Source organism: Carex rostrata, chromosome 28 (assembly GCF_964058835.1).
Source record: "Carex rostrata chromosome 28, lpCarRost1.2, whole genome shotgun sequence".
NCBI lineage: Eukaryota > Viridiplantae > Streptophyta > Magnoliopsida > Poales > Cyperaceae > Carex > Carex rostrata.
The window spans coordinates 4,511,782-4,583,299 of record NC_135945.1 but is presented as its reverse complement, the minus strand read 5'-3'; the positions used below and the strand labels follow the sequence as shown (position 1 = coordinate 4,583,299).

Sequence of the window (71,518 nt, the reverse complement as noted above, 5' to 3'; positions counted from 1 at the left end):
ACATAGAACTAATCGTCAGCCTCAGGTCGCGAAAATGCCATCATATTGGGTGGGGTATTCCAATATTCCATGTCAAAATAATTGTCAACTTCCACATCTATCTCCTGATATAACCACAATATCGCCGCCTTCAATTGGCTCCCAAGGAACCCATATCTCATCATGAGTAAGAGGATTTAAAGAGATACATCTGGTAATTAACTTCTCGAGTGAGAGATCTATATATTGTCTCTCGTCTGGTAAAGTTCATACTATATTCTAATGTCTCTCATCTTGTAAAGTAATTAATTGGACCATGTTTTGATTTAATATCTTCAACAACATTGAAATCCGAAATATACAATCAGGATAATATAGGTACTTCCAAGATTACAAACAAAATCAGATCTCATTAAAAGAATGAAAATAATAACAATGGTCTCTTGAATAAATAATTATTTTTCTTCAGAAATTAACAAAGATCTTTTATTTGGGCCATATACGAGATTAGGCCTGGAATTTTTATTAGGTTGACCTTTTGCTGTTATTCAATTATGACATGAAATTGGCCCTAATAATAAAAAATAATGGGGCATAATTAATTTCCAATTGGGCCGATAATACGAAAACAAGTTATACAATTTCAATTTACCTCCACAACAACTCAACAAGTTCATATTCACATAATATATATATAGCTGTGCATCTACATGATTTGCTCATTCTGCCCATGCAAGTCTTTCAGGAATTCACATCAAATAAGGTACCTCAATTTTTCAGTTTGAATCCGGTACGTTCGTTATATAATACCCAAATTATGATCGGTTGACGGTCTAGATTCAAACTCAAACGGTGAGGTAATGTAGAGGATCCAGACTTCTCATTCAGGATACATGGATCTTTTAGTATTTCTCTTTGCTTTGTCACAAAGTATAATTTTGTTTTTGAATTAATTTCTCATGTCCATCAATTTTTTTGAAATTGAAGATTTGTCCCTCAAAATTTTTGTGAATAAAATTTTGTTTTTGTAGTTGCCCATGAACATTACAAAATCATTCGTATTTCACCTTTTATTTATTTAATTAGAATAATCTTAGCCCGTAAATTTTAGCCAAACCTTTCCAATAATAAAATTACTGTACTTCTAATCTTTATTAAATTTTGCTTTACAACAAGTTCCTTATGTGTACATAGAAGGAGAAGAGGGAAGGAGTGTTTTGCATGATCTATCATACATGTCTTATTTTTTTATTACCCCTTGAATTATATAAATAATACTAATTATAATTTATTGTATATATCAAAATAGTAAAAGTTCTCAACAAATAAGCATATTTTATTTCTTTCAAATAATGTTGATAAAAAATAGCTTGAGTAACTATATTCAAACTTTTACATTAGTTCCTAAATTTTTACAATAAAATATCAAAGAAAATCAATACATTTAACATAATATGTCTATATGAAATACATTACTGATAGATTACTTTTATTCAATTGAAATAAATAAGTAGCAATTGGTGAAACTAGATTGTTATATAATGTGACAAAATTTTAATTTAACTTAGTAAAAAAAACTGTTTTGATGTTTAGTAATAAAATTTTAATTGCATAATTTGAAAATGTTACCTGATTTTATTCTGCTGGAGTGTTATTTCAAGTTTCTGATTTTTATGTTTTGTTGGTTGATTTAATTTTGTGTGTTGAAACTACTCGGGCTAGAGTTTTATGTTATTAGAGTTGAAAATATGATAATGTTAATTTTTATATATATTGGATACTGGATTGATTTGTTTTGCTTGAGAAAGAGTTTAATGTTTTTATTTAGTGGTTGAATTAACATTTGAATTTCTGCTAATGTTATCAAAATCTGATTTGCACTATAGAAGTTAGATTATTAACAAAATGCAAAATAAAAGATAAAATGTATAATATTGAATTCTAAAATTAATAATAAAAGTAACATGGTTAATTCTAAAAAAAATTTAAAAAAAGTTTGATCATATTTTGTCATGAAAAATCATAATCAACATAGCACATAGTGAAAAACTTATTAACTATAAAAGGTATTAAAACTTATTGACTTATTATATCATAATTGCTATTTATAGTCTTGAATCAGAGATATCAACATAACATAGCATACAGTGAAAAACTTATTAACTAATTAAGAGTATCACATTAGCTCAACATATATAATTTTTCTTTTTTCTTCTTAATTTAATTAAGGATATCTCACACTTTGATAAAAGTTTGTTAAATAATGTGTAATTATGACACAGACTTTAAAATAAATAATAATTAATTCAACAATTAAAGACACTTAATGAATTGATATATTTAATTAAGAGAGATTAAAATCGAATCATATTTGTACAAAAGCAACTAATTAGACATGAAATAGTCATCCACTATTATCTTACTTGATTTATTTTATCACCATACAAAATAATCACAAGATTTATAGATAGTGGCATAGCATGTTCTTCAAAATTAGAACAATATGAGAATTAGTAAGATTAGCACAACGGAATTGATCTGGCCAGCTCTAAGATCTTATTTATCGCTTGCTTGCTTCTCGACTTGATTGGAGACATGATTTTCTCCTTCAAATTGGTGTGTGTGTGTGTGTGTGGGGGGGGGGGGGGGGGGGGGGGTGTGTCAATACAAAATTTATGAAGATTACTTTTACTTTTCATGTGATAATATTTGAATATTTACTTAAGTAACATATTTTTAAAAATATTTAAGAATGTTTGATATATAGCAGCTAACTTTAACCAATTCGTTAAGTTATATATTTATTTGTTTCTCTCAAAATCTCTAATCTATGATTATTTAATATCTATGATTCATAAATATAAATATAAAATAGTGAATAAATGAGAACTCTATAAGCAATTCGTTAACTATAAATTTAAGCAATTCGCTAACTTTAAGCAATTTGTTAACTTTAAATTTTACAACTGAGAACTCTATAAATATAAATATAAAATAGTGAATAATTTGTTAGAGATTATTTAATATCTATGATTCATCAGCATGACATTAAAAAAAAAAAACTATAAAGAGCAAATATGTATGAAACTATGAATGACCTTTATTTGTTTTCTCCAATATCTCGGATCTTGTGAATTTTACAAGCATCAACGCTATAAATATAATTAAAATGGTGAATTACTTATTAGAGATTATTTAATATATATGATTCTTCTGCACAAGAGAACAACATATAAAAAGTCTATAATTAAAGAGAAAAGGTATTTGTCCACAGACTTTTGTCCACGATCTGTCCACAACCTTATCTGTTTCGCTTTCTAACTCAGTTTCTAACGAATTCTCAATCGTACACCTTATTCCCTTTAAAAACTTCCGATTTGATTTCTTTCCATTTTAAAAATAAAATCTCAATCTCTCTTTCCTTTACGAAAACCACCTCTCTCTCCATAGTCTAACCCTACCTACACACTACACCGATGCGTCCCGACGAAGACTCTCTTTCACCCCTCTACTTCTCTCTTCTTCGTTTCCAGCTGCCGCCATGACTGATTTAGAAGCCTTAGGTACAGTGGGCCCGGCCGTACTAACAGACGGTCTACTGTTCGCACAGTTCTACAACTTGGTGGCATCTTGAATCGTGCCGTTGATGGGAGTGCAAGGAACAGTGACGATCTAACACCCCAGGTAGGAGTTTTATTTGGTCAAAGTGTTTTTGATGGAGTTGACTTAGATGGTGGTTTAATTAGTTTCTGATCCAGAAGCGAAATTACGAAAAAGGGACTTGAAGACGCTAAGTTTTGATATTTGTTGATTTTCTCTACCTATTTTGTTGAGGGGACTAAACACTAGGCTTTGTAGGATCACTAAGAGCAATTGTTTTCTTTCATTCCTTTTCAAGTAATTATCCTCACGAAGTTGGTTTTAGCAAGCTTTTCAATTGGTTCGATTTGATCCACATAGATTTCAGAATTTGCCTCCTCGATTTGATCCGTGTAGTGTTAATTTCATAATTCATTTGTTTAATTCTGTTGGATCCACGTAGATTGATTCAAATTTCTCTGCTCGGGTTTAATTAGATCGATCGTGCAGATCTGAACAGCCTCCTCTCCTACAGTCCATTTTATACATGATCGCAATGGAACCTTCAATCGTGGAGCGCAATCGAATAGAAGTTGTTTTTGTTGAAGAGCACGGCAAAATTCAAATCTAGTAAGTTATTTCTGTTGAATTTGTTGTTTTCGTTGTATGCAGTAGCAGATCTAGCATTTCAAATGAAATCTGGAGGAAAGAGATGATAGAGAAGCAATATGGAGTATTAATCTGTTAATTTTACAGTATTGTCTTGTTAGTTTTATAGTATTCATCTTGTCATTTTACAGTATTCATCTTGTGAAAATCTGGAAGAAAGAGATGATAGAGAGGCGATATGGAGTATTGATCTGTTAATTTTATAGTATTGCCCCGTTAATTTTACAGTATTCATCTTGTGAAAATATGGAGGAAAGAGATGATAGAAAGGCGATATGGAGTATTGATTTGTTAATTTTACAGTATTTATCTTGTAATTTTACAGTATTCATCTTGTGAAAATCTGAAAGAAAGAGATGATAGAGATGCTTCTTACTCATCCGAACAATATTCAATTGAAAATTCTACTGTATACAAGATTCAATTTTACAGTTCTGCTGATTCAATTTTACAGTATACAAGATTCAATTGTAAATTTTATTGTGTAGAAGATTCAATTTTACAGTATACAAGATTCAATTGTAAATTTTATTGTGTAGAAGATTTAATTTTACAGTATACAAGATTCAATTGAAAATTTTACTGTATATAAGATTCAATTTTACAGTATACAAGATTCAATTTTACAGTATACAAGATTCAACCCAGTGCAAATGCTAATAATTAACTCTAACTGCCAATAACCGCTAATAACTAACTCTAACTTCCAATAACTTTCTATAACTGTAATTTTCGAAAGTACAGTTTGAAAGTACATTTATTTTGTCCTGTTGTGCAATTTGCAATCTTTTTCTAACTATCATGGGACCACTTCAAATAGTTGCTGGATGTTTTGTGATTAACTGATATATTTTATGTGATATATTGTATAATTATACAGCATGTAGAAGTAATTTTACAGTATTCGTACAAGTTAAAGCTGTGGACAAATGGTGGACAAAAGGCCGTGGACAATTAGACGCTTCCATAATTAAATTAATATGTTAGAGAGCCTTACAAAATCATTTAGAAGTTGTGAATAGTGTTAGATAGATCACACAAGAGGACCAAACAAAGAAACTAGATTTGAATAAAGTATGAAGAAGATTTTCTTTAAATTAGTACAATCTGAAACAAACAAACAGAAAGAGAAAGTTGTTCCAGCCTTAAAGAGGAAACCTGTCTGATTTTACTTAAATACGGGATTTGTATTTCTTTTGGGTTCTGTTTTTATGAGAAATTTATTAATATTTTTTACCCACTAATTTTCTTTTAGAAAGTATCTCAATAATATATGACCAGCACAAATGGACCCATTTAATTACAAAAGATAAATTTTAATCTCTGAATGAGATATAACTTGTTAGAATTACCGGAATCTTTATTTATTAAAAAGAAAGGAAAATAATAATCTAGAATTAGATATCTCACCATATCACAAAAATTAGGATCAGGTATTTAACCTAGGCTTTTATCATTTGCGATTCTTAAGCTTGTTTTGTCCGGATAACAACTCATCTCTAGTAAAGATTCAATGTCAATATCATACTTTAATCTAAAAGAAAACAGAGGAGGGTTCAAATGCCTCCATGTTTTTGTGCCTCCATCATGCTTCCATCTCCCTCCATCATTTTCAAAGTTCAAACAGTCGATCCGAACCGCTCAACCTAACCTCCATACTAAAATATGTTTGGAGACCAAATTTTATATTTTTAGGAATTTTTTTACTATTTTTTTAGATAGGTACAAAATCAGTAAATCTGAACCATCTAAAAACAGTATTTTTGTACCTATCTAAAAAAATAGTAAAAAAATTCCTAAAAATATAAAATTTGGTCTCCAAATATATTTTAGTATGGAGTTTAGGTTGAGCGGTTCGGATCGACTGTTTGAACTTTGAAAATGATGGAGGGAGATGGAGGCATGATGGAGGCACAAAAACATGGAGGCATTTGAACCCTCCTCAAGTAAACAACCTAAAGAATTGTTTATTGTATGTATAAACAAGTGAATTGGGCTGAAGTACTTATCTTTAAACATATCCCCCAATTATAAACCTGAGCTACAATCTAACAAAATAGATCGACGGTCTAGACTAATCTCAGCTGAATCACATTCGATCCGGTATCTATTAAAACTACTAGTAATCGTGCCCGTGCACAGCAACGGGAGCAAATTATGTAGTAGAAAACATTAAGCTCCTTAATAAGGAGGAGAAATAATTTAAATTAAATTTTTAGAGAAAAATAGTTAAATACTATATTTATCTACAAGATAACATATGTGAACTTTAGTGTAGTGGTAATAATTTAGGCACCAACCGAACCCAACTGGGTTCGAATCCCGCCTTCAGCAGAGAAAAAGAAAAGAGTGCGCGATGCACAAGCTCGGTCCACGGGTGCGGCGCACGGTCTACGAGCACTGGGATCATATGCGGCGCGACCAATGCATACTTAAGTATTGAAGTTCATAATTTGGAAAATTCATCTATGTGCGATCTGAAAATTCAACGGCTGAGCATCATTTCGAAAAAAAAAAACAGTAAACCAGACATTCTCCTCCTTAATAAGGAGGAGAGATAGGGGTCTGTTTTGAGATTGGTGCCAAGTAAAAAGAATGGTCCAAATTTGACACTTGCACCTCAGGTACCTGGGGTGATACGGATGAGTGTGTGCATATCCTCTGAGATATCTCATATTTTGCATGACCGACGTGTTCGGTGCCTATTCGGGGATTGCACAGGGCCTAGTATTATCTAAGCTTTAAAATTCGTGCAGAGCGTCTTTGAACCGTTGAGATTTTCCAAAAAGTCACGCAACATATGAGATATCTCAAAGGATGTAAATTCGATACGGATTCCTTTTCCCATTGCCTTTGCTTGCGGTAGATTGTTTATTTCAGTCAATGTCAACCCAACAGTTGTAGTCTTGGACTTGGAGAGAGGTAAAGTGGAAAACCGTGCCTGCCAGGCGCCAGAGTGAATTGAGATTTGTTGTAGACGTTTATGTGTAATTTTCTTGTTCAAACTATAAAACATACATTTCTCCACTCGCAAATTGCTTCTGGTGCGGAAAGTTCGATATTTTTGCTTTTAAGTCCCTCAAATGTATTTTCATTATAAACAATACTGTGTATATCTTTTATTACGCAATTCAGATTTGACAAAATATATTTTTAAGAAAAATATTTGCTTCATTTTCTGATCAGAATAAGCTTAATATTTAAACATAATTTATAAATATTTTGTTCATTATATAAGTTTTATTTTCCAACATTTATGATATGTTTATTTTTCTATTCTAAAAATAAAGAAAACTGGAGAAATTCACCGTACATCGCAAAATGCAGTCGAGTACTTCCGATTGGAGAATTCTATACTAAGTTATGGGAATGTGTTAGTCGCCTTCATTATCGGTTGCCTGTGATGATAATTAAGATTGTATTGGTGTTGTTTTTCATAGAAATACAATTCTTCTTCCGTAATACATATCTAATCTGAATTAAGATCGTAAAAAACAAATTCTGAACCCGTCATTGCACTCATGAGACCAATTTTTACCCGAGTTATGATGTGATTGGGTGCGTACCAATTTCAACTTTGACATGTTAATTCAGAAACTATAAAAAGAACTTTTAATCATGATAATTAAATTAATTTCGTGTGAAATACATATCTCAAGGGCATCCCAAAAGCCGAAGTTCATCTTTTCCATTATTGCAAAACCCAGCACATAATATATCAATGCAAACGGGCTATGTTTGAACGATTTTTGAAAGGCCCATTAAGTAGTTTCGAAAGGCCCATTAGCCTGAACGATCCGATCTAATCCTCCCTTACAGTCTGGAAATAAATCTGCTGTGATTCCAAAGAATCGCAGGGAGACTGCGATTCAAAATCCCTCCCTTCATTTTATGGAATGCACGGATATCAAGAGAAGCTATTATTTATACACGAATCTTAAGAAAAATGAAAGGAGTGATTTGGAATCGCAGGTACCTACAATTCTTTGGAATCACAGCAGATTTATTCCCCCCTCACTAGTCACCTGACTACCTCCCGCTAGCTCTCGAACTCTCGAACTGTACACCGCCTCTCTCTACTGTCGTCTCTCTCCCTCTCTCTTCGACGCCTCTCTCATCTCGCCGTGCGCCGCCTCTCCTCTGTCGCGTCGGATGTAAACTCTATCAATCAATTTTTCTTAAAACTTTGTTTTTTTTTTCTAAAAGCAAAACTATATTGAATGGTGAATGGTGCAGTCGCTGGACCAAGGAAGGGCTGAGGGAGAGGCGCTAGATCAAGACCCTCCTTTGCTCGATTCTCTTGATACTGGTGTAAGTCCTTTTCTCTTTGAAAGTTTTGTTTGATTTTGGGTAAAGTAGCCATTAAAGGTGACTTAAAGCTTGAATTCATGCTTGCATGCTTGGTTCTTGTTTCGTTACTGGTTCTGGAGGCTGTGCTCAGTTATCTTGACTTAATTGGCCTCGGTATTTTTTACATTTTTCTACTTTCGCTGGATGTTTACAACTCAGCATTATAAATTGGGTGGATTAATGGTAGTACTGATGTGTTAATGTATTTGATATTTTTGGGTTTTAACTGAAACCCTGTAACTGAGCATAAATTGTATATGAAATCAGCTCTAAAAAGAGTCAAGGGAATTGAATTTATTTGTTTAGCCTAGTCTGCTAATTTCTGACCAATTTTATAGTGGTATTACCGGAACCATGCAACTTGCCACTCAAAAGCAAACATTTGCAGTGTAACAATTTATTGTGAAGCTGTTACACTAAAAGATGCTGCAAATGTCAATTTGTTTAGTGTATAGTTGGTGTGAAAAGCAACTTATATAGCAGGGGGGGGGGGGGGGGGGGCAAGCTACAAATTGGAAAATGATTTAAGGATTTTTCTAAAAGATAGTCTAAATAACGATGGATGCAGAATATCAATAGGAGTCATTAATATACTAATAGAAAATCATATAGTTATTAATTCAATAACATGTGTAATTTTTTCAGTATGAGTTCAAATAAAAAATTTCATCTCAAAGTACAAGAATCAAACTAAGTATATATGCAAAAGATTTTCTCAAAAAGAATTCTGTTGTATGTGGGATATTTTCTTAAACAAAATTTTCTTATGTGAGATATCTTCTTCAATTGTAACTATGATTGTGGTTTGTTTCATTGGAAGCTGGATCACTTTTGTAACTGTGACACTTGAGATCTGTAGGCCTTTTTTTTTTTTTTAATTAATTCTTGAAATTTGGTAAGCAATTAACTCTCTGCAACTCATTAGAGTTTGTTGTTTTATGTACTGTAAAATAGGGTCGTGCGTGTTTGAATAAATGCTTCTGTGAAGGTGAAAGATGATGAATATCAATTGGTGTGGTACCGAGGAGAATTATGGCATTGATAGGATCAGTAGCTTGCCTGATGATGTTTGCACACATATCCTATCTTTTCTTAGTACAAGAGAGGCCATGCATCTTGTCCAAAAGATGGAGAAAGACATGGGCTTCTGTGCCTGACCTGAAATTTGACATTAAAGAGTTTGGGTTGCCAGGACTAGAGAATTTGGAAGAAGACATGGCAGTAGAATATGTGACCAAATTCAAACAACTTGTTAAAAGTGTGTTGGAGAAACGAGAGACATCCTGTGTTAACAGATTTCGACTTTGGTTGGATTCTGGGGTTTACTGGCCTTGCACTCAAGCTGTTGCCAATTATATTGGTGATGTGATCAACTTAGAGCCTCGAGAGTGCTCGGTCAAACTGTGTCCGAATGAAAAATTTAATTTAAACACTGATCTCATTTTCACTTGTGCATCACTAATATACCTCCAGTTGTGTTTCTATACTTCTGCCTATCGTTTTTTAGCTATAGAACCCAACACAGTGAACCTTCCTCTCCTTAAAACCCTTAACCTTGATGGTGTAATAATGAGCGATGGTGTTTTAACAAGCGATGACTCTTTGAAGAGGCTTTTGTTGGGTTGTTCTGTGCTTGAAAATTTAGTGCTAGAAAATTGTTATATCAGCATCATGGAGATATGTTCCAAAACTTTGAAGAAGTTGGTTCTTAGTAGTTGTATCGTAAACAGATTGCAGATTTCCACACCTAACCTCCTTTATTTGGATATTTATGGGACTACGAGGGATATTCAATTTCTAAATATGCCATCGCTAGTTGATGCCTCCATCAATATTCCTGGTTGGTATGATAATGTTGAATATGTTACTAGGGGACCCAAGCTTATACAAAGCTTTTCAAGTGTCGAATTCTTACGGCTTGAATTCGATGACCCCGAGCAAAAGGTACTTTCTTTTTGCAATATATTTGAAACAAAAATCTGCAATGCTTCTACTTTTGCAGCTACTCATTGTTGGCCTTATTTTAGGTACTTCAGAATTAAACAAAACCCTATGTTGGTGGATTATGTCTTGCAAAAGCACAATGTTTAACCGTATCATTTTTCTATTGATATGCATTTTCATCAAATATACAATTCTTACTTGTCATGTTATATTTTTTTTAAGTATAATATGTGTGGCAGTGATTGTTTTGGCAACATCGCTAGTGGTAAAATGCTTGGTTTTTTATGCTACAATAAAATTAAATTAGCATCATTTTAAATTGATTGGTTCTTGATGCGATCTGCCATAAATACACACTGAATTTTGTTTTCAAAGTAATTCATATACAATACAGAATCTTCAACTGTGGTTATTGGAGAAAACACATCCTATGGCTATAATAAGCATCCAAAATTCTCATTTATAATTAGCTTTTTTTTTAACATAGTTTTAATTTTACTTTGTAATGAAAATAGGTACACAAGAAGGATTTTTCTAATTGCCCAGTCTTCAACAACTTGAAGCGCCTGGAACTTGTGAGTTGGCGTTTATATGTCTTTGATCTTCCACCATATTTCCTCCATCACTCACCTAAACTACAAGAGCTCACCTTAGAAAACAAGAATGTAATCTCTCTCTCTCTCTCTCTCTCTCTCTCTCTCTCTCTCTCTCTCTGTGTTGATACTAGTACTTGCTCTTTTTCCATGCCTCAATTGAGGGGGGCGGCAACCATTAAGGCAACCAATGAGATGGTATAAAATTCCACATAAAAAAAAGTGGCAAGCTTTGAGTATTCATAGGCAATAGATTTACTAGAACTGAACGTAGATCACAAAGTTAACAATATAATAAAGATCGTGTAATACCATGTGCTATTCATATTAGCCCCCTCAATTAAGCCCTTGTAAAAGGAGATGATCAATGAAACATATATTAACTTGTTTTGTTACTACTGAAGGCATGGGTCACAGAAGTTCTACTCAAGGAGACTACTCCAGAGGGACCGAGCGATGCATTAGTCCAGCGGGAGTTTCTTAAGACAGTTAGAATTGTAGGATTTGAAAATGATAACGGATTTGTTGATCGGCTAATTAACAAGTTGCTTGCCCATGTTAAGATCATTGGTGAAATTATTGTTTAAATTATGTATTTCATCTTGTTTAATGTTTGGATATTCCTGATAACCTTTCATGGCTGACTCAGGTGTATTAATATCATCTAATATGTAATATGTGGTGGGTGTATGACTCTTTGTATGACTCAGGTGTACGACTCTTTTTATAATAATCATTGTATATTCATATACATTTAAGTATTTAAATAAATCAGCAATCGACCGGTTGACCTGACGGTCCGACCAGCAAACCGTTAACTCGAAGGTGTCTGGTTGGTCGAGTTCTAATAACATTGATTTAATCAATAATGACAATCTATTTTTTTTTACGTACTGAAAACTCATAAATTGAGAAAGTACCGAAATAATAAATAACCATATTTAAATTTAAAATCTATTCATTAATATAATTTTTTTTACACATGTATCCTTATCCAAAATTTAGGTGGGATTAAAATTAAGATTTAGATATGTGTGTATTTTAGAAAGTCCAAATTTATACTAGTTATAATCAGTGTTATGAGAACTGGACCGAACCGACGGTTTAACTGAAAAAAAAAAGAACTCGGAGATTATTCTGAATTGGTTCCATAAAAGGATCAGAAATGCATTGAAGCTAGTCAAAATCAGGTTAATTAACTGGTTTTTTAAAAACCTAGTAAACTATTCGGTAAAAAACCGGGTTATATTTTTCTCTCTTCTTATGGCTTCTTCGAATCTCCCCTTATTCTCTCACGGAACTAACAACAATACACAAATAATTAGAGAGATTGATTGACTTGTGCAAAATTATGTTAACCTAATCTTGGTTGCGAGATTGAAAAAAGAGTCCATTGAAGATTACCCTTTGAACTTTTCTTTAAAGGTTCCAGCTTGTTTATATTCTCAACATTCAATTGTACTTTTCTTCTAGTTTGCTTAGAATGGGAGCTGAAATGCTAATATTTGATTTAAACTTATTGAATAGTGCATTGCCCAAGGTGTTTGATAAAATGATTAAATCAACATTTCAATTTAATCATTTTATCTTATGTTTTGTGGAACAATGAGTTCATTATGATTTGTACACAACTAAACATGAACTTAAGTAATAAGTCTACGGGCCTGTTCAACTGTCTAAAGAGAGCGGAAATGGGAATTTTTGAATGACCAAAATATTGTGCGTGTGGACTGATTTTCATGAAGTATGAGTTTACACGCCGAACAGACCCTACATGAGAATTTGGAATGCTTTTCAGATTTCTCGTGGACAAGTTGGCATTAAAGTTTATATGTGCCATTGTTTGTCTCTTGTTGAAACTTGAAACTCGTTAAGTTTATAGACGCATAAAAATTTTCAACTATGCAATTAAAATACAGAGAGTTTAGACTGTTTAGTGTAGTCCAATTTATTCAGTTGATTTAAAGATTAACTATGTTTTCAAAGTCAATCAAATCATTGATTTGTACCGTCATTGTATATGTATGTGTGAATTTTTGTCAAAAGTATGTAACAATATGTTTAATTTTATCTATAATAATTTTCATATCTAATAGATATCTATCTAATACATGATTATTTTAAAAATCAATAATCAAATCGGAGTAAAGATTTTAACAGAGTTGTTTTACCTTCATACAGCGCACTGACTATAAAATCACAATAACACTGCATATGATCTGTACGCTGCATGAAGTTACAAGTGCTCTGTTAACATTGAGCAGACCTCACTCCCGAATCCCGATTAAATTCTTTTCTCTTCTCTCTCTTACCAGCGGACCCCACACCCAAATCCCCCTTTTTCAATCTTCTCCTTCCTGGAGAAGAAGAGGCACACCCCAAAACAAAATTGAACTCCAAATTCAAATCCGCGCACGCTTCTCTCTCTCTCTCTTCCTGTCCCATCGGCTTCTGTCCCATCCACGCCAAAGGATCGGCGAAGTCGCCACCGTCGTACGCTCTAACCTCTGCGCTTGTACCCGGTTCTCTCTCTCCCTCTTCGGAGTGTTTTCTTTAGCTACTAGTGAATGCACCAAAATGAATACTGTTTTTCATACCCAATCAGTACAATATGTATTTCATCAAGACACTTGCTGATCATCGCCTGAAAATTCAATCACGCACATAAGTTTCCTTCAACTTCAAATCAGTAAATGACTATTGATGGTACTCAGGTTTAAACCAGATAAGATACACAGCTTTTATTTGCACATTGTTGCAATATAACTTTTTTACTTACTATATCTTTTTTTCTCAACTGTCAACAGTCACTGCTCAACCCACATCTAGTTATTAATCAAGAGAGCGACTTTTCTCGTATCACCGCCGCTCACACCATAACAAGACCATCGACCGCCAGCCGCCAGCTCTGCCAGAGAGGTGACAGATCAACCTTGCGAAACTGGTCGGACCTACCTGATGGACTTCTTCACACTATCCTCACATGCCACTGTTCCCTTGTGGACTTCATTTCCTTCTCCTCTGTCTGCCGCTCCTGGCGCGCCGTTACCTCCTCCGTTTCTCCTTCTTGGACTACCTCTCACTTCCCGCCTCTCCTTCTTTGTCCCACCTTTTCAATCCAAATCCACTCCAGTGTCAGACTCCTCGACCCTGCCTCCCCTTCTTTCTTTTCCCTGATCTCCCACAACTCGGATGAAAATGAGTTAACTGGTCCCCTCTCCTATTCACACGGCCATTTCCTTTGCCTTGTGCCTTTGCAAAATCGTATTCTAATGATCAACCCTTTAACTGGTGATGAGCTCTCCTCTCCTCTTTTCCCGCAAGATTACAAGACTTACAACGCTTTTCCCGTGCTTATATCCCCTCTCTCCTCCCCAGACTCGGGAGTCGTAGTATTCACCCACGATACTCTTTACCACTGGTATATCGGTTCACCTTCATGGTCCAGTCACTGTCCAAGAGTTAAACCAAGGGGATCCATGTTTACAATGGTAAGTGCAACCGTGCAAGGGAAGGTGTATGTAATGGACCTTCAACACACTATTTGTGTTAGATTTATCTCCTCAATTACATCTGAGATCACTTGCAGTTGATGGGCTTGAGGAAAGGGACTTCAGTTTTCAACACTTTCTTGTTGCTTGTGATGGTGAGCTCTTGCTTCTTCTGTTGGTGCCGACTGATGAAGAGATGATGGATGTACAGTTTGAAGCATATCGGCTTGATTCATCAGTGAATGGAACAAGATGGGTGAAGCAGGAAACATTGGGAAATTGGGCAATCTTTGTTGCCGATGACTCTGAGGCACAGGGTCTTGCAATTCCGAAACCCAAGAGATGGGGAGGGAGAAACAATTGTGTTTACTTTGCAACAAGGAATCAAAATGGTGATTGGCCTTGGGCAGTGGTAAAATTGGGAGATGTGATTAATACAGCTGACCCAGAATCGCCTCTGTTCGAAGTAAGATTTAGACAGCAATGCTTGTTTTCATGGGTTCATCCTGGATTCTAGGAAATGTGATAGGAAAACTCTAGTCCTTGAATGACCTTCTGCCCTTTTTCCTAGTTAGTTGTATTACATAATGTATTAGTTTATGTTTTAGAACTGTCCTATGCCAATTTAAGTATGGCATTAAAAGTTTTAGTGGTGCTGTAATGGTGTTTTGGCGGATTCATTTTGTGGTTGTAACCATTTGCAGTTGTTTTTGCTTGGGATGTGTGAAAATATTTTGGATAGGAGCTGTGTATTGCTCCATATTAGGTTACTGATGTTAGTTTGTCTAGGGGTAAAAAAAATAGTGAGTAGCTGAGTAGGGCTTGATTGTAAGTCGACTGTTTGATATTAATGAAATGAACAATTCCTGTCTTTTAATGAAAAAAAACACTGTATAATTTACTTCTTATTTTTATCCCCCTTTAGTAGGCCACATATTAATTCTTCATGACACACTTTTGCTCAGCCTACTAGTTGTTTTCAGAATTGTTATCTTGAAATATACTATTGAATTTCAATATATTGATCTGAAACTTTGTTCTTCTCTAGAAATGAATGATTTGTTGATCCTTGTGATTTTCATGGAGCAATTTTTGTTATTATTGATGAATCATGGTGCTGATTGAGGGGCACACTCATGGCTCTGCATGATTAAGGTTGAACCTCCAACACATATCGAACCACAATGACCAGCAAGTAACATAGGTTTCGTCGACTTAGCAAGATGGCTTTTCTTAAAAGGTAAATTTTGTTTGGGATGATTAATTTTGTTGGGTGTTTAGGATGAGTGCTATTATGTTAAATTGCACAAGTTATAAGGTCTATATTTGGAGCGGGTCGCATTGGGTTGTGCTGGTGTAGGTTTAGGATACATGTCGCCTTGGATTGTGCTGCTTTCAATGAACTATTGAATTAATTAGGGAAAATTCGTAGTGTACCCATGTAAACTTTTAAAATAGCCAATTTTTCCGTGAAAACATGTTAATATCCAATATCCCCTAAAATTTTAACATTATTTGTTTTATCCCCTTTTATTCATAAATTTGTTATTTAGACAAATATACCCCTTCATTTCAAATGGATTTGTCCTTTTAAATTAGCAACAAGATTTAATTGTCCTTTTTGTGTTGCTTGAGTTCAGATGTCACGCTAACAAAAAAAGCTGTAACTTTTATTTTATGTTTGGGAATACAGGAACCAGGGAAGAACAGAGCAGGTCAGAGGTGATGAAGCTCTCTGCTGCTCTATAGGATGATCATAAGAACCCTTCCATTTCTAATTAAATCCTTGTTGATTCATTGACAAACATATTATTTTATTTTTATTTTACTTTTTTTTTTTTTAACCTTTTTTCTTGCTAAATTGTCAGCGATGTTGGTCTATTCTTGATTTTCAAGGCACCTATAGACTATGCTATTGATCAGTGGATTTTAACAATTAAATAGAATAGTTTGGTATTCAGTTATAACATGCAATATAATTAAATGGCCCCAATAATCTAAAAATGGGGGACTGCAATTAATTGCCAATTGGCGAATTATACGAAAACAAATATTTGTTTCGAGAACACAGTTTTTTTATTTCTATGTTTGATAAGTTATACAATTTCAATTTATCTCCAGCAAATTTCATTTCAATTAATATATTGCTGTACAAGGTTTTTATGGATTCTGCCGTTGGCTCTTACTCTTTGTTTTGCCAATTGAAAGTTTTCTTGTCTCATAGTCACAAAGTCATCATTTAAGCTGTTATTAATTTATATATTAGTACCACTGACATGGGAAAATTAAAAGAAATTATACCTCTAGATTATTAAGTTGTTAAAAAAAAGTCCTTTGAGAGTACTTCAATTAGTAACAGTATATATGCTATAAAGTACTGTCCCAACTGGTAAAATTGTCCACAATAGGAACAGACAAAGATATATGCAAGAAGCAAGCAAGCTATTTCCTTTTGTAATTAATTAAGATTTACAACAACAACAAAAAAAAATAACTGCCAAAAATTCAGTAATGGTACAACTTAACACTGCATCAGTTGCAGCTGATATCGAAACCGGTACTGTACAAAATTAATGTTGTACCAATACCCGACCAAATTGCGATCATGATAATAATAATAAAAGAAATAAAGTATGTACGTAACTCCATGAAACTTTTGGATTATATTATTTGTTCTATAACACTTACTTTGCCCTGCAAAACCCAAGAACAAAAAAAAAAAAAAAAAATGTAGTCCATATTCTGGTAAGCTCAGCTCTGAAAAAAGTTATTTTTATCTTCCTAAATGTGTCCTAGATAAACAAAGTATGAAATCATTCATGGTGAGAAAGCCCGGCTGTACGTTGCACATTCAGTATCTCGGCAATCCTTTCCAGACCCCCATATAGGCTTTTGCAAGACTTGCATAGATGTTTTATGGCATTAACTTACATAGACAAAGAGTAGCACTAAATAAGGTTTAGGAATGGCTCCAACGAGTCGGGAAGATCGGCCTGCCTCGCCTTTATGACACTTCAAGTTTTGTTTGAATGTTAATAAAAATAAATAAGAGCTATGTTTGAATTTTTCAAAAAAAATATAATATTAATTTGAATGAAAGAAGTATTAGCAGCTATTTAGGAAATGTAAGGGGTTATTTCTTCAGTTTAAAAATACAGGGTGATGTTTGACACTTGGTTATAAATATATGACGATCCTTGTATTTTTTTTTTCTATTATGTTCATTTGGGGTTTCAGAACCGACTCATTCATTAATATTCACAAATAAAATGCAAATTAAAAATTATGCTTCAGAAAAATCCCATATAAGAATAATTATGAAAAGTTATGATTCATTTATTTGTCAATATTGTATAGGAACTTAATTATAAAAAGTAATTAACTCCGAGAATATGAATTAAAATTTCACTACCTTTGTAAGTTTCCTCCAACGTCTCAAATATTTTGCAAATTTAATCTAAATTTGCAAAAATATTTTGTACAAAACAATATATATATTATGATTTATGATTCATCCAATTAATGTAAACATACAGAGGGATATATTAAACTCTATGAATTAAAGTGTATATATAATAAATATTGAAGAACTCATTTATAAATTGTGGACACCATTAGATGAATCACACCAAAAGACTTAACCTACAAAATTACACCTCGTATAGAGAATAGGATTAAAAATATGGGTTTTTTAGACCACGTACAACAAGATTTGTGCAGGATTTATTAAATCTATAACCTTTCTACAACTTTTGTTGCCATTGGATGACCCTTTCTCTGAAATCGATGACATGATAATTGTTGCCATTGGTGTGATGAATCTCTTGAACCTTTTTTTTTTTAATATTCCTTTGTTTTGATTTTTTTCATTAATAAGACTTTGGTAACTTCTTTTTAACTCAATAATTCAAAACTAGAAGCATGACTCTTATTTTAACTAAATTTGTTTTTGCAAATTTGAAAGAGAGACAACCAATATATATTTGGAGCGGGTCGTAATGAAAAGTGGATACATATTTGAAACGGGTCGTATTGAAAATAGGAGCCTGATTTGATTAATAAATGAAAAAAGTAAACACAACATAACACAATACAACAAAATAAATATAGATACCTTCCAAATAAAAATGGATTCGCAATCACATATACTACAATTGACTAAACTATATAATTTTCAATCCCTTAATTATACCGCAATTAATCACATATAATCAATTTCTTTAGTGCATCTGCAGAAACTTAGATATTCATGTCACACACTTCTAGTCCCAGAATTTGAAGAACACAGCATTCCCGTAAGCTTTTGCCACGAAAACATCATCTTCACCGAGCCTCATGCCCTTGAAATGTGCCACTTTGAGCTTAGGGTAGGGGGTCCTGATTTTGGTGTAAAAACTGAGAAATCATCAAAAACAGCCCACATGATAATCTCCAGGCTTGGACAAGAGAATAAAAATTCTAACAAGTATATGTAAGCATTTTGAGATACTCCTGAAAATTGCATTAAATATAAACAATAATTATTTTATATTTCAGGCGTACAACAAATTAATACATTTTGAAATACATTTCCGAATATTACAAAAGTATAATTTAATAACAATTGTCATCAAGATCATTATCTAGATCGTATAAACATGACAACAATTTATGTATTAGTCATTTATATTATGGGGATGCTTTCCTGTGAATCTATATGTTGAGAAACATGAAATGAATCGTAATGTCCAAATTGTGAATTTGTTAATAAAACAATTATGTATAGATTACTTTTGCTTTTCATTTAAGAAAATTTGAGTATTTACTCATTTAATGTACTTTGAGTATATTTAAACATATTTGTTAGCAGTCAAGTTTAATAATTTTCTTTAAGTTCTACCTTCGTTAGTTTCCTCCAAGGTCTCAAATCTTGTTAACTTATAGGCAACACTATCAGTATAAAATAATGAATTACTTATTCGAGATTGTTTAAAATTTTTCTAATTCATTAGCACAACACTATAAATAAACAACATGAAATTAATTCTATAAATAGTAAATATGTATGGATGACCTTGTGAAATCATTTGAAAGTTGTGCATAGTGTTAGATAGGTCACACAAAAGGACTAGCCAAACTAATTTTCATTAAAGGATGAATAAGATTTTTTTTCTATTTGTACAATTTAAATTATATACGTAACTTATAGTACTTATATCATTTTTTGGGTACAGTAATTAGATCACAATATATATTTAACTTATTTGCATGGAAAATGATATGTGCACAGCTGTCAGCATTTGTTACGTACGGAGATAATTTGAAACTTCCTAATTCACAAATCTTATTACTATATGATTTATATCTCCTTCAAATTAAACTAAGCTGTATATAATAAATTCAGAAGTATTTTCTTATCATCACTTGCTACCGGGAACTTAGAAAAAAGTGTGAGGCATGCGACCCAGCATATATAGATCAAGTGAAGCGGGTCAAATTGACTTGTTCGACGTTATCACTTTCAATTGATTTGGTTGTAATAAAAAACACTAGAACCCGAATTGAAACAAAGAATCAAAGGAAAACTATATCAAAATTTATACATAGAAGATTAGAGAGGTGATCTCAAAAATTGAAATATTAATTATAAGTTCTCTACATATAAGCAATGCCTATCGAACAACTAATCATCTAAATTCACATTCCCAATATATCGTCTTTTGATTTTGTATCCAATATCAATTATCTCTTTAACCTATTCACTTTGTACGCTCTTCGTTTCTGACATCTCCTGATCCACATTGCAACGGTAATGATCACCAACGGTTGCGGGCATAGACTTAAATGCGGGACCCAATTGTAGCCATTCTTTTCATTTTAAAAGTCTACTAGGATCCTGACCATCATGCCCTAGTCCTTCCTTCTTCTTGTTTGACTAAGTCAAAATTGAATTTAATTAGCCCCAACAAAGAGATTGGGGCTAGCCAAATAAAAGGGATTATTCAGTTGTTCACAACAAAATTGAACATTTCAACTAGTCTAATATATTGAGGCAAAGAAAAAAAAATCATGACCACAATTAAGATTATAGGCAATAAACGTATTTTTATTTTCTTTTTCTTTAAAACTATTTTAATTTGTAACTAGACACTCCTAGTATCCATATTAATAGAATATGGAGGACTGACCTCCACAATTCTCTTTCAAGAAAAATAATCAGAGAATAAATTAGTATGTTCATTTTCATTTGCACTGACAAAAGCACAGTTTAATTGATTTATTTACTCAATATAATATATATTGCATATGTGGAAACTTAATTATGAACTCCTAGAAAATTAATTAGAGCTTCACTACCTTCATAAGTTTCCTCCAAAATCTCAAATATTGGCAAATGTTTTATACAAAACAATGTACGTATAGTTTATTATTTATGATTCATTCATTCAATGTAAACATAGACGGTAGAACTCTAGAAGCTTAATTATATACCAAAGATTAAAGAACTGAAACAAGAGAATCATTTAAAAATTGTGAACACCATTAGTTAAATCACACAAAAGATTAATTAACCTACAAATTTACATGACCTTTGTAGAGTGATAATTTGAATCTTAAAGCGGATCGTACGGAAGAGGAAACCATCATACTCAAATTTAATTGAGTCTGATGGGTGTCCGACATAACACGTTTTTCTTTATCTCAGTTGATTTAAGAACATGTAATATGTTGCAAATAATTTTAATTTAAATGCGAATTTGAATTTTGCCTGTAATTTAGTTATTTTTTTATGAGGGCAATTTAATGACTTATAAAACCCAAAGATTGGGTTAATTCACTGAATCTGAACTCATTGAGATATGTGTTTCACATGAAATTAATTTAATTTTCATGATTAGAAGTTCTTTTTATAGTTCCTAAATTAACATGTCAAAGTTGAAATTGGTACGCACCCAATCACATCCTAACTCGGTAAAAATTGGTCTCATGAATCGAATGGCGGGTTGATATAAGTACTAAATTTGAGTTGAATGCCTCAGTGATTTTATAATACATTATCTAATACATTTGGGTTTTTGACCCACGAGCTTTTACGAGCTGACTCGGCTCGCTCGTTGCCAAAGCAACCGAGCCACGAGTCACTTTTTCAGGTTGGATCCGAATGTTGACTCGCTCATAACTTGCTCATTGCCAAAATGAGTAAGCTATGAGCTTGATCTAACTCGGACCGAGTCAGCTCATTGCCAGCTCTAGTCGCAAAGTGTAAAAACCAAGTTCTTGTTCTCTAATATAATTATGTTGTCACTTCTAAGAGTCATGCCCTCTATATGGATCAAGCACAAAGATTATATTTAGAATTTTGTTCCTAAATTTAATAAAAATACTTATTTAAAAAATATTTGTATATTGAGACAAATATTATCAAACAAAATGCGACACAAAAAAAAAAAAATGAAATAGATGATCATATAATAAAGTAATTAATTCCGTACATTTTTTTCTCAGGGAAATGAAAATGATATCAAATGGTCTCATGGATATATAATTATTGTTCCTCGCGATCAAAGTTGAAATTATTTTGGGCAAATAATTAGCCTGGAATTTTTTTGGGCTGACCTCTTGACATTTTTTTAGTGAATTCGTAACAAATAATATATACGGGTATTTAATTATGATATGAAATTTGCCCTCAAATAAACAATGAAATTTCTTATTGCTTTTTGAACATTGGAGAACTGATATCCACTTCTTTACTTTAAATAAGATAGTAGTATGCATTTTGAAAATTTTATAATATATTTTTGTTATAACCTGAAATGTAAATATAAGTAATTAACCATAAACAATAAGTTGTGACAAAATTAAAATTTAATCTGAAAAGATAATTAAGGTGAAATTTTTTAATCTAAACAAACTTATACCTAAATTAAAACAAAAGTTCAAAAGACTTTAAATCGGATCACACGAATGGCCTGCCACCTTAGGGTGTGCTCCAGTAAGGGTTAACGGAGGGGAGCCAAGGGTAGGGTGAGGAGATATTTAAACTTCACCTGCTCCACAAGTATATTTCGGAAGGGAAGGGAAGGCTGAGCAGGTGGATGGTTCACCCTACGGAATCCAAAATTGTCACCCCCAATTCGGAGGGTAGCCAAGGGAAAAAGGGACCCACCAACGAAATTGACTAATTTTATCCTTTTTTCTGCCTTCTTCTCTCAAATAAAATATGAGGGTATATTAGTCATTTTAGATAACATAAAAATTGAATTGAAAAATGGATCCAGCCTCTCCCCTTTCTTAGTGTATCATTCTGGAGCAAGTAAGTCCTCTAAAAATTTCACTTTCCCTCCCCTCCCCTCCCCTCCCCCTCTACTTAAACTTCTGGAGCACACCCTTACTCTTCTCTCCCTATTAATTTTCTCCTCTTCCCTCTCTTACCAGCGGACCCCACCCCTAAAACAAATTCACTCTTTTTTCTTTCTTTACCTTCCTGAAGAAGATAGGCGCATCCAAAAACGCAATTGGAATTCTAAATTTCAAATCCGCACACGCCTCGCTCTCTCTCTATCTCTCTCTCTCTCTCATCTTGTCCCATCGGCTTCAATGTGCCCACGCCAAAGTTCGGCGAAGTCGCCCCAGTCGGGTCTCTCTCTGGACTCTTTTTTTTCATACCAAATCTCTCAGTACAATGTGTAGTATTTCATCGCCTGCAGCAGTTCTGTTCTCAACTGTAAATTTCACTTAAGTTTCCTTCAACTCAACAATTAAAAAAAAAAGAGCAATCAGGTTTAAACCAGATAAGAAACACAGCTTTTGTTTGCACCTTGTTGCAATATAACTTTTTTCTTACTGTATTTCTTTTCTCAACAGCCACTGATCGACCCACATAGTTATTAATCAAGAGAGCGAGTTTTCTGGTATCATCGCCGCTCACACCATGACAAGACCATCGACCGCCAGCCGCCAGCTCTGCCAGAGAGGTGACAGATCAACCTTGCGAAACTGGTCGGACCTACCTGACGGACTTCTTCACAATATCTTTGTAGATACGACATAGGAGATGGTACAACTGAGGTGCTGCCTTGCCCTTTTGATTCAGTGAAGACTTGGTTTGTGCCTAGTTTGGTATAGCTTTCCGATATCAATTATTCATTAGATCCAAGTAAGCTTAACTGAGTATTAATTTAGCTTTTTGTTTAATTCATTAGAAATTTAATTCAGTTGTTCTAGCTGGACTGTCTCTACTCTTTACTTGTCAGTGCTTTTCTAAGATTAACTGATTGCTACGATGAATCCTAACCACTGCTTCCAGTCAGTACCAACATGTTTTTGCAATGCAGTACAGTGTACCAGTCAGTACCAGTACTGTACAGTGTATCAATACCAATACCAGTACCAATACTGCTCCCATAAACTCCTCTTTGGTGCCCATTTTTTCTAACAGTAAGAGATTAAAAGGGTAGTTAACATTAAAAAAGTAAATGGGTTATCAACATTAACTGTTACAGAATAGTCAAACCAAATTAGCTTAGGTTTCCTCATAATGTAAGCAATTCCTAAAGTCCACAAAGTAGGTTAAGTTTCTTGTAAAGTAAATTCTTAAATGACCCAATTTGCCTAAATTAGAACTCAATTGTTCTAAATCAATCCAGCAAATATTCCAATTAAGCTTAAAATTTACTTAATATGCTCTTAATTTTCAGCTTGACTGACAAAGAAGGATCAGTGAAAGTCAGAGAGGTACAGTCTTAAAACCAGCAACGCTATACTTCCTAGGTTTGATTTATGAAGCACCAAAATGACTTTGTACCAAACTGAGCTGATACAAAACTGTCCTGTTTTATTTTTTTATTTTTTTTATTTTGTAATTTAGTATTTGCCTTGTTAGAATTAAACAAAATTATAAGTTTGTGCCTTCTCACCTGATTGAGTGTTCAGGTCGCCAGTACTGGTACAGCATTGATCTGGTACTGTAGCGGTTGTGTATTAGTTGCTGATGATGGCACTGTTATGCTTGCTGGTACTGATTTTTTAGCTTTTATTTTGTTTGCTTATTTCATATGTGTTTGTCTGTCGCTATTTTACCAGTTGGTACAGTGCTTTATTGCATACCGGTACTAATTAAAGCATTCAAAACTTGTTTGAAAAACCTATAATAATTTAGAGGTATGATCTGTAATTTTTGTAACTTGTTCTTAGAGGTCCTAATGTATGAATTATAATAAATTAAATAAGTATATGATATAAGAATAATTTTAGCAACGGTGTAAGTATCAAACTCCAACAACATAAATTGCATTATCTATTTCCTATGCAACCCAATGTGTAAAAGGGAAAATAGAAGCTTGATTTTATCTATTTCCTATGACAGCATATGAATAGCTTGATTAATTCATCCTTGTGATTAATCTGTTGTAATTATGCAATTGATTTTCCTCTTTTTGACACCGTGTTGTGGTTCTCTTGAGCTTATATTGTTGTTGCTTGATCAATCACCCTATCGTGCGTAGTGCTGGTTGTCACATTTTCTTCTCTGAATTGTAAATTAGTTCGTCTATGATGATTGTTATTACTGGATTGAATTAAAATGAATAATGTTGCTATTCTTGACCCAATTATTCTATTCTGTAAGTTATAGCTTGCAGTACTTGTTTATACAAGTTGATATCAGTATCATAGTAATTCATTTGGTTTTTCTTTGCTGTTTTCATAGAGGTTAGCTGTTGCACACTTGAATTTCTTGCTTCAGGCACTTGAACCGATTTTAGAATTCATTTCTAAGGTGTTTCTACGAGTAATATTGACTGGTACATGTCTGTACCAGTGATTCATGTTTTTTGGTTCAGTTATGCTAATTGTATGAATGCATACTTGCTCTAAACCTTTTCTAACACCCGTCTTTGCCATGTACCAATTTATTAAGTCTCGTACCAGCGTTATATTACATCGATCTATAGTCATCAAGTTTGTCGCAAAGTGTAAAAACCAAGCTCTTGTTCTTTAATTATGTTGTCACTTGTAAGAGTCATGCCCTCTATACTTTAAATAAGATAGTAGTATGCATTTTGAAAATTTTATAATATATTTTTGTTATAACCTGAAATGTAAATATAATTAATTAACCATAAACAATAAGTTGTGACAAAATTAAAATTTAATCTGAAAAGATAATTAAGGTGAAATTTTTTAATCTAAACAAACTTATACCTAAATTAAAACAAAAGTTCAAAAGACTTTAAATCGGGTCACACAAATGGCCACACAGATGCCACCTTACTCTTATCTCCCTATTAAATTTCTCCTCTTGCTCTCTCTTACCAGGAGACCCCACCCCCAAAACAAATTGACTCTTTTTCTTTCTTTACCTTCCAGGAGAAGCATCGACGCATCCAAAAACGAAATTGAATTCGAAAGTTCAAATCCGGCCGACACGCCTCTCCCTCATCTTGTCCCATCGGCTTTTATATATGTGCGCCTTTCCAAAGTTCGGCGAAGTCGCTCCCGTCGTACGCTCTAGTCTCTGCGCTCGCTCGTACCCGGTTCTCTCTCTCTCTCTCTCTCTCTCTCTCTCTCTCTCTCTCTAGGTTTTAAGTCTCTCAGCACTCTCTTCGGATTTTTTTTTGTTCTCCCTGGTGTTTTATCTCTAGTGAATTTCATACCAAATCAGATAAGACGCTGATCATCGCCTGAAAATTAAATCACTCATCACATAAGTTTCCTTCAACTTCAAACATGTGTTAGAAAAAAGTAAGTAGGGAAAAATAAATGACTATTGATGTTACATTGGTACTCAAGTGTAAACCAGATAAGAAACACAGCTTTATTTGCACATTGTTGCAATATAACTTTTTACTTACTATGTCTTCTTTTCTCAACTGTCAACAGTCACTGCCGCTCACACCATGACAAGACCATCGACCGCCAGCCGCCGGCTCTGCCAGAGTGGTGACAGATCAACCTTGCGAAACTGGTCGGACCTACCTGACGGAATTCTTCACACTATTCTCACATGCCTCTGTTCCCTTGTGTTCTCCTCTGTCTGCCGCTCCTGGCATGCCGTTACCTCCTCTGTCTCTCCTTCTTGGACTACCTCTCACTTCCCACCTCTCCTTCTCTGTCCCACCTTTGCAAGCTTCAGCTACCTCTCTAGTCTCAGACTCCTTGACCCCGCCTCCCCTTCTTTCTCTTCCCCGATCTCCCGCAACTCAAACAAATTTTTTTTAGCTGGTTCCCTCTCCTATTCACACGGCCATTTGTTTCGCCTTTTGCCTTTGCAAAATCATATGGTAATACACAACCCTTTAACTGGTGATGAGCTCTCCTCTCCTCTTCTCCCGCAAGTGATACTCAACCTTTTTCCCGTGCTTATATCCCCTCTCTCCTCCCAAGACTCGGGAGTTGTAGTATTCACCCGCAATACTCTTTACCACTGGCATATCGGTTCACCTTCATGGTCCAGTCACTGTCCAAGAGTTAAACTCAGTGGATCCATTTTTAGGATGGTAGTTGCAACCGTGCAAGAGAAGGTGTATGTAATGGACCCTCAACACACTCTATTTGTGTTAGATTTATCTCCTCAATTACATCTGAGATCACTTGCAGTTGATGGGCTTGAGGAAAGGCACTTCAGTTTTCAACACTTTCTGGCTGTTTGTGATGGTGAGCTGTTGCTTCTTCTGTTGGTGCGGACTGATAACAAGATGATGAATGTACAGTTTGAAGCATATCGGCTTGATTCATCAGTGAATGGGGCAAGATGGGTGAAGCAGGAAACATTGGGAAATTGGGCAATCTTTGTTGCTCATGAGTCTCGGGCACAGGGTCTTGCAATTCCGAACCCCGAGAGATGGGGAGGGAGAAACAATTGTGTTTACTTTGCAACAGGGAATCAAAATGGTGATTGGCCTTGGGCAGTGATAAAATTGGGAGATGTGATTGATACAACTGACCCAGAATTGCCTCTGTACAAAGCAAGATTTAGACCGCAGTGCTTGTTTTCATGGGTTCATCCTGGCTTCTATGAAATGTGATAGGAAAACTCTAGTCCTTGAATGACCTTCTGCCCTTTTTCCTAGTTAGTTGTATTACATAATGTATTAGTTTATGATTTAGAACTGTCCTATGCCAATTTAAGTATGACATTAAAAGTTTTAGTGGTGCTGTAATGGTTTTTTGACGGGTTCATTTTGTGGTTGTAACCATTTGCAGTTGTTTTTGCTTGGGATGTGTGAAAATGTTTTGGATAGGAGCTGTGTATTGCTCCATATAAGGTTATATGCTTATGTTAGTGTCTAGGGGTAAAAAAAATAGTGAGTAGCTGAGTAGGGCTTGATTGTAAGTCGACTGTTTGATATTAATGAAATGAGCAATTCTTGTCTTTTAATTAAAAAAACATACTGTATAAGTTTACTTCTTCTTATTTTTATCCTCCCTTTAGTAGGTCACATATTAATTATTCATGACACACTTTTGCTCAGTCTACTAGTTTTCAGAATTGTTATCTTGAAATATACTATTGAATTTCAATATATTGATCTGAAACTTTATTCTTCTCTAGAAATGAATGATTTGTTGATCCTTGTGATTTTCATGGAGCAATTTTTGTTATTATTGATGAATCATGGTGCTGATTGAGGGGCACACTCATGGCTCTGCATGATTAAGGTTGAACCTCCAACACATACCGAACCACACTGACCAGCAAGAAACATAGGTTTTGTCAACTTAGCAAGATGGCTTTTCTTAAAAGGTAAATTTTGTTTGGGATGATTAATTATGTTGGGTGTCTAGGATGAGTGCTATTCTGTTAAATTGCACAAGTTAGGTCTATATTTGACATTGTGATCTACCAATTTTAGCTGGTTCATACAAATTCAGTATGTTTCTTTTCCTGGAAAATGCATATAGGTTAATTTAGTTCAATTCCAATGAAATTTAATGTAATTAACTATGATAAACTTTTAATTATGATGAAGAAATAAACCTTCTGTTTTGTTGACTAACATAATATTTGTGGACCAGCTTAGTGTAGTAAAGTAGATAGATAAAAAAGAAGTAATGACAAGAGTTATTTTTCACTCATCCTTTCACTAATCTCTTACTGTTAGAACAATAGGCACCAAGGAGGGTTTATGGAAGCAGTACTGGTACTGGCATTGGTATTTATACACTGTACAGTACTGGTACTTGCATGTACCAACTGGTAAACCATTTCGGATTGCAAAGCAGTGGTCAGGCTTCATCGTAACATACTTCTCTATTGTTATGCAACCACAACTCCAAATGTATATCTCTGATTTCTCCTAAATTGGACTGCAATCAGGCACAATCAATGTCTAAGAAGATCATTGGACAAATAAAATCAGCCAGCGGTTATAATAACAGATAGAGAACTAGCACTTATGAATACACAACAGTTAACTTTCTTATTATTAATTTGTCTTTCAGAAAATTAATTTTGTTGTTAGAGAACTTAGTTTACCCTAACAACACAAATTTTTAAACATCATGTACCTAATATGACTTTCTAGACAACACAAAGTGTATGGCTTCACCTAGGGCTACAAATGAATCGAACTTACTCCAGTTTAAGTTTGGTTTGAATTAATTTTGAATCGAATTTTTTACGAAATCAATTTCAAATCTTTTACGAACATTTTTACGACAAGGAAGAGTGATCATAGTTGTCGAAAGCGAGTGGTGAAAATTATCTAGGGTTTTTGAACTGAGAGCGAGAGTTACGACTTACGAGTTATGATTTATGGCTGGGCGGCCTTATGTTTTAACTTTTAAGTCATCATCGAACATAAGTCATCAGCAGAAATCAACGGTTCACGTTACTTTGATATTCGAGCTAGAATAGTTCGCGAACCTACTTCGAATGAACCAAGTCCAGTTTGAATTTGGTTTGAATTAATTTCTAACTATTTCGAATCAAATTTTTTACAAACTTTTTCGAATCAAACTTTAATTGAATCACGAACTACGATTTTTTTGTGTGCAGCCCTAGCTTCACCAATGCGATCCTTGCAATGACATTTAGCATAAATGCACAAAACTTTAATATATTTTGTTTTTAAAATTAAACACAAAAAATAACTTGCACACAGAATCATTGATTCATAAAAAGATCCTTGCCTAAACATCAAAGGCACCATTAGAGAAAGCAATAAAGAGCACTGCAATATTGATATCACCAAATTCAATACTAATATATGGCTTGCTGTATCAAACAGCTATGATGCAAAAAAAAAAAAAATTGAGCAATTAAGCGGATCAAAGAGTACTTAGGCAACAAGTTTGAATTAGGAGTGTCACACCTGATTGATCGCAGTGATTCAAGCAAATTGTTCTCTGACATTTATTTTAGATTACTTTTTTTTATTATTATTTTGTCTTGTTAAGAAACAAATAAAATAGCGAAAAATGTAAATAAAATATAATAATAAAGGACTTTGCATTACATTAAAGAATCAGCATACTTGTTCTCTAAAACTCACTTTGACCAGCAAAACACAAAGGAAAAAAAGCAATACATAGTCCACATTCTAGCAATTTCATAACTGATCAGCTATATATATCTTGTATGCGACATAACACTCGCCTAGTGATATCATATGCTTGTAAAATCCTATCCATGTATTTAATTGGTTGCATATATAGTAAAACCCATGATCACATCAAATAAACAAATCTTTTCACACAAACACCATGATAGTAGTTGATTTTGAATACGTAAACAGAACACCGACCTGCCTCGCCTCTATATCATTTGTTTAAGAAATTTACTTTCAAAGAAAAAAAAATTGAATTAAGAAAAAAAATGAAAGATGGTTGTTTGAATTTAATTTTATAATTTTGTAATAAAAAATTAATACAAGGAGGTATTTCCAGCTATTGATGAAATGCAAGGGGGATTTAGTTTAAAAATGCTGGGTAATGTTTAAGGCTCGGTACAAATGTATGAGAGGGTCTTTTTATTTATTTATTTCCTATTTTGTTCATCTGGGGTTTCGGAACCGATCTATTCATGAATATCACAAACAAAGTGTAAATCATATATCTAAAATTATACTTTGCAAATCACATATGAAAATAATGATTGAAAAAAAAAATCATTCTGGTATTACCATACTCTAAATTGCCACCAATAATAGCGAATAAAAAGGCTTATATATAGTTGTTCACAACAAAGTTAGCATTTCATCTAGTCATAGAAAAAAAAAACTCAAGACAGCAATAATTAAAATTTTATGCAATAAAAATAATCAATGAATTAGTGAATTAGTGCGTCCTTTTTCATTTGCAATGACAAAAGCATGTACAACTTGATTGATTAATTTCGCAATATTGCATAGAAACTTAATTATGAAAAATAACTTCAAAAAAACGAATTAAAATTTCACTACCTTCATAATTTTCCTCCAAGATCTCAAATATTTTGCAAATTCAATCCAAAATTTCAGATTCTTCATTTTTTACAAAACAGTTTAAAGTTTATGATTTATATATGATTCATCCAATGTAAACATACAAAAGGATAGAATATCTCTGAAAGTCTATATAACAAAGATTGAAGAATTAATTCGAGTGAGAAGTAGATAGGAGCCCAATAGGGGGCGATCTCGAGGTGATATGAAAACTGATAAAAAATTCCACCAAAAATCCCCAAAAAAAATAAAAAAAAATGAAATAGTGAATCTGCGATTGATCTCCATTCTTCATTAATGGAGATTTTCAAATAACTCTTGAGGAAAAAAGCAATACTGTAGTTAGTTCACTAATGGCATCTAATCGATTTTGGCCATTGACGGAGCTTGAACCATCTCTCTGGGCATTATCTCACGCTGTGGCAATGATCATGGAGAAGATCCAGCAGCCCTATCAACAATCGTACAAGGTGACTGGGCAATCTTTCTTGTGGCCATCCAATTCTCAAGAAGAGCAACAATGTAGATTCGAACAAACTGAGCTTGTGAGATCCAAGATAGAGCAACTTAGGCGACTATATCCCTTTGTTTCAAATGCGGCGATTGTGGTCATAGTGCGTCAGATTGCCATAATGATGTCTTGTGCATGCTTGTAATAGGTTAGGTCATCGATTGTCGCAATGTTGTGCAGTGATTGATGTGAAGCCACCTCCAACCGACAATCTGATAGTGCAATCATCTCCGATCGATGATCTGACAGTGAAGCCACCTCCGACTGCCGATCTGACAACAAAGCCACAATTGCTCTATTTTGCGGATCAATGTGCTGGAAGAAGGTTTTTAAAATTCAGAAAAAATGGGTCCTGGCCTAGGCCAATGCCTCTTTAATAGTTCTAATGAAGATTTTGCGGATCAATGTAATATTTTAGGTGGAATCATTTTTCATTCAGAATTTTCTTCTATACTCAACAAATTTGTCGAAAGGAAGGAACGTGCGTGCTGCGTATTGAAGGATAGTGAGGAGGAGAGCTGACGGAACAACTCTATTGTGGTATCGATTATGATATATGCATACCAGCTTTGCTAAGTAGAAGGAACAAAATGTGGGTGGAAAATGGAAGTTTAATATTGTGTAGCATTGTAAGTAAAATTTCACTACCTTCATAAGTTTCCTCCAAGATCTCAAATATTTTGCAAATTCAATCCAAAATTTCAGGTTCTTCATTTTTTACAAACAGTGTATAGTTTATGATTTATATATGATTCATCCAATATAAACATACAAAAGGATAGGACATCTCCAAAAGTCTATATAACAAAGATTGAAGAATTGAATTAAGAGAATCATTTAAAAATTGTGAACACTGTTAGATGAATCACACAAAAAAGCTAATTTGCAAAATTACACCACATAAAAGAATGAAAATGATATCATTTAGCCTCAGATTTTTTTTTTCACCTTTCCTTGTTTTATGCATGTAACATTTGTACAACTTTGTTATTAATAAAATAATTGCTTGGCAGTCCCAACCTATTTTTTCAAATTTCATAATTTTAATTTACAATAAATTACACAAATAGTTCATAAATATTTTTTTATCATTTTTTTCAGTTGATGTTAAATGTACGATAAATTTCATACAAATTAAAAACCTATAGCAATAAAACTAATCAGTACTTTTGAAACTTTAAGGACCAAAATAAAAAAAGCGAGTGACACATAAGGACAAAATAATATTTTTTTTATAATTATCATGAATTTCTACCAGCATGGGTAAAAATAATGACTAACATATTTAGATCGCTATCAAATTACCATTAAAAGGGATGAATTTAACGCGGCTAGTTTTCACATTATTTCTGGATAGGGGATCAATTTACAAAAATCTGAATTAATAATTACATTGTGGCATGAATCTTTTTTTAATTAATATGATTAAAAAATAAGAGCATGGCTCTTATTTTCACTAAAAATTGTTTACAGCTACAGCTGGTTGGCCAAAGCTGCAAATGATTTTCTGGGGCGACCAAAAATTGTTTATTCAGAGCGGGTTGCATTGGGTTGTGCTTGTGAAGGTTTACAATACATGTCGTCTTGGATTGTGCTGTTTGTCAATTAATTGGATTTGGGTCGAATCCTAACAAAATATAAATTTGAATTTATAAAAGGATTTTGAAATATTCAAATACAGATCATCCAAATATTAATCCAATAAAAATAACATATTCCAATATAATTTTTTTACCAGTTATCTAATCTGATTTAGAACAATCCATATCCTAACAAAAAATCTTGTATATATTAATTAAAAATTACAAAATGTTGTCTAAACGAGATTAAACTCTATATTAGAACAACAAATATAAATGAAAATTCGAATTATTTTGTTATTTAATTATTTTAAATCTTATATAACATATTCAATTAACCTTAAGGTCCCGTTCGGCAACGTAGATTAAGGAGTGAAAGATTAAGAGTTTAAAGAGCGCTAAGAAGTGAAAGACTAAGAAAATTAATTTTGTTGTCAGTGATTAATTAATGTTACAATAACAACAATGATTTTTCTCTAACATCATTTATCTAATATGACTTGTCTGATGACACAAAGTGTAATATTTGCAAAACCTCAAAGAAACTTTTTGAGTGTGAGTTGCATATAAAAAATGTTGGATATCATACACTAAAAAGAAGAATATATTCTAGTAAGGTCTTAACTAAACTGTCATGTATCCTAAATAGAACAACAGTTTGCATGCATCATTTCTATGTTACGTTCGAGAAGACTTGCGTTCATCCTCCTAAATGTGTCCCATGTGAGCAAACTATCTGGGTTGTGCCTGGTCAGAAAGCATGGCTGCACGTTGCACATTCAAAATCATGGAGATCCAATTTCCAGACCCCCATACGGTCCTTTGCACGACTTGCACAAATGTTTTATGTCATTAACTCTACACCCAAAGGAGCACTGAATTAGTTTTGTTAATGCATCCATTATGTTGGGAAGACCAGCCAGCCTTTTCTCCATGCCAATTTGAAGGAAGTTGCTAAAGAGTAATAAAAAAATTTGTTTGAATGTTAATAAAAATAAAAATAAAAGAGCAATGCTTGAATTTTTTCAATTTTTTTAATAAAAGAGCAATGCAACCAACTTTAAAAGTTCACCATTTTTATTTGGCGTAAATTACACAAATGTTACTTAAAATAATTGATTGTATGTTATTTGTATTGTTTGGTGTAGTGGTTTGCTAACGGGTTACCCGTGACCCGTTCCGGGTAACCCGTTAGGGGTAACGGGTAAAGGGGTAGGCCGGGTACGGGTAAAACCCGTGACGGGTAGACGGGTAATTTTCTCAAAACCTCTATCCGGTCCGTTTATTACCCGTACCCGTTGCGGGTTGACGGGTACGGGTACCATGGGTACGGGTCCGGTCCGGGCGGGTTTTTTTTTTTTTTTTTTTTTTCTGTTTAATAGAAACGAACGGCCCAGATTTACTTAGGATTGTAGCAGATTTAAATAAAAGGTTGGATTTGGAATTGGAGGGACCCTACAATCCCTTAGGATTGCACTGGATTTGAAATTTAAAAGGAGGCCGCCAAAAAAATTTGAAATTCAAATTTGTAATGGGTCGGGTACGGGTAACGGGTACGGGTAGACGGGTAGGCGGGTACGGGTAGGCGGGTACGGGTAGGCGGGTAAACGGGTACGGGTACAACGGGTTTTTTTTTTCAAATGCCTTGTCCGGCCCGTATATTACCCGTACCCGTCTACCCGTCTACCCGTTTGACCCGGGCAACGGGTACGGGTCAAACGGGTAACGGGTACGGGCCGGGTAAAACGGGTTTAACCCGTTTCGGGTATAGCAAAAGACTAGTTTGGTGACAACTGACAACAGCCGGCCACAATAGGTTCAGTGCTAGAAAATGTTACAAATTAAAAACTTTTATCATGTGTAAGGACTAAAATGATAAACAAAAAATATCATCATCCTACCAAGAATGATTTCAAATAAGAATGATTCTACATATATAGTTGGTTATAAATTACCGTTAATAGGATGAAATCGTGCTTCTTTTATGCAACAGTTGCAAATTCTGAAATTAACGCTGCTGACTTGTCACGTTTTTTTTTGGACTGGGATCAATTTGCAAAAATCTAAATTAATCTGTACATCTACTTGGCCTCAATTTAATGATCAATGTGCCGTTGTCAAATAAGAAAATTCAATTTCTTGTTGCTGATTCAAATTTAAGTTCAGTGAAAGATTGAGTCGTTGGACGACTAACTAAGCATCTCTCTATTCCACCCATAAGATATGCAAAATTAAAGCGCCTCCAAAAATGAAGATTTTCATTATATAAAATTCGTGGTTAGCTTTTCGTTATATAAAAGAAGCTGGCAATTTGTAATGTATGTTACATCAAAACAATAAGTGTTTATCTTGTTTGTTTCAAGCATAAATTATATACAAAATTCCGACTGCACCAGTGACATTTCCAGTGACTTCAAGTGAGTACGAATCTAAGAAGAGTTACAATTTGAACGATGATTAGTGTTCCTCGTGAAAAAAAGAAAGATACATTTATAACTTTATAAGATTTCGGTGAAAAGATTGACAATTATTTCTTTTCTAACAAGACATAATTGGATGTTTTACTCAAAATATGAAAACAGAGATACAATCATACAAATTAAGGTTCAAATTAAGATATTGAAATCCAAAACGTATAATTAATGAGAATAATATAGTTACTTCTGAAGATTACAAAATCATAATCAGCATTGCATAGACACACTAGTGGAAAATGTATAAATAGTATCGCCTCATTAGAATCGGACATGGTAAATATGTGATACTAATACTATTAGGATAGGTCAAAATAAAGAGCCAACCTTGATAGTAGGTATTAGGATCGGCTTTCTATAAAGAGCCGTTCTAGACAGTCCAGTATCAGTTCTTTAGAATTAGCCGATCTTGATTGTCTAGTATTAAGATCAGCTTCTAATATATAACCGATCTTGATTGTCAAGCATCGCACCATTAGGCGCCTAACTCCCACTTTCCATATTTTTCAGTATAAGTCATCTATATTCACGGATGCTTTTACTTTAATTAACATGTTGGTAAGTCTATAATGAATTGTTTTCTTCAAGGTGTGTTTCATTCAGTAAAAAATTATGTAAATTACTTTTAGTTTCCATTTGATAAGATTTTAGTATTTACTCGTGTAACGTACTTTTCACAATATTTTATGAGTACTCCCATATTGAAGTATGTTTGTTAGAATCTTTCTTCAAGTATTAAGCCTTCCATTTATTTGTTTTGTCCATGATCTCAAATCTTGTGAACTTTAAAAGTGTCAAAAATTTAAATATAAAATAGTGAATTACTTCTTTGAGATCATTTAATATCTCTCATTCAAGTCTATCAATAGCAAATATGACATTGCAAAATCATTGGGAACTATGAATAGTGTTAGATAGATCACACAAAATAACTAAACAACATAACTTAAGGTCCTTACAGTATGACTAAGATTTTTTAATTAGTTCAATTAATATAAATGTGGGCATGACCCTCATTTCATTTAAAAAAAAATTAATTAGTACAATCTCAAACAAATTACTAAAAATAATGGTTGTTTCATTTTTTTGATGTGAAACGGGCCTGATTTTACTTAAATGGGCCAATTTCACACTTCACATTTACCTGCAAATCTGCAAATCTTTATAAAAGGACCTCCAAAAAATCTTACAATATAAACTACAAGAAACTTAACCAAAATCTCAGTCATTTAAAAACAACAAATCCACCCACTTTGCCACGTCTAAGGCTTGGACTTCAAAAAAAAAGAAATAAAATAGTTACAACAACATAATCAAACTAAGAATCAACATTGATTTAGTGTTTATGTGTAAAGGTCGTTAATTTGAAATCCGGATGAGAATTCTTAATGGATACAAAGTTTAATAAAAGACATACAAACAAAAAGTTTCATAAAAAGGATGACGTAATAAGTTAACAACGTAACATTCACAATCTGCACAAAATTAGTTAACATGAAAATATTTACGAAATACTAAAGAGGACAATTTTCATTTATCAATTTGATAATTAAGTATCAATTAATAAAAAATATAGCATAAATACAATTTTATGTAGTGAAGCACGAATATATATATTGATTAAATATTATAATTTTCAATTAGCGGAATAAGAAAGGAAACTTAGATATACAAATAAAATGAATTCGCAATAACATATAATATATATAATTGACTAAAACGAATTGACTAAAATAGTCAATTTATTTCGTGTGTTTGAAGAAACTTCAATGTTCGAGTCACACACTTCTTGTCCCAGAGTTTGAAGAATACGGCATCCTATGCAAAGCTTTTGCCCACCTAATTTGAGCTTAGGTAGGGGCCCTGATTCTGGCGTAAAAATTGAGAAATCACCACTTGATAATCTTAACGCTTGGGCAAGAGAATAAAAATTCTAACAAGTGTAAACATTTTGATATGCTCCTGAAATTTGCATTAGAAATAAAGAATAATTATTTTATTTTGCAGGTATAAATCAAATTAATACATTTTGAAAACATTTCCGAAGATTACGAATGTATAATTTGATCATAATTGTCATAAGATCATAATCTAGATAGTATAAACATGACAGCAATTCATATATTTCTATATTGTGGGATGTTCTTCTTTGAATCTATATGTTGAGAAACATGAAATGAATCATAATATTTAAATTGTGAATTTGTCAATAAAAAAATTATGTAGATTACTTTTTCTTTTCATTAAGAAGTATTTATTCATTTAACGTACTACCTTCATTTGTTTCCTCCATTTCTTTTTCTTTGAATCATAATATTCTAATAATTTCCTTTTAAGCCCTACCTTCATTTGTTTCCTCCAAGATCTCAAATCTTGTGAACTAATTATAAGGGTGAACACTATCAATGTAAAATAATGAATTACTTATTATAGATTGTTTTCTTTTTCGAATTCATTAGCCAGTACAACACTATAAATAAACAACATGATAGTCTATAAATAGTAAATATGTATACATGGCCATGTATAATCATTTGAAAGTTGTGAATAATGTTAGATAAATCACACAAAAGAACTAGACAACCAAACTGAACTTAATAAAGTATGAAAAAGTTTATTTTTTTTTAATTAGTACAATCTTAAATGATATGTGTATTGTATAGTTTATGTCATATTTTGTTTATAGTAACTTATAGACGTTTAAACTTGAATCACAATACATTTGACTTATTTGTATGGAAATTAATATCATGTGTGCAGCTATCAGTATTTGTTACAGTGAGGTTTTTTGTGAAATGCTATTTAAACATTTAATTTATAATTTTTTTGAGTTTGTAATTTATATTTACTGTTTAATTAATTATTAATTAACTTATTTTATGAGTTGATCAAGTACATAAGCAATGCAATAAACTACATGTCACTATACTGTTTGCTATTAAAAATGTATGGAATTAGCATGTTAAAGCAGAAAAATATGTAAGGTTATTTAGGTATTTACATCTTACAATATATATTTCCCTATTTATTCTTAATGCTTCTCCAAAATAAATAATGGCTTCTTAATTCATTCTGAAAGAGATCACGCCGAACAAGCTCAAGTAGAGTTCAATTTTTTGAAGGTTAAGTTCTACCATAACAATTGTATTGATTAAAAAAGTATATTTACAAAGTTTTACTAAAAAAAAAGTATAATATTTACAAAGTCATAAGCTTGTCTGCACCTCCTCTCTATTATATTCACACACAAGTAGAGTTCATTAAAAAATGAATAATATTTTTGAATTAGTACAATCTTAAACAATTAAAAATAATGGTTGGTCCAGGGCCTTAATGATGAGATCGGCCTGTTTCAATTCAATGGGCCAAGAGCCCCTTTTATTTTGTACATCTATTTCTTTTATCATAAAATTTATTATTTTTGTTCCAATAATATTCTTTTCAGAACCATACTCCATATTTTTATTTTCTGCATACCTATGATCTAACTATAACAAATATACATAAATAGAGATATTGCATGTTGACTAGCGACACAAAATACAATAAAAGAATACACGTGTCCACTGAAACGCTAATTTTAACGAATATACATAAGTTTATATTAGTCCACGGCCTTTCTGCCTCCGCTCCAGCAAATATCAGCCGTCCGATCGGTGCATCCGGATTATAGCCCGTTGCGATTTCCAATGGAGTAGACTTTTGAAGGCTCCGCTAAATTTAACGAACATACACAAGTTTATAGTAGTCCATGGTTCACCGCCTTTCCACATCTGTTCGAGCCAATATCAGCCGTCCGATCGATACCTCCGGAATCTAGACCGTTGAGATATTTCAATCGAGTAGACCGTTGAAGGCTCCGCTAAAATCCTTATATATTCCTAAAATTCCATTCACAGGCAAAGAAAATATTCAGGAGAGAACGTTTCTTTCCAAGGTTTAGGGAGAGGACTAGAGAGATAATTAAGGCAAGAGAAAATAAAAATCAAGACCTCCATTTCTTTTTCTCTTGTAATCCAACAATGGCTGCGAGTGTAAAGAGACATGGGGAGGAGAAGTTGGGGCTCCGGCCCCTTCCAGACACTTTTCCTTCAATGATCTTACGATTTTTCAAGAGAAAAGATAAGGAGATGAATTCCATTGCAATCACAAATCAAAGTATGGTCTTGCAACAGCACAGAGGATATCTATCATTTCTCTCCAAAAAATTGATTTTTCAAGAAATTGCTACGGTTTAGATTAATATCTTCCATTGATTGGCTAAGTTTAGGACCGTCGTGTTTTCTTTAGTTTTGTGGATTTCTAATTGATTTTGACTTACAATTAGCGCTCAATATGTTCTTGAGCTATTATTTGATTTGGCCCTAAATCCCCTTCTCTTCTTTTATGAAAAAGAGTGGTGCATGTCACCACGTATTTCTTTCATTCATAAAAGAAACACATAAAAATGGGAAAAATGAAGAACTCAATATTTTTTGTATAACCAACTTTTTTTTTTTTTTGGTCAAATTTTAGGGGGAGATATGCTTCAATATCATAATTGGGATGTCCAAAACAGCATTGCATTAAATGGCATTGAAAACGTTAACTCCCCCATAACAAGGTTAATTTAACCCCTGAGATCATTTTGCTCATTGAATTTCTTTGAAAATATACAATTTATAATCTTTTATTGTATTCTCCTGTTCTGTTTCAAGCAGAAATTTTGGTAGAAGAACCTTCACAACTATGACGGAAACCCAAGACGTGGCTGCTTCCAACAAAGTATCTAATCCTGTTTTCTGTCAGAATTAAATTTCTTTTTAAATTTGTAGAGTTAGATTAATTATTCTGATTTCAGATTCTCAAACTTTTTTAAGCCTAACCAGAATAAACCCAGGCACAAAATTAACCATGCAATATAACCTATCTAACATTTTTTTATTTAATATTTCTTCAGCTGCCAGCGATATTTCCATCTGACAAACAAGCAGCACTGAAACCTGCCACAATGAAGCCGGTTAAGCTGGTCACCGAACAAAATGAAAATATTAATTTGGACTCTCTTTCTGATAACGGGACAAAACAAATGTCTATTTCTGTTTCAAGGCCTAAGATGAGACGAGACGATTCACTCACTACTGTTCTCTCGGCCCGTAGCAAGGTGCTTCTCAATTACCATTAATTCCCTAACCTTTGTTTCAGTTTCCATAAATAAAGATAAGTACTGACAGAGTTTATTGTGTTTATTCAGGTAGCCTGCGGTATCAGTGAGAAATCAAATCCAGGAATTGACGAAATAGATTTACCAGATGTATTTAATCACCTAGCTGTCGTGGAGTATGTTCAGGACTTGTATACTTTTTACAAGCAACAACAGGTATTCTCTTTTTCAATTTATGAAATATACCAGCACAGTACTTTCTAACAAGTTAGTAAACTGTAGTTCTTTTCTTTATATGTTCAAACAGCATGTCGGTAGGCCAATTGACTACATGGAAAAGCAGACGCACATCAACCCAAAATTGAGAGCAATTCTGGTTGACTGGATAATAGATGTGCACTTCAGATATAATATGCTACCAGAGACTCTATATCTGACAATCTACATAATCGACCGGTACCTCTCTCTAGTTGACGTAAAAAGATTGCAGCTTGTTGGCATGTGTTCTTTGTTAATTGCTTGCAAGTACGAAGAACTCAAGACTCCTCGGGTATGCAACAAAATATGCCCTTTCTTTCCAATTCTCAAAATTATTGCTGGGCGAATTTTCCAATTTTGAACTAAACTATGGCATTGTGTTCACACAGGTGAAGGATTTAATGGATATTGCATTCAATCAGTACACAAGAGAGGATATTCTGGGGATGAAAAAGACAATCCTAAATAAGCTTGACTGGTACCTAACCGTACCGACAGCCTACATGTTCTTGGTCCGGTTCGTGAAGGTAGCCAAAGCTGACCAGGAGGTATTGGCGTATTGCATGCCCTCCATCTCCTCATTCTTTTTTTTTTTTCCGAGTTGCAAGTTAATCATTTGGATTCTGAAAATGTTGTTTTAATTTGACAGTTGGAGCACATGATTTACTTTCTTGCTGAGTTGGGGTTGATGCAGTATGACCTGATCAAGTACTGTCCCTCCATGGTGGCGGCCTCAGCTGTGTACACAGCTCGTTGCACTCTAGGGAAGTCCCCTCTCTGGATAAGTTCCCTTGAGCGCCACACCTCCCTCTCCAAGACCCAGCTACTGTAAGTGTGCCATTACAAATTTACAATTCCACTATTATTAATTTTTTGTGGAAGTTGTTCAATTTCTTCACTTATTCAATTATTTGTTTATTTTGTACGTGTAGAGAATGTGCACGAGTACTGGTGAAAGCTCATTGGGCCGCGTCAGGTAGTAAATTGAAGGTGGTTTATGAGAAGTATATTCTTCAACAATTTGGGGTGTCGCGCGCTACCGACCCGCAATGAGTCTGATTGAGGTGCCAAAGTCTGGGGAGTCTTCTTTTTCTTGAGGGAAGAATGACATGTATCTTCTTCTTGCAAGCAACACTGCCTTCAACTCATGTGTTTTGCCATATGTTCAATCTTTAAATGCTCACTCTGAATCCATTTGCACGAGGATTTTTTTTCATGTAAAAAGACGACAGTGGAATATGTGCATGATTTAATCTGGAGTCACTTCATTCAATGTTTAGTTCAATTCATATCTTCACTCTGAGTTTATTTCGATGATTGAATTCTCTTTTAGTAACAACAGATTTGAATTATTACATTGATTATTGAATTTACAAGTTACAACCAATTTAAGAACAATAAATTTGGATACATCATATTGAACATGAAACCAGAACCACTTTATAAATTTTATGCAAATATAACCTCCGATTTTTATTGGAAATTTTTTAGAGAAATGTTCTGGTCCCCAAGCCATTATACCCGAGCAAATCCCCCAGCTAGTTTAACAGAAAAAAAATCTTCTAATTTTGTCTAACTTTCATTTTCAGCATTTATATTCAAGTTTTTAAAGTTTTATTTATAATATTTTAAAATATTACTCACTGACATTTAAACCTCTACATGCAAGCAACTAAATTCTAAATCTGTATAGTTTTAACTTCTAATTACTTTTGTTTTCAAGTCAAGAAAATAAGAAAAGATTATTTTTATCCACTTTTTTTTTAATTTTTCTCTTATCATTTCATCCATTTTTCTAACGATCCGTGATTAATTTTACGAATCTAAAAATACAAGGGTTTTCTACTCGATTTTATATTTCAAATGAGATACATGAAGAAATACTTTTGAGTTATTTTTTCAACTTTTAAACCTCAGTCTACAACAATTTAAACCTCTAATGTCATCATTTAAATTACTATATTCAAAAGTTTAAATCTTTAATATCAATCATATAGTATCACGCATTTAAATCTTTATGAAGAATCATTAAAAGTAGTTGTGTCAAAAATGTAAGTACATTATATATTCATTTGTTTTAAAATAAGTTATGACATAACATTTGTGCGACATCATGAGAACTAGCACACATAATATAATAATAATTTAAGATTCCATGATGGCTTGTCATGGGTAATAATATTGGTAGTCTTAAGTTTTTCTGTTTTAATATAACTGAATAAATTAAATTGATATCTGTATAAAAAAAAATTAAATTCAGTAACATAAATCTGACTATTACAACTTTTTATTAAATGAAGTATTTAACAAGTAACAAATATATATAAATAATGCTGTAAAAACACTTAGCTAGTAAAAAATATCTTAAGCGGTTTATAAAACATATCTAAAATAGCATCTTTTAAATTAATCATGTGTTTATATGTAAAGAGACGGACACCACTACATTAAGCCCGAGTTTCTATGTAAAGAGATAGAGTGCTAACTTTAATAGTGCTATAGTTTTTACGGTCGAAAAACCACATCATCTAAATCTGTGGTCCTTCATTTGATACCACATCATCTAAATCTGACAACATCATCACCATGTATTTCATCCATATGTTTTTCCTTCGCATAAGTTATCTCATAAGTTCTATCACAGTTAATGCAACAATAGCGAAGGAAAATGTAGTCAAGACCCCAAAAAAATTCAGCAAACTGGTTCCATTACAAGTGATTTGATACCCATTATAAATTTGTAGAGTTGTACCTGAAAATTTGTATTGATAGTAAATAATTTTAATAATATTTTGCAAGTAAACATAAAATTAATATATTTCAAGAAAATACAATAAGAAATTATGGAGGTTCCAATTTAATAATCAAATATAATATTGAAAAAAAAGTAATAAACAATGATCTTTTTTTGATTAAGCTGCATACAAATTTTTTTCCATCAAGACATACCTGAATGCTTTATGAAAAAAAATGAGAACTGAGGGACAAAGATGCAAATTAAGACATTGACATCCGAATTATACAACGAGAATAACACACCTAATTTCGTAGCTAAAAAGCTATAATTAATTTGATCACATTTTGTCATCAAAGAATCATAATCCGCAAAGTATAAACATGACAACAATTCATATATTAGTCTCTATTCGGATGCTCTCCTTCTAATTAACATGTTGGAAAGTCTGGAATGATTCGTAGTCTCCAAATTGTGCATTTGCCAATAAAAATTATATAAATCATTTTTACTTTTCATTTGATCAGATTTGAATATTTACTCATCTAACATACTTTTAATAAAAAAATTATGAGCAGTTTAATATTTAAGCATGTTGGTTAGATGCAAGTTAAGCTCTACGTACGCACCTTGATTTGTTTTCTCCAAAACCTCAAATCTTATGAATTTTACGACCGTGATCACCATAAATATAAAATAGTGAATTACATATTAGAGATGATTTAATATTTTTTATTTTCAACTTAACACAACAATATATTGAAACAACATGAAAGTCTATAATTAAATAGAAAGTATGTATAGATGACCTTGTAAAATCATTTGACAGTTGTGATGAACAGTGTCAGTTAGATCACACAAGAGGACTATACAATAAACCTAGACTTCATTAAAGTATGAATAAGATTTTTAATTTGTACAATCTTAAACAAACAAAAATAATGGTTTTTCTTGCCTCAGAGGTGTGAGACCGGGTTTACTGGGCCAAGAGCCCTTATTTTTTGTGTTATTTTTTTAACAAAAAAATTATGTTTATTTCTTTTCTCTCCATTGACATTTAACTCAATTGAGAGAGCTAGCATATCTGGTCCAACACAAATGGTGAATCATCTCGTTTTATTATATAAGATGAATTTATACATGAGACAATAGAAAAGCATCCGCAAAGAACACCAGAATGGATCATGGTCGTTGAAATGTTGATCTGAAATTTTGTGAAAATAAATTCTTATTATTTTCTTTTTACAATAAAGCCAGACGTCCGGTTGGATTAACAAAAGACGTTAACTTACAGGATCAATAATTTTTGCTACTTCATCTCTCCCCAACCAAGTAAGAGAGCACTGAAGCCAACATCCATGCACTGTATACCAGTTTTACTGCCTAATTAAGAAGTTTAATACCCAGCATGCAAAAATATCAACTATACTTGGTTGTACGCAAATTGTTTTCTTTCTCCTAACTAATAAAGCTGGTATTGTCTTTTTGTCATAAAGTTGAAGGTTCTAAGTGGAATGGCATTTATGAATTATGACTTATGGCATTCAATTTGTAGTTGCCTCCACTTTCTTCTTAACAATATGCCCTGTCCAATGCACAATCAGAGAGATGATTAGCAAAATTTTGTTACTGTGAAAATAAGTTATTGCTTTTCTTTTGATGAAAGTGTTACTATTCAATAATGTACTAATCTCCAAATATTTTGTGATTACTCGAATTAATGTGCATGATTTTAATTAACAGAAGAGATTAAACATTTTGTTAAGTAAAACCAAATACAAATTAAAAAAGGAAAATTTTACCTTCATTTGTTTCCTCCAACATCCCAAATATTACAATCTTTACAAACATGGACACTTCAAATATAAAACAGTAAATTACTCATTAAAAATTGTGTACTTCCTTCAATTCATCAGCATAGCAAATACAAGAAAAACATAACGGTCTATAAATAGCAAAGAAAAGATGAAATTGCGGAATCATTTAAAAATTGTGAATGGTGTTAGATAAATCACAACAAAGTAACAAAACTAGATCGTGTGGAAAGTATGAAAAAGATCATTTACTTGGTACAATCTTCATCCAAGGCAATTAATAATTATTCTGCTGGGCTGAGGTTATATATACAGGCTTGGTTTTTCAGAAATGGGCCTTTATGGGATGTTGCAGGCCTGTTTTATCATATTGCTTTTGGAATTTCTTTTTAAAAACTGATTTTCCGTTCTTTGTTTTTTTAGTTTCAGAAGAATTGCATACCAACTATGACTTAGTGGTGGGGTCAGAATCCACCAACCTAAAATAAAAAAAAAGGGACTTCTATATGGCATCACATCCAATTGTAGACTATCAAAAAAAAAAAAAAAAAAATTCAGAACATCACACCGCATTCTTAATTTATAATAGGAGATAAATTTGTGTGCGACAAAACTTGACTGCTTAACCACAACATAACAACTAATCAATCTAAATCGACTAAAAACAACACTGAATTTTTGTTTGTTTCATGTAAATTATATACAAAATTCGGTTCACACCTAAAATATGTCCAGCATACCTACAATTAATTGATCAGTACGAGTCTAGAAGAGTTAAATTTTGAATGATAATTAGTATGCTTCTAGAAAAAAAATATTATGCAGTTATAAATATAGAGAAAAGGTATTTATCTACTGGCTTTTGTTCACGAACTGTCCACAAGCTTTATCCACTTGCCTTTAACAGCGATGGTCCCCACCTTCAACGGATATTCAAATTCTTCACCAATTTAAACCTTCCGGATCAGATCATGGGTTAGCTTTTTTTTGAATCTCATTTCTCAAATCGTCTTCCCGATCGCAATTTCTACGGAGCTAGTTGATAACCCAAATGAGATTCAAAAAAGTTGAGCCTTTTCGTCATTCTCTTTCCCGATCATATTTTCCTGATCATCCGATCAGATATTCAAATCTCAGTTGCGTATTCGAAAAAAAGGCTCTTTCATTCTACTTCTCTCTCAAAGGAGATGCTCTTTTGTTCTTTAGTGCATAGTTCTCTACTCTTTTCTTATTTCATTTTTTGAATTCCAATACTTTAAGTAGTTGAGAAGGCAATAATGACTTCTTTCTGGTTTTCTGAAAGCTTAGGCAAAGTTCCTACTTAACAAACCTTTTTTTCTATCTAGAATAGTTTCTGATTCATTTTTCCTTTGCAATGTCGATTTTAATTGAGATTACTGACTCGATCTCGTTTTTTATACATGATCGCAATAGAACCTTCAATCGTGGAGTGCGATCGAATAGAAGTTGTTTTTGTTGAAGAGCACGACAAAATTCAAATCTAGTAAGTTATTTCTGTTGAATTTGTTGTTTTTCGTTGTATGCAGTAACAGATCTAGCATTTCAAATGAAATATGGAGGAAAGAGATGATAGAGAGGCAATATGGAGTAATGATATGTTAATTTTACTGTATTGCCCCGTTAATTTTACAGTATTCATCTTGTCATTTTACAGTATTCATCGTGTGGAAATCTGGAGGAAATAGATGATAGAGAGGCGATATGGAGTATTGATCTGTTAATTTTACAGTATTCATCTTGTCATTTTACAGCATTCATCTTGTGGAAATCTGTAGAAAATAGATGATAGAGAGGTATTGATCTGTTAATTTTACAGTATTGTCCCGTTAATTTTACAGTATTCATCTTATGGAAATCTGAAAGAAAGAGATGATAGAGAGACGATATGGAGTATTGATCTGTTAATGTTATAGTATTGCCCCGTTAATTTTACAATATTCATCTTGTCATTAATTTGTGCAGTAGGACATTCTTTATCGATCTATTATTAATTTTAATGAATACGTCGTGGTACAGGGTCTATTTTAGGTTGTTAATTGTTTTTTAGAAAAATTCTTTATAGGTGGAAATTCATTATTTATACAATATAGATTAGAGTGAGTCTATGGTACTATGCATATTACGATTTGGCACCGTGTTACGGCTCTATATTCGAGTTTTCAAATCCTAATAGTCGATCAGAACCGTTCATCTTATTCTCTATATTAATATGTGTTTGGAGACCAAATTTTACATTTTTTGAAATTTTTTTACTATTTTTTTAGATTTATTGAAAATCACTGGTTTTGGATGGTCCAGAATTTTCAGATCAAGTGATTTTCTAAATATCTAAAAAATTAGTAAAAAAATTTCAAAAAATGTAAAATTTGGTCTCCAAACACATATTAATATGGAGAACAAGATGAACGGTTCGGATCGACCGTTAGGATTTGAAAACTCGAATATAAAGCCGTAGCACGGTAACAACCCGTGATATGCATAATACCATAGACTCACTCTATAGATTATATTTGGTAGTTGGAAACAGAGAGAGACAGCAACTCTGCCTCTAGATTGAGAAAACATGAAATCATCTCCATAGACTTTGACACCCTCAAAGTCTTTCTCGCTCTCTCTCTCCCTTCTATTTCTATATCGAATTATTATCCAAGTTGCAGTTGGATATTGATAGAACATTTAATAAATTAAGGTTTGTTTATATCTCAATGAAAATATAATCTTGACGACCTTCTTGCTCCTCACACACTGGTCAACTGCACCTAGACAGAAACAATTGACCGTCCATCTTTTGTTACAATAAATTGACCATTACAAACACTTAAAATATATATAAAATACAAAATATAATTGCTCTCATAATTTAGTTAATCCCGCGACTCTTATCTGGAGGACTTTTGCGCACATTATTATATTATTATTTTCAGCAAGCAAGACAATATCTCATCTCAAAGTGGAAGCAATGTAAGTCGCAAATTTTGATGGTCAAGAGTACATTTTCATCGAGATATAAACAAACCTTTATTTGAATGTGTAATTATAATGTCTAAAAAAATATTTAAGCTTTTCTAGATCTTTATATAATATCGAGAATATTTATTATAAAATAAAAATAAAGAATAATAGAGAGAATGAACAGAATGGCTATATCTTTATTTTATATTTCTCATATGTTTACATGTGTAAAATATAAGATTTCAATTTTTTTTATAGTTTAGATATTGTAAATGAAAAGCTATCTAAATTAGTTCCAATAATAAATAATAAATGAGAAAATAAATTCCAATAATAAATAGGGGAAATGAATTGAAGTGATTAATGTTGAGAGTTACAAAATAAATGGACATCCACATATTTATAATTTATTTGGAATACTCTTCTTTATATGTTCATTACATAAGAATATGACTCATTAAAACCTTACTAAAATAATCATGTAGGGAAAAAATCTAGTGAAGAAAAAAGAGTACATTAATTATTCTTTTTAATACGCAACTACAACATTACTAGAAAAATCCTGTAGGAAAAACCCATGATAAAAGAAAATATAATGCGTATTAAGAAGATGAGTATATTTGAGTGTGTTGAGAAGATATTAAGTTTAAGCTTACATAACAATGGAAGCTGGAAGAGTTGCAAATTAATGTGTTTTGAAATGTGAGGGGCAGCTAGCTTAGCAAATCTAAAGTGATGATAAATCTTAATATAGTGGGGGACTTCAGATTTTCTAGATCCACTTCAACAGGAAGAAACCTGTTGGATTGGATTGTGCGGATATTAAAGTTAGGGTTTCCACAAAATAATTCAAATTCATATTAACCATTCTATACATTTATGCTCGTCCACAACGATCACCACAATTTGTCTCACACAACTTGCCAGGCGTACCATACAGATAGCATCCGTCTTGTACGGAACCAAACTGGAACTCTCTGACTGTTTCGTTTTTATTTGTTCCATCCGATTTGGTCCGTTCAAGATGGATGCTTCAAAAATCAACAAGCCTCAAATATACTCTACGTAACTACTTAATTATTACATAAATCTATAGTTTTGTAAAGTCTTGTTGACTCCTTAGATTCATCAAAATAATCTTGAAATTCAGCACTTCATAAATCTTAGTTCTTCATTATAAATTTTGTAATTAAAGTTCTGAACCTATTTTTGATATTTCTTAATAGATCTTGTAATTAAAGCTTTGAACCTGAAAACTCACTAAATCATGTAAACAATTAAATTCAATTAATGTATGTTTTACAAATTTAATCAAACAAAGTATTAGAAGATTGCATACAGCCAACACAAGCAACCCGAATTCACTCAGTTCAGGCCCTATCTCTGGGGAGGGTGCAACAAGCCACCACTTTGTCAGAAGTACAAAATGATTTCTGCTATTAAGACAATTCTTGAGAAGAGGGCTGGTATGGGGAGTTGGAGTGTGATCTGGCATAAAGATGAGATGATCCTCCAGAAAAAAAAAAAAAAAAAAAAAAAAAAAAAAGCCGTCAGGGGATGCTGCCCTTTAAAATTTGAAGCGATGGCTCTCAACGAATGGATTGTTTCAGCAATAGCTCATTGGATAGTGTCCTGTTCGTCATTTTCTGATTGTCTCACTCTGGTACAAACCTGCTCAAGTCCGCAACCACCCATATATAGATGCTGACTGTAGCACGTTGGACGAAATTCTTGAAGTTTGGAAGATGCTGCAGGAAAATATATAAATCCTTTGTGTGTGTTCATGTGCATCGATGCTAGAATGATTTGGCAGAAAATTTAGCAAACAAAGGGAGATTGAATGGTTGGGACATCTGGGACACACGTTTCCCTGTTTTGATGTATAAATTGGATGTAGTTTGGGTGCAGCATGTAATAGGATAGACTGGGGGATCATGCGTTTACCTATGGTAGTGAATCCGTGTGTAAACTGCATTTTTGATTGTGTATTATCGCAATTTTTGTAGTAGTGTATTTTTTAAAGATCCTAATTAATGAAAAACCACAGATGATTTTGAATTAACAATATAATTAATATGCATCCTACTAAATGATGAAAAAATGATGAAGATAACTTCAATATATAATATTGGATTTATTTCTTGACCGAGAATAACACACTGAGATTAAGAAAATGATGTTTGAAAAAGGATCTATCCTAAAATTAATTTCCAAAAAATACTTTATTCATATATACTTTACACATAGCATATATAAGCCGAAACCTAAAATTTAAAATCTCACAACGAGCTGAAAAACCAAAATAATCAATTATGATTAAAACTTCAAATATAATCTCTTTAATTATCTTGTATCATAAATTAATTAAGCATGCTATTCGAACATTAGTACATTACTACCATACATTCTCTTAGAGAAAATTCAATGGAAATTGACGAAATCTTATAGAGTTTAGATACAAATAAATTTTAGTTCATTTTGAGAACTAGTCTTTTGTCTAATGGTAAATGCAATGTCTTTTGAGTGAAAAGTCGCATGTTCGATATCCGAAAAATATTGAGTTCATTTTGTAAAAAAAATATTGCTTTAGAAAAGTTCAACAAACAGAAAACGAACAATAAAAATGTTCGCGACTTGTAATTAGTCCCTGTCATTTAAATGTGATGACATTGAATTGAAGCAATGATATAAACTTTTAGTTCCATCGCAGCCAAATTAACACAACAGCAAAAGAAAAACCAAAACCAAAAAAAAAATAACTGCACAGTTTAATAATATATGTGCCAATCTTTTCAAATAAAACCTTTTCTCTCTTTCAAAAAAAAATTAACACAACAACAAAGCTTATATTGCATATAAAACCTTTATATATGATCAATTGGAGCACAAATACTCTTAAGTTCCTCCATTCTTGTTTCAGACTTGGCCACATCCGGAAATGGGTTATCCTCGACCCAACTTAATGTCTCTTGTATTACATCGTCAATCACCATTTTGGTCGCGAATGGTAAAGTATCAGTGATGCTTTTATTTTTCATGGCATTCTTCATACGGTAAGCATATCGCTCCAGTGAATTTTTGGCCTCGTACTTTCTACGGCAGTCCTCATCCTGGGTCCTGTACCTTTCGGCATCCTGAATTATAGTCTCGATCACCTCATTGGTCAGCCTCGCCTCTTCGTTGGTCACCGTGATCTTCTTCTTCTGTCCGCTACTTCTGTCCCGTGCTGACACATTCAGTATGCCATTGGCATCTATGTCAAAGCACACATCAAACTTTGGTACACCTCTAGGAGCCGGAGCAATTCCCGAGAGGGTGAAGTTGCCGAGGAGATAATTATCCTTGGTTTGGGCTCTCTCCCCTTCGAAAACTATAAAGTCAACAACAGTCTGATTGTCATGTGAAGTTGTATAGTCCTTCTCCTTCTTTGTTGGTATTATGGTGTTCCTTGGAACCACGACAGACATGACTCCTCCTAAAATTTCTATGCCAAGTGAGAGTGGAGTCACGTCTACGAGCACCATGTCTTCGACCTCTCTGCTTCCCTGGCCGCTCAACTTGGCGGCTTGGATGGTAGCACCATATGCGACAGCCTCATCAGGATTGATGCCTTTGCTGATTTGGTTTCCATTTCCATCAAAGTAGTTATTCAGAAGATGTTGAACTTTAGGGATTCTCGTGGACCCACCAACAAGGACAACCACATCGATAGTAGTTTTATCAGTGCTAGCATCCTCAAGACATTTCTCTACGAGTTGCATGCATCTGGTGAAGAGATCCATGTTGAGCTCTTCAAATCGGGCTTGGCTGATGCGAGAAGAGAAATCAATTCCCTCGTAGAGGCTATCAACCTCAACAATTGTGTAGGTCAAGGTAGAGAGGTTCCTCTTTGCTCGCTCGCAAGCGGAACGTAGCCTCCTAAGAGCCCTCGGATTCCCGCTAATGTCCTTGTTGTGCTTCATCTTGAACTCGTCAAGACAATAACTCACCAAGCGGTCGTCAAAATCTTCACCGCCGAGGTGGGTGTCTCCGGCAGTAGCCTTCACCTCAAAGACACCATTCTTGACGGCAAGCAAGGAGACATCAAAGGTGCCACCTCCTAGGTCGAAGATGAGCACCTTCCTCTCGGTGTTGGCAGTTTTATTGCTGCTAACGCTAATTTTGTCAAAACCATATGCTACTGCAGCAGCAGTGGGCTCATCCATGATGCGCAATACATTCAATCCTGCTATTGAACTGGCATCTTTGGTTGCACGCCTCTGTGCATCATTGAAGTATGCGGGGACTGTGACCACAGCATTTTTAACAGGGCATGCTAGGTAGGCCTCGGCAATCTCCTTCATTTTAGTAAGGATCATGGAGGATATCTCCTCGGGGTAAAACTTTTTCTCCTCGCCTTTGTGTTTGACCACAATTTGAGGCTTGTCTGCAGGACCCTTTGCAACAGCAAATGGCCATAGCTTTATGTCACTTTGAACAGAGGGATCCGAGAATCGCCTTCCGATCAATCGCTTCACAGCTGAAAATTATAAGGAAATTTCACATATAAATAATAAGCATAAACTTCTAAAGTTCTATAAACAAGCAGGAAAACAACAAAGATAAGAAATAATAAAAAACTCACTAAAGATCGTGTTGGTGGGGTTCATGTCAATTTGGTTCTTGGCCGCATCTCCTACATGTCGCTCAGTTTCGGTGAAGGCGACACAAGATGGAGTGGTGCGGTTGCCCTGGTCATTTGCAATGATCTCCACACGACCGTGCTGCCACACACCGACACACGAGTAAGTCGTGCCGAGGTCGATCCCAACTGCTGGATGATCTTTGGGAGCCATTGCTGTGATATATATATTAGGAGTTAACTGATTGTAGAATCAAGCACAAATAGTTGAATGCGATTAAACAGAGTTTTTAGTTCTTTCTTCCCATCTGATACTGATATAGAAAAACAAATGCTATTCGAGAAAGGTGAGTCAAGAAATGTTATACTGTATTTTACCTGATATATTATTGAATTAGGTCTTCAATTTCCTTGGATGAGTTGTATGTATTACAACTAGGAATGTGGTGAAAAGCAAGCAAATATGGCTGATGCTTTGTAGAGCTCTCTTTTTTTTTTTTTTTTTTAAATCAAGACAATATCAGAAAGGAGAGGCGTGGAATATTTGTTTCGGTTTAATTAATTAATTTGATATTTAATGAAAAAAAAAATTGCATCTTGCATTCATGTCATTTTCTAGGTAATTCTTCTTCCGTAAATTTGCTCCTTACATTGGGTCCCACTCTGAGATGAGATATATATAATCTTACATATATAATATAACAATATAATAATGTGTATGAAAGTCCCTCCTGATAAGATTTGCTGGCCTAACGAATTTTTCAGAGCAATTTTTAAGAATAAGATTTATTTTACGCGTTTCTAATGGTCAATTAATTGTAACATGAGTTACGGTCAATTGTCGCTGTCTAGTCTAGAGTAACAAAATGCATTAATTTTAACATGAAGCCTTTCAAGTTTCTCGGTTCCCACCATGGAGTTGTGCACTTGTATCTTATTCATATTTCCTTGTGTGAATAATATTGCACCACAAGAACAGCTAGGTTTTTGCGAGGTTAGTAAAGGATTTCGAGTGCCGATACCAGAAGCAAACATCCCTATTCTATTACCAGAAAAAATTGGTAGAAGCAGAAATGTTTTACATCAAATTAAGAGTTTCAGGTTGAATGAGCAAGCATAAAGGTAAATGATTCATTATTTGTTGCAGGTTTCTGTGTCTAGAAAGTCCCAACAGTAGACTATATGTTGGACACTCAAAAAAGATCATAAAAAACTATTTTGTTGCATTATATACTTCGTGGCATACTACGTGAAACCAAAAATGCTAACATATCATTTTTGTTATAATCTGATCCTATAGGTGATGACAATGAAGTTTACAAACATCTGGACTTCGAGCGCAAATGAATATTGTCATACTAGTATTGTATTTTTATTTCGGCAAACATATAGCTTAATTATGGACTTAATTCCTTCCCATTTTTTTTTTATTTCTAGCTACTCCTTTAATTCCATATTTTGCCTAAATCTATATTTGTGCTTGTTAAAATGCATTAAGCATAATGTGATTGTATATGGTACAATTTGTGACACTAATTGCTATGCATTTATAGAACTCAATTAATATTTATGCTTGAATTAATTAAGCTTGGAATTATTCATTATAAGTTATTTTATTTATATTTAACTATTTATCAATCATTAAAATTTTAGTTTGAAATATATTATTTTTTAAGAAACTGTGGTAATTAATTTGTTAGATTTCAGTTTAATTAGAAATATTTTTAATTGGGTAAAGTGGAAAATAAGATTTGCAGTTAGCCATCTTATTCCCGTGGACATACGTACGGCATGAAGGATATAACAGTGCATCGCTTATTCCTGTGGACATACGCACGGACATGAAGGATATAACAGTGCATCGCTTATTTCTGTGGACATACACATGGACATGAAGGACATAATAGTGCCAACATAGATCGCTGGTCCAACATAGTATTCGCGAGGCTATTTTAACCTTATCGCGAGGATATTTCAAAGCCTATTGCGAGGCTACTCTTATCACGAGGCTATTTGAAGACTCTCGCGAATTCATTATTGTTATCCTCGCGAAAACCCGGCTGTTCTTGTGGTGTTGATATAAATATGAACATGAATTAGACGGATGCCAAAATTCAAAATTAAATCTGCCGCCTGAAATATATACGGATATGAGTGAATATATAATTTATAGATATGAATACGAAACATGGACATTCCAAAAAAATATGTATAATAAATTAAGTATCTTAGAATAATAAGATTAAAATTACAAATAACAAAATTTTAAGGTATTGAAATCCTCTAATTGATCCTATAAAAGAAAGAAAGTTGGATAAAGGAAGCGACATTTGAAATCTTATCATTTTCTTCGCAAATTACTATATATTATGGATCGATGGTGTCTTTCAGTCTTCTCCACATCAATAAAAGTCATTGGAAATTAAAGAAATAAGCAGCTAAAAATTTGCAATAGGAATAGTAACAGTCCTTCCATTAATATAGAAATTAGAAACCTTTGAGATTAATTTATTATAATGAAATTGTGGGCAAATTCATAAACCATTGACTTGACTAGTAAATTAAGCACATACAAAGGGACATGGCTCTCATAAGATAGGTCATGGTTCAAAACCCAGAAAATCCTCTCTAATATATATAGAAGTTTGAAAATGTATTGGGTGACTTGACTTCCAATTTATTATTGAAAAAATAAAATAAATAACCTCTGAGAAGGATAGAATGGATTTAGTACAAATGGTTGACACGTACAACACCAAATTATGTATTTCGATGAATGAATCAATTAATAATAAAAATAGATAAATGTAATAAAATATTGGTGCAAGTTAAGACGCACGACTCGGGCATAAAAAACACAGTTGCTCTTATTTAATATCCCCTCTTACCAAGTACCAAAACTAATTGGTAAACCTGATCCCTTAATCTTCTTAGAATAAGTTTTAACAGACGCAAGCAATTAGCTTGAAGCATCTGAGCAATGACATCAAGCAAGGTGGCACCGGCAATCGGGATTGACCTAGGCACGACATACTCATGTGTTGGAGTCTGGCATCACGGACGCGTCGAGATCATTGCGAATGACCAAGGAAACCGTACAACCCCATCATGTGTTGCATTCACGGTTGAGCAGCGGCTGATAGGTGACGCTGCCAAGAACCAGGTTGACAGCAACCCCACCAACACCATATTCGGTCAGTACTTATTGAAGAAATGAACTTGTTGATCTGATCGGGCATATGAACTTGCTCTTTCTTTAATTGAAACAGCATGTTCTAATACATATCATTCTTTGAGACAGACACAAAGCGTTTGATTGGCAGGCGCTTCTCCGACCCAACTGTCCAGAGTGACAAAAAGCTATGGCCGTTTAAAGTTATTCAAGGCGCTGGTGATAAACCAGAGATTGTAGTCGACTACAAAGGAGAGGAGAAACAGTTCCTGCCAGAGCAATTATCTGCTATGATTCTAAACAAAATGAAGGAGATTGCAGAGAACTTCCTCGAATGCACTGTCAAAAATGCGGTGGTAACTGTGCCTGCCTACTTCAGAGACTCCCAAAGACGGGCCACGAAGGAAGCCGGTGAGATAGCAGGGCTAAAGGTGATGCGCATCATGGATGAACCCACCGCTGCAGCAGTGGCTTACGGCTTCGAGAAATTGACTGATGTACCTGAAGAGAAGAATGTCCTTGTTTTTGACCTCGGCGGTGGCACCTTTGATGTCTCTGTGCTCAATATAAATAAAGGTGTGTTCAAGGTCAAGGCAACTGCAGGAGACACTCATCTTGGTGGCGAGGACTTCGACAACCGTTTGTTGAACCACTTCCTCCAGGAGATCAAGAGGAAGCAAAAGAAGGATATAAGCGATAACCCGAGGAGCATTAGGAGGTTGCGATCTGCCTGTGAGCGAGCTAAGAGGACCCTCTCCTTTTCTGTCGCAACAACTGTGGAGGTCGCTGGCCTCTACGAAGGCAATGATTTCAGTTCAAACATTACCCAGGCTCTGTTCGAGGATCTCAACATGGATCTCTTCGAAAGGTGCATCGTTCTTGTAACCAAGTGCCTAGAGGACTCTCGTATGGACAAGAGTGCCATCGACATAGTGGTGCTTGTTGGGGGTTCTACACGAATCCCAGTGGTTCAAAAAATGTTGCAAGGCCTCTTTGATGGAAAGGAGCTTTGCAAAAGCATTAATCCTGATGAGGCCGTGGCACATGGGGCAGCACTACAAGCAGCAAAACTAGGCGGTCACAGCAATGACGAGGTACTTGATCTTGTTATTGTTGATGTTACGCCTCTGTCTCTAGGTATAGAGACCCAGGGAGGAGTAATGACTACCCTAATACCAAGAAATACTGCAATACCCACCAAAAGGGACAAATTTTTTTCTACCAGTTGCGACAACCAACCTAGTGTTCTCGTGCAAGTCTACGAGGGTGAGAGATCTAAAACCGAAGACAACAACCTTCTAGGCATGTTTAAGCTCTCAGGAATTCCTCCTGCTCCAAGAATGGAACCAAAAATTAACGTCTGCTTTGAGATCGATGTAAATGGGATTCTAAATGTGACGGCGCAAGATAAAGGGACCGGTCAACAAAGCAAGATCACCGTGACCAATGTTGAAGGGCGCCTAAGTGAGGCGCAAATTGAGAAGATCATCGAGGATGCTGAGAAATTTAGAGTCGAGGATTTGGAGATAAAGAAGAAGGTCGATGCTCGCAATGCATTGGAAAAATATGCATATAATATGAGGAATGCTATGAAAGGCAGCACAATTGCTCCAAAACTAAACTCTGCAAATAAGAGCACAATAAATGAAGCAATCATGCAAGCTTTAAATTGGGTTCATGATAATCTTCTTCCCGACCCTGCTGAGTCTGAAGCCAAGCAGAAAGAACTGAGAGACATTTGGGAACCAATTATAGCAAAGATCTACCAGGAAAGTCATTAAGATGTATACAAATGAAAAATTGGTTGCATCCTTTTTTTTGTTATTTTTTTTGGTGGAGCAGGCACTCTTCTCTTCGTTTCATCTTGGAAGAAAATGTTGATACTTATGTAACCACTGTAAAGTTTCTTTCTTTTATTGTTTTTTATGCATGTGTGAGTTACTTTGTTTTATCTTTTTTGAGAACTTGACAGATGCTGTCAAGGGGTTTTCAAAAAAAGATAGATGCTGTCAAGGAAAGTTTAAGTGTGAGTTACTTTGTTGCGCTCAAATTTAGGTGGCTCAATTGGTTGCAGTATTAGTTGGATTGGACTGTTATATATATATAATACAGATGGGCTATACATTGCAATGTATTGTAGCCCATATATATATATATATATATATATATATTGTACATGCATTCTTATTTTCTTTTTTAGATATCATGTGTTCAAAGCTAAATTGTTCTATAATGAAAGGAGATAGGTGATATCATGAGAATTCTCAATTTCTCATTATCAATAAATATGGAAAGCCAGCTCAACCTTTCTTAGCTATAGCAATTACCAATTAGTTGTTAGAGTCGAGTAAAGGAAGTAGTAACTGTAAGTCAGTCATTTTGGATCAGTGAAATATTTGCTCAAATGGAAATAGGCAAATATTAACAATAGTCTCCGCCTAAAAATAGGCTTAAACCATGTAACCATGCATACTGAAAAATAATCAAAAGGATTTACAATCACTTTCTCAGTCTATAAAATAACATAATATATATCATAGCAGTAACTCTGAATCAATTTCCACATCTTTGAGAAAACAGAAAGAAGTCGGTACAAGAGCAAAGATGGAGGGTCTGGAGGTCACCTATCGCACTATGGCGAGGTGAATTCCACACCTCCACGCTGCTCAATAACAATACACTATGTCACCTGGGCTAGAGCATCGACTTTATCCCTCAGCGATGAAGATGATTCAGAATATTATCGAAACCATTTCAAATGAGATTTCAATTCAATTCAATAGAAAAGAATTAAATAGAGATGATTCAGAATTGATCTTTAATTTGCTGATAAAAAAGCCCTACACACTGCCAATAATTTATCATTAAAGAGTTAGATGGAGAATACCCAAATTATTACCTTAAAAAACCCTAGTTAGAAACTTAGAATTTTAACTCTACATCCACCTCTATACAAAACAAATTGCGAATAGAAGGGTGGAGGTAACCCGAAACGACAAGATTACGATAAGAACTACTAATCAATGTCACTCCTCTTCTAAAGGAAATGATAAGGATAGTAACTTATTTTTGCTCTACCAATCTTAATTCTCATCAAATCTCTACTATTTTCACGAGATTTTAGAGAGTACTTTTGTTTTCCTGTCAAATCCTGTTAATTGAAATGATCTCGCATCTTTTCTTCCCTTCCGTTCATTGATGTTCAGAAAATTTCCAATTCTCTTTTGTGTTTTGAGATTCTCAGACGGGTGTGCTCCAGGGAAGGGGAGAGGATTTTTCAAATTTTGTATATATATGATGAGGAGGCATCGACTTATAATATGATTATAAAGTCTTACAATATTGTTTTTCAAAATTCAAACAGTCGATTTAAACTGTTCCACATGATTTATATATTAAAATGTACTTGGATATCAAATTTTATACTTTTTTTAAATTTTTTTACTATTTATTAAGATGTGTACAAATTCAACAGTTAAAAACAACAGTTTTGTAAAATACTTAATAAATAGTAAACAAATTCAAAAAAATATAAAATTTGATCTCGGAGCACATTGTATAAATATAGAGATCATATTAAATGGTTTGGATCAACTGGTTGGACTTTGAAAAATCATATTGTAAGATGTAACCATAGAATGTAGCAAGTGAATTCCTCCTCATATATGATACCATCATTGTAAGCAAGATTCTAAATAGCGATTATCGTGTCATCACGAAGTGCTAAAAAAAAGCTATCGTGAATAGCGTAGCTATATAGTGGAAACTATCATACATAGCATTTTTTCTCTTTTCAGATTCTCAGACGGGTGTGCTCGAGAAGAGGGGAGGGGAGAGAAGGAGAATTTTCAAATTTTGTATATATATGATGAGGCATCGACTTACAATATGATTTTTGAAAATTTAAACTGTTCATATTACGTTAAAAAAAAAAAATCATAAAACGTTATGTAATGTTTTTCACTGTAAAATTTGATAAAAATAGCAATTGTATGAAGGCTGGATTCAATTAAAACGTTATAACGATTTACCAAAATGTTACTAACGTTTTCTACACTAAATTTTGCGTTTGATCGCTCTTTTCCTGCGTTTTTCACCAGTTGATTCGTTATAACGATTTACCAAAACGTTATAACGTTTTATCCGACAATGTGAGGGTCTATTTAGCAAAATTTCTGTTGTCTCTCCTTCTTTCTCTCCATCCCTTCCCCCCCCCCCCCCCCCTCTCTTGTGTGTTCCGCCCAAAAGAAAGAAAAAGAGAGAGAGACCCTCTTCTCCCTCTAAAATTCATCAAAAGCTTGGAGAAATTGAAGAAGGAAGTCGGAAATTGTTGATTCTCTCCCTCGTAACCATCTATTGCTTCAATTGGTACTTCATTTTTCTCCTCTCTTCTCAAAATTCGAAATTCTCACCATTGTTAGGGTTTTTGCTTGAACCCGAATATTGTGTATAATTTGTGAGTAACCCTTCTCCATTGAGCTTCTATGTGGTGAATTTGGTAATTTCTTTCTCGATTCCATCTAAACCTTGACTTTCCATCTAGGGTTTGGTCCAAATCCAAAAATTGGTGAAGAATTGTGATTTATCTAGTTTGATCCAATAAATAGAGGTGTTAACCGACAAGTTTTTCTCCCTTCTAAAATCTGAAAGTATTTTGGGTTAAATCGAATTAGGGTTTGTGGGGTTAGAGAAATGAATGATTAAAGGGGTATTTGTGCAATTGTTCCTATGTGTGGAAGTGTATATGGGTTGTAGAACCAAATGGAAAATTGTATGTGGTTATAAGGATTTTGTCAAGGAAAGTATGAATAAACTAATATGACTCGAGTAAACATATTGATAGTCGAACAAATAATAAACCAAGTATGTATATGTTAATATAGGCGTAGGCTCAGTTGAGCACGATTTCGCGGGACCTCTCGAGACGTCTGAACCTTAAGCGCAAGATACACTTCTCGTAATCAGGTGCGGGATTCTTGGACTTGTTTGATACTTTATTTTCAGGAATTAAACTATTTATTCATTTGTCATGTTGAATATCTGATCTATTGCATCGTTGAATTGTGTACATCATTTGCATAGCCCAATCAAATTAAACTCGAATTATCATGAATTGAATAATTTGCATGCTGGTATGGTTGTCATTTGTGTCGATCTATTATGATCTGATTTTGGTTGAAAGTCACCACGAACTATGTATGTGAGCGGATTTACTAAGTTCAGCTGTATAGCTGACTTGGATCGGACGAATTGTGTGTGTGAACGGATTTACGAAGTTGAGCCGTAGGGCTGACTTGGATCCGACGAATTTGCAAAGTTGAGCTGTATAGCTGACTTTGAGCCCGGGATCCTTATAGCGCTTGAGGTGAATGGCCCTCAGTTTTCCCAGTACCGGTTGGGACGAGGGGTGAGTGATTAAATTGATATGTGGATTGAAATCGTGGGTGACATGTGTAACGTCTGTGGCTCGGTGGCATTCTCCTACGTGTTAATGCGTTTGGACGATTAGTTGAATATTATGAATATTGAAATGATTCTAAAGAGAATTTTCTTTATATGATTCGAACCAGACCTTAATAAATGGTTAAGCCAAGTGATTACAGATGGGTGTCAGATAAAGGGTCCAGCTCGGTGGAACGTCTGTAGGTGTCAGTAACCCTACAGATGAGGGTCAGATAAAGGGTCCAGCTCGAATGAACATCTGTAGTTGCTACAAGCCCTAATGAGTCGAGTTAAGCCAAATATGTGTTTGTTTGAAATTCATCTTGGAAATTTCGTAAAATGTGATTCAATTTATTATTTGTTGTCGAGCATATGCATTCCTTTTATTATGAATATGTATTTGTTTGAATTGCTATTGAATGAGTTTCATTTTTGAATATGGAGTTTGATTGCAAGTACAATAATCTAAATGTGACAAATTCGCACTGAGAATTTATTCTCACCCCCACCCTTTGGGTTATTTTACAGGTTCTGGTGCGACTGATTTCGGGGAGGCACGCAAGTAGTAGGCCTTGAGTAGTTTACCTTTATATGACCCTAGATATATTTTGTTGTATAGTTCTAGGTTGGGCCTTATGGTTGGTATTTGGATGAGATATTTTGTTGTATTATACTCTGACCAGACTGTGTACTCCGATTTATATCTATAAACTATGTTTTATATTATTTGGTTGTGAATGTTTGAATGTAAATTGAATTGCCTTGTAAGTACACACGGAGTTGTATGCTTACGGCGGGGCACTGTCACGACCCGTGGCCGCAGGGTGTGACAGTTCAACATGATTTATATATTAAAATGTACTTGGAGATCAAATTTTACACTTTTTTTTTAATTTTTTTTTAATTTTATCATTTTATAGATTATTATAATTGAAATCAACTTTCAATTGAAATGAAGGGCAATAATTTTACAAGAGAATACTAACGAAGAGCAAACAAAAGAAACAATTAATATTTGAAAATTTTCGATATAGAAGTAGAGACTAAATCACAAATAGGAACAGAAGCACAGAGTTCAGCTTAGCATACCTAGCTTAACAGACCATGTAGCATCACAAATAGGAACATAAGCACAAAAGCCCATGTAAATAAATTACAAAAAAAAAATCCATGTAGTATAGCGGTTCTCAATAGCGCATAGCAGTATAACAGTCAGCTATTACAGCTATAGCGGTTGTAGCTGAATTAATCTAATAACTTAGCTTTTATGGTCCGAACAAACTATAGCACAACTATAGCTAGCTATTTAAAAGTCTCAAGTAATAATGAAAATAAAATCAATAATATAAAAAAATATCTGTAGAAAAAAAGGTTTGATATATATTAAAGATCAAGAAAATATAATATAAGAAGATAATAATATAATAATGCGCCTCACGTTGCTTCCACTTTGGGATGAGATATAGTCTTGCAAATATAATATAAGAAGATAATAATATAATAATGTGTGCGAAAGTCTTCCAGATAAGAATTGCGGGACTAATGATACTTTCAGAGCAATTTTAAGAATGGAAATTATTTTAAAGTGTTTGTAATAAATGTTCCATCAATATCCAACTGCAACTTGGATAATAATTCGATATAGAAGGGAGAGAGAGAGAGAGAGAGCGAGAAAGACTTTGAGGATGTCAAAGTCCATAGAGATGATTTCATCTTTTCTCAATCTAGAGGCATGTCAATGATGTCATGTAGGGACAATTGCTGTCTCTCTCTGTTTCCAACTACCAAATATAATATATCCTGTATAAATAATGAATTTCCGCCTATAAAGATATATTTTTTTTCTAAAAAACAATTAACTACCTAATATAGACCCTGTACCACGACGTATTCATTAAAATTAATAATAGATCGATAAAGAATGTCCAACTGCACCTCGGGTGAAGAGATCAGAACAGTTGGATTGGTTGAACTGCACCTTGACAGAGACAATTAATTGACCATAACAAACATGTAAAATAAAACTCATTCTTTAAAATGCTCTGAGAATTTGATTAGTCCCGCAAATTTTATCTAGAGTACTTTTGCACATTATTATATCATTACCTTAATTATTTTATTTTATATATGTAACACTATATCCCATCTCAAAGTGGGAACAACGCGCGTATAAAGAGCAAATTAATGAAAGAGCAATATATTACCTAGCTAGAAAAGAACATGCATGCATTACGCATTTTTTTTTCATTTTCTTATCAAGTTTATTAATGGAACCCAAACGTTCATTAATTCCACGCCTCTCCCCTCCGATCTTGTCTTCACTAATTAAAAATTTATGGCGCACAAAGAGCATCCAGCTATTGGTCGTACGTCTGGAATTTGTCTCAAAGAGCATACTGCAAAATTCAGACAAATTCAAAAGAAAATTTGTTTTTGTCAAAAATTTTCAGTGATAAGAACCAACCATTGATCTAGTGGCAAAGGCACATGATCTCTATGTGAAAAGTTATGTTTTCGAAATCTAAATGAAAAAATTTCTTTGTTATAATAAATAAGGGTATTAAATAGTTCGGTGGCTTGACCTCTAATCTTCGCTCAAAAAAAAAATTTGTCTATGATCTTTTTCATTCTTGAATTTCACAAATTTTAAATTGTTTTGTGTACCCACATCCAATTGAGAATTAAATTATACTACCAAGAAGATATATAATTAAGTCTATAAGTTTCAAATTCCATCTCCAGTTATATAGAACCGAAATAAACAAAATTATTATTCTAACAATTAATCTATTTTTACGAAGCAATTGTATTGCAAGAACAAAAAAAGTCAATAATATAATCATACAAATTTCAGTTGTATCACATGAAATATCTTGAAGTCTATATATAGTTTATAAAAATAAAACCAATGTTATGATATCTTGAAATTCAGATTAAAAAAATATATGGCATGCATAAATAAGCATTAATTATCACACTTTGAACATTAATTGTTATACTAAGCTTAAATAAAAGAAGATTCAAGGACCATGCTTCTTAGTTTTGGTGCTTGTCAAAATTAGGAACTACATCAGATATTAACTCTTGTTTATCTGTTGCTATGCCTTAATTAGTGTTGATTCTTAACAAATGGCAATCATTTTATTATATTTTAATTAATCTATATGTCATTTATTTTTTATTCTTAGTTATTTTGATTTATTAGTATGATAAATGCTGTGAGAGGTAATTTCCTACGTATCTTACAGTTTCTCAAGTCAAGTCAATTAATGTTCATGAATTTCTGCATGCACAATTTCTCAAGAAACTAATATTACACAAGATTTTAATATAAATTATCTATAATCTTATTTCTTTCTTGACATTCAGTGACAACATTAATGGCGCATCAGTAAGTGATGAAACAGTGTCGAGGTCATTTGAACGACTTTTACTATTAATTCCTTTAGCAAACTTTTCGCTGCTGGCATAAAGCTTCAAATTTTTTAATTTGTATTTTGATATGATATTCTATATATATTCATGGTCAAGATTTAAGGGTTTTCATCTATATCACATTACGAACAATCTCATTAATTCATCCGAATCTATATATAATCGCCATTTATTTATTATGATTGGAAGGCTTATTTTTTCATAAAAATATCCAGTTTTCTTTCATAGTTGTCAAATTAAACTATTAAACAAAAGGAATTTGTTCTTTTGCCAGGATTTTATTTATTATCTAAGTGTTATTTGTTTTTTATACGCGGATCATTCATCGTAGAAATTTGAAACTAATTAAATAATAATGACAACTCTAAATTAAAGAGCGGGCAACATGCGAAAAGCTAGCTAGGAGACTTTTTGAATTTTCATTATCACTATATAAAATTACATAGTTTACCTTTCATAAATATAACATAATTAAAAGAGAAATGTTATGGTACCCTGAGCCATCAAACCCGAGCTTGTCCCCGAACTGGTTTAACTGGGTTTAACTGTCCGCTAATAACGGAAATTTGTTAATTTGTCACTAATTAACGAATTGATGTTTTAACGCATCGCTGTTTTACGTTGATTGTTTTAAATGTTAGCTTTGCACGGTTTTGTTTCTTTAATAAAATGTCGATCTACCTCAATGTGCTTTGTTCTATCATGTTGCATCGGATTGTGGGAGATATCAAATGCAGCCTTGTTGTCGCAAAATAGTTTCATCCGGTTTTTTGGTTTGTCTCCTAATTTATTATGATCGACTTATATATTCTCACACTCTTTTATTGTTGAATACATAATTAAGGAACAAAATATGTTTGGAGGTAATATATGAACATTTGCCATGATTAAAAAAAAAAAAAAAAAAAATTAAACGGGAAATTGATTACTGTTCTTTTTGGGAAACTAAGGGACGAATTGGCGAGTTCATTTCTTTTTTAGGCCTGGGCTAAGAGAGAGTTGACTAGGAGATGGTCAACCTAATCTTCCCGTTTAATTATCATTCTGAAACGTCTCCTGATCGACTCCCGAGCTCAAAAGAAAAACTAAAGCGCATCAAAAATATCTTAGCGCGCGTTCACTATATATATGTTGTACGTCTACTTGCAGATTTGAGGATCAATATCAAATGGCGCACCTCCCCCATGCACCATCCATAGGAATCGAAATCGGAATTGACCTGGATACCACCTGCGCACGAGTCGCTGTCTACAATGGCAGACAGTGCACAATGATCTCAGATGACCACGGCTACTCCGTCGTGCCATTATGTGTGGCTTTCACTGACTCCGGGGTACTTGTCGGTGAAGCTGCCAGAAAGCATGCTCGAGAAAACCCAACCAACACCATTTTTGGTCAGCCGTTTTGTTTGTTTATCATGTACCTTAATTTTTATATGACCACTATTTTACTCTACTTGTCTCTGAATTCCAGTGAATGATTTGAAGCATAAGCAAACGAACAAAAATAAATGAAGGAAATCACTTCTCTATTGACTTTTTATTGTTGAATGTCGTCCAAATCTGATGATCACACTGTTCTGGATTACAAGTAAAGTTTACAAAAATAGATTTATGGGTTGACCCAGGAAGATGTAATAATGATTGGATAACTGATCCAGACATTAGCAAGAGATACTTTAGTTATGACTTAGGAGAATGGGCTATTTTATTAGAATTGCGACATCACTTTAATCAACTGCTCATTTACAGGTTGTAACTCGTACATTTGCTTTCATAACTGATCCCAGCATTTTTTTTCTCTGTTCTCTTGTAATAAGTAATAACTGATACCAGCATTTTTTTCTCTGCTCTCTTGTAATTGTAGTGATGTTGGCTACTAATATGGTTTATCAATTATCATATTTATTTTTTCTTCTTTCAAATAACTGAAGAAAGCAATAACCCCATGGCACTATTAATATTTATCCTCACCTTTGAGCCTTACGTTGAAATTGTAAAATAGTAACATAACATAACATAGAAAATCACAAGTTGTAATTGCTCACATATATTTATCTTTACGCAACAGATGTCACTCGTTTAATTGGTAGGCGATACTCTGATCCTTCGGTTCAAAATGGCATCCCTCTGTTGCCATTCCAAGTTAGACTCAGTCCAGGTGATAGGTTGCTGGTGGATGTACCCTGGAAAAGCAAGATTTGGCATTTCACCCCTGTGCAAATCTTCTCAATGATACTCATGCAATTGAAAGAGAATGCTCAGAAAAAACTTGAAGCCACAATCACAAATGCTGTGATAACTGTTCCATTTCATTTCAACTACAGACAACGGCAAGCGATTAAAGAAGCTGGTATGATTGCCGGCCTAAATTTCATGCAAATTATTAGTGCTCCAGCAGCTAGTGCTATGTTCTATGGCATCGAAAAGCAGCCGTCTAAAAGCTGGAATCCATGGAGCCCCAATAGTGAGCATAACATGATTATATATCATGTTGGGTCAGGAACTCTTGATGTTGTGCTAGTCACCATCAAAGATAGCAAGTGCAAAGTGCGAGCCGCTGCTGGGAACCTTCACCTCAGTGGACCGGACTTTGACAACACCACGGTTGCTTATTTTGTTAATACTCTTACGGATATGTGCCTCAAAGATGCCAGCATGAGAGCATATAATGTACATGAGGTCATTCTTGCTGGTGGCTCCACATGGATTACCTTATTACAATCTTATATCCATCAGTATTTCAAATACAAGGAGTTGAACATAAGGGAGCAATTGGAAACAACTACAGCATATGGAGCAGCCATTCAAGCATTCTTTTGCGATAACAGAGGAGCTTGTTATTTGTCTCTGCTCGATGTTACACCTTTTTCTCTTGGCATACAGTCTCCACGAGGGAAGATGGTTGTTTGTGTTCCAAAAAACACAAATTTTCCCACCAACATTAAAAAACTCCTTCATACTAGTAACCTTACCAAAAATTTATTCTTCGAGGTTTATGAGGGTGAGCTGATCATTGAGAACAATTTACTTGGAAAATTTGAGCTCTCTGAAGTTCCTACAATGTGTAAATTCAGCATTACGTTTGATATACATGAAACTGGTACTCTGACGGTTATGGCTGAGGAGATTTCTACTGGAATGAGGAATAGCATCACCATAACTGATAATAACATTGAGGATTCTCGAAAGCTAGTGAAGGAAGCCTTTCTTTACAAAGATAGTCCGAAGGGTATTAGCAAGGCCTCCACAACTAAGATTTTAACCCGAAGCGGTACTTCCAGCAGGTGGTCCCAAAGAGGGATTCTAGACAAGATTCGGAGCATGAATAAAGAACCGAAAGAATATGCTATTGGGATTGATTTTGGCACGACCTACTCATCCGTTGCAGTGTGGCAACGAAATTGTGTCAAGATCATTGAGAATGAGTACGGCAGCCGCTTAACCTGTTCAGCCGTGGCTTTCACTGATACTGGTCGGCTGATTGGTGATACGGTCCACAAGGAACAAGTCACGACCAACCCTGAAAACACCATTCCTAGTATGACCTCTACCTCACAGATTTTTCTTCTTTAAAACTTATTTTGGAAATATGCTGTTGCCTTAGGTGATGCTTAACTCAAACAGTGTCGAAGAATGTTTTGACTTTCAGTTGTTGCAGATAAAAAATCAACTATGGTTTTCTACATTTACAGTACCATTGTTATTCATTTCGGTACTACACTATTGTTTTCTACACTATTGTAGATCTTTCAGTGTATTCTCGTGGACTTAAAAAAACATATATAACTTCTTTTGTAGATATCAAGCTTTTGATTGGTAGATGCTACAATCAGTCATTCCCGAATGATAGCAAACTTCTACCGTTTAAAATTCAGTGTGATGGTAAAAATAGGTCCATGATCTCTGTCGAATACAAGAATGAGAAGAAACTGTTCGCACGAGAGGAAATCGCTGCTATGATCCTTTCAAAGATGAAAGAGATTGCTGAGGCCCACCTTGGTAAGGTAGTGACAAAGGCTGTTATTAGTGTCCCTTCTTGCTTCAGTGATTCTCAGAGACAAGCAATCAAGGATGCAGGAGTTATTGCAGGCCTTAATGTGCTGCAACTACTCAATGAACCAACCGCTGCAGCAATTGCTTACTTTAGGCAAAAAATTAGTGGCGGAAGCTCTGGTGAGAAAACCTTGTTAATTTTTGACCTTGGTGGTGGAAATCTTGATGTGTCAATTCTTACAATTAATGAGGGCATCATTAGAGTCCGGGCTGTTTCTGGGGACACTAATCTGGGCGGTGAAGATTTTGACAACAACATGGTGGATTACTTTATTAAAAAATTCAAGGAGGAGAAGAAAAAAGACATTAACAATAAACCAAGGTCTCTGAGAAGGCTAAGAGCAGCTTGTGAGAAGGCAAAAAGGGTTCTCTCAACTAATGCCCAAACTGTGGTGGAAATTGATGCCTTAGATGAAGATACTGATTTTCGTTGTGCTATAACAAGGGAAGCCTTTGAGGACCTTAACAAGAGTATTTTCGATAGAAGCATCAGCTGCGTGGAGAGATGCTTAGAAGATGCCAAAATGAACAGGAGCTATATAGATGAGGTTGTTTTGGTCGGCGGATCCACAAGAATTCCCAAGATTCAGGAGGTTTTACGGGTAAGTTTTGTTTCATCATGCTTTTTGTACACATTAATTTATCACTAGATGAATCTAATCAATGAGCAAAGTGGAAGGAATAAAATCAATAATATCCACACTATATAGTGAAGCTAATGTGCTTGTTGATGGTTAAAATTTCAGGAGTTCTTTAATAAGGAACTCTGCAAGAGCATGAATGCTGATGAGGCAGTTGTCTATGGTGCTGCAGTTCAAGCTGCCATTTTAAGCAGCAACGAAAACTATGAGAAGTTTAACATTTCCGAGCTCCGAGACGTCACATCTCATTCATTTGGGTTGGAAACTAATAATAAAGCAATAACAAACATTGTCATTCCGAAGCATACCCCTATCCAAGAAAAAAAAAAGCTGCATTTCGCACCATACAACCTGTCGAGCTTCTTTCTACAAGTACAAGAGCGTGGGTTGTCATCCATGATAGTGTTTAACATATCTGGCATCACACCAAATACAAAGGTAAATTCAGATATTATTGTAACTTTTGAGGTTGATGAGAGTGGCATTCTAAATCTCACGGCCAAAGACGTGAGCACGAGTGCGGGAGAGAATAATGAAAAAATTTTGATTAGAAAGGAGAATGGCAGCCTATCAGGAGAGGAGATTGAGAAAATGAAGGAAGCAGCAGATTGTTATAAACAAGATGACGAGGAGAACAAGGCGAGGGCTGCTGTATTGAATTCTCTTGAGACTGTTGCCTACAAGATGAAAAACATAGCTAGAGGTCCGAGTGTGTCTGCTTCGCACAAGAAATCGTTGGAGGAGGAAGCAGAGAAGGTCCTTACATGGATCGAAACAAATCAGAACGCTGAGATAGATGAAATTAATGCTTTCAAAAAGCATTGTGAAACCATCATAAGTAACGAAAAATTACCGTTAGTGTGACTGTATTCTGTGATGCAGCAGACATGTTTTGCGACTTTTGCTACGACATCGATGTGTATTGTATTCTTTTGTTATTTCTACTTATTAATCATTTCTTATCAAAGATTCGTACTTGTGGACTTGTTTGTATGATTTCTGCTTTTGGCCAGGCCAGGTGTGCAATAAATATTTATAAGACACAATGAAAATATTTTTCTCTGATTGCAACAAATTTGAATTCATTTTTTCTAATTAAATGCCCACTGTACAAGTAAGCTGACAAAATTGATAACGATCAAGCGCTTTTTGGATTATATTGTCTCATGTGTTGTGATAGGTTTTTATCGATAACATATATCAAACCGAAATTTTTCTCTCTAGCATTTCTCTAAAAAAAACAAATAAAAAAATCCTCTTTTCTGGGGAATTCAACTTCTACCACAGCTATAGAATACCGGTATGGCCTCAAATACTAGGGTCCACACTATATGCCGATGCAGCCCCAAATTGCAGTCTGCACTGACATTCTGCAGCCCTATTCAATTTTTTTTCAAGCTTTTTAAACCAATGAAATTTGTGCTTTGGAAATTGTGCACCGCAAATTTTTTTTTTTTCTGATTTTGGATATTTTAAATCTTTGAAATTGTGCTTTGGAAATTATGCCCACATTAAAATATTTCTAATCTGGTTTGATTTAAAAAGCTTTAAAAAAAAATTGAATAGGGCTACAGAATGATAGTGCGGACATCAATCATTTGAACTCCAATCTGGAGCCGCATCGGCATAGAGCAGCTGTGTTAGAAATGAAATT

At 33.9% G+C, this 71,518-nt stretch overlaps 8 protein-coding genes and 1 long non-coding RNA gene across 10 annotated transcripts; 8 read left to right on the top strand and 1 right to left on the bottom strand.

Moving 5' to 3' along the window:
* Positions 1–8,306: 8,306 nt before the first annotated feature.
* LOC144545439 (F-box protein At4g22280-like) lies at positions 8,307–11,709 on the top strand. Of its 2 annotated transcripts, none has more exons than XM_078294015.1 (4): positions 8,307–8,536; positions 9,566–10,521; positions 11,037–11,186; positions 11,519–11,709. In XM_078294015.1, exons 2-4 carry the CDS (start codon positions 9,610–9,612, stop codon positions 11,699–11,701), a joined length of 1,245 nt encoding a protein of 414 aa, XP_078150141.1. In that variant the 5' UTR covers positions 8,307–8,536; positions 9,566–9,609; the 3' UTR covers positions 11,702–11,709. The 2 variants fall into 2 exon arrangements, with proteins under 2 accessions (XP_078150141.1, XP_078150140.1); XM_078294014.1 differs by having other exon boundaries at positions 8,307–8,538; positions 9,532–10,521.
* A 2,098-nt stretch (positions 11,710–13,807) lies between these two features.
* LOC144545626 (uncharacterized) lies at positions 13,808–15,468 on the top strand. The gene is made up of 2 exons (XM_078294188.1): positions 13,808–13,828; positions 13,922–15,468. The coding sequence occupies exons 1-2, from the start codon at positions 13,808–13,810 to the stop codon at positions 14,705–14,707; spliced, it is 807 nt and encodes a 268-aa protein (XP_078150314.1). The 3' UTR covers positions 14,708–15,468.
* Positions 15,469–23,105: 7,637 nt separating this feature from the next.
* Positions 23,106–24,641, top strand: LOC144545873 (uncharacterized). Its single transcript, XR_013508613.1, has 2 exons — positions 23,106–23,225; positions 23,453–24,641. It is a non-coding gene; the product is annotated as an uncharacterized LOC144545873 (long non-coding RNA).
* Positions 24,642–26,473: 1,832 nt separating this feature from the next.
* LOC144545909 (uncharacterized) lies at positions 26,474–27,985 on the top strand. Its single transcript, XM_078294473.1, has one exon. The coding sequence runs from the start codon at positions 26,485–26,487 to the stop codon at positions 27,610–27,612; it is 1,128 nt and encodes a 375-aa protein (XP_078150599.1). The 5' UTR covers positions 26,474–26,484; the 3' UTR covers positions 27,613–27,985.
* A 12,569-nt stretch (positions 27,986–40,554) lies between these two features.
* LOC144546016 (G2/mitotic-specific cyclin S13-7-like) lies at positions 40,555–42,103 on the top strand. The gene is made up of 6 exons (XM_078294567.1): positions 40,555–40,719; positions 40,810–40,935; positions 41,027–41,269; positions 41,367–41,525; positions 41,627–41,805; positions 41,910–42,103. The coding sequence occupies exons 1-6, from the start codon at positions 40,567–40,569 to the stop codon at positions 42,028–42,030; spliced, it is 981 nt and encodes a 326-aa protein (XP_078150693.1). The 5' UTR covers positions 40,555–40,566; the 3' UTR covers positions 42,031–42,103.
* A 9,069-nt stretch (positions 42,104–51,172) lies between these two features.
* On the bottom strand, positions 51,173–53,609 carry LOC144545738 (heat shock cognate 70 kDa protein-like). The gene is made up of 3 exons (XM_078294286.1): positions 53,498–53,609; positions 53,123–53,335; positions 51,173–53,017 (listed from the first exon to the last, which is right to left on the bottom strand). Exons 2-3 carry the CDS (start codon positions 53,331–53,333, stop codon positions 51,363–51,365), a joined length of 1,866 nt encoding a protein of 621 aa, XP_078150412.1. The 5' UTR covers positions 53,334–53,335; positions 53,498–53,609; the 3' UTR covers positions 51,173–51,362.
* Positions 53,610–56,049: 2,440 nt separating this feature from the next.
* LOC144545839 (heat shock cognate 70 kDa protein-like) lies at positions 56,050–58,172 on the top strand. The gene is made up of 2 exons (XM_078294406.1): positions 56,050–56,313; positions 56,421–58,172. Exons 1-2 carry the CDS (start codon positions 56,100–56,102, stop codon positions 58,070–58,072), a joined length of 1,866 nt encoding a protein of 621 aa, XP_078150532.1. The 5' UTR covers positions 56,050–56,099; the 3' UTR covers positions 58,073–58,172.
* Positions 58,173–67,408: 9,236 nt separating this feature from the next.
* Positions 67,409–68,391, top strand: LOC144545625 (heat shock cognate 70 kDa protein-like). Its single transcript, XM_078294186.1, has 2 exons — positions 67,409–68,270; positions 68,360–68,391. Exons 1-2 carry the CDS (start codon positions 67,409–67,411, stop codon positions 68,389–68,391), a joined length of 894 nt encoding a protein of 297 aa, XP_078150312.1.
* Positions 68,392–68,460: 69 nt separating this feature from the next.
* On the top strand, positions 68,461–70,728 carry LOC144545624 (heat shock 70 kDa protein 1-like). The gene is made up of 3 exons (XM_078294185.1): positions 68,461–68,708; positions 68,969–69,825; positions 69,970–70,728. Exons 1-3 carry the CDS (start codon positions 68,492–68,494, stop codon positions 70,726–70,728), a joined length of 1,833 nt encoding a protein of 610 aa, XP_078150311.1. The 5' UTR covers positions 68,461–68,491.
* Positions 70,729–71,518: the final 790 nt, after the last annotated feature.

Coding starts and splice junctions, on each gene's coding strand:
- LOC144545439 (XM_078294015.1), top strand. CDS start 9,610: ATGGCATTGATAGGATCAGTAGCTTGCCTGATGATGTTTGCACACATA. Junction 10,522..11,036: donor TCGATGACCCCGAGCAAAAG/GTACTTTCTTTT, acceptor TAATGAAAATAG/GTACACAAGAAGGATTTTTC. Junction 11,187..11,518: donor TCACCTTAGAAAACAAGAAT/GTAATCTCTCTC, acceptor TTACTACTGAAG/GCATGGGTCACAGAAGTTCT.
- LOC144545626 (XM_078294188.1), top strand. CDS start 13,808: ATGACTATTGATGGTACTCAG. Junction 13,829..13,921: donor TGACTATTGATGGTACTCAG/GTTTAAACCAGA, acceptor AACTGTCAACAG/TCACTGCTCAACCCACATCT.
- LOC144545909 (XM_078294473.1), top strand. CDS start 26,485: ATGACAAGACCATCGACCGCCAGCCGCCGGCTCTGCCAGAGTGGTGAC.
- LOC144546016 (XM_078294567.1), top strand. CDS start 40,567: ATGAAGCCGGTTAAGCTGGTCACCGAACAAAATGAAAATATTAATTTG. Junction 40,720..40,809: donor TTCTCTCGGCCCGTAGCAAG/GTGCTTCTCAAT, acceptor GTGTTTATTCAG/GTAGCCTGCGGTATCAGTGA. Junction 41,806..41,909: donor CTCTCCAAGACCCAGCTACT/GTAAGTGTGCCA, acceptor TTGTACGTGTAG/AGAATGTGCACGAGTACTGG.
- LOC144545738 (XM_078294286.1), bottom strand. CDS start 53,333: ATGGCTCCCAAAGATCATCCAGCAGTTGGGATCGACCTCGGCACGACT. Junction 53,018..53,122: donor CCCCACCAACACGATCTTTA/GTGAGTTTTTTA, acceptor TATAATTTTCAG/CTGTGAAGCGATTGATCGGA.
- LOC144545839 (XM_078294406.1), top strand. CDS start 56,100: ATGACATCAAGCAAGGTGGCACCGGCAATCGGGATTGACCTAGGCACG. Junction 56,314..56,420: donor CCCCACCAACACCATATTCG/GTCAGTACTTAT, acceptor TCTTTGAGACAG/ACACAAAGCGTTTGATTGGC.
- LOC144545625 (XM_078294186.1), top strand. CDS start 67,409: ATGCAATTGAAAGAGAATGCTCAGAAAAAACTTGAAGCCACAATCACA. Junction 68,271..68,359: donor GTTTGATATACATGAAACTG/GTACTCTGACGG, acceptor GATTCTCGAAAG/CTAGTGAAGGAAGCCTTTCT.
- LOC144545624 (XM_078294185.1), top strand. CDS start 68,492: ATGAATAAAGAACCGAAAGAATATGCTATTGGGATTGATTTTGGCACG. Junction 68,709..68,968: donor CCCTGAAAACACCATTCCTA/GTATGACCTCTA, acceptor CTTCTTTTGTAG/ATATCAAGCTTTTGATTGGT. Junction 69,826..69,969: donor AGATTCAGGAGGTTTTACGG/GTAAGTTTTGTT, acceptor TTAAAATTTCAG/GAGTTCTTTAATAAGGAACT.